The sequence below is a fragment of the Pipistrellus kuhlii genome, unplaced genomic scaffold (assembly GCF_014108245.1).
Source record: "Pipistrellus kuhlii isolate mPipKuh1 unplaced genomic scaffold, mPipKuh1.p scaffold_m20_p_6, whole genome shotgun sequence".
Taxonomy (NCBI): Eukaryota; Metazoa; Chordata; class Mammalia; order Chiroptera; family Vespertilionidae; genus Pipistrellus; species Pipistrellus kuhlii.
The window spans coordinates 80045782-80117658 of record NW_023425562.1 but is presented as its reverse complement, the minus strand read 5'-3'; the positions used below and the strand labels follow the sequence as shown (position 1 = coordinate 80117658).

At 45.5% G+C, this 71877-nt stretch overlaps 1 protein-coding gene, 1 long non-coding RNA gene and 2 pseudogenes across 2 annotated transcripts; 2 read left to right on the top strand and 2 right to left on the bottom strand.

Moving 5' to 3' along the window:
• Positions 1-29346: 29346 nt before the first annotated feature.
• On the bottom strand, positions 29347-29585 carry LOC118708096 (60S ribosomal protein L39-like). The gene has a single exon (XM_036419070.2). The coding sequence runs from the start codon at positions 29568-29570 to the stop codon at positions 29415-29417; it is 156 nt and encodes a 51-aa protein (XP_036274963.1). The 5' UTR covers positions 29571-29585; the 3' UTR covers positions 29347-29414.
• On the top strand, positions 29569-30618 carry LOC118708455 (annotated as a pseudogene).
• A 4614-nt stretch (positions 30619-35232) lies between these two features.
• On the top strand, positions 35233-36099 carry LOC118708454 (annotated as a pseudogene).
• Positions 36100-46804: 10705 nt separating this feature from the next.
• On the bottom strand, positions 46805-52126 carry LOC118708097. The gene is made up of 2 exons (XR_004984464.1): positions 51998-52126; positions 46805-46935 (listed from the first exon to the last, which is right to left on the bottom strand). It is a non-coding gene; the product is annotated as an uncharacterized LOC118708097 (long non-coding RNA).
• Positions 52127-71877: the final 19751 nt, after the last annotated feature.

Here is a 71877-nt window from a genome sequence, read left to right as displayed (position 1 = left end):
AAAATCAATAAAATATATTTTTTTAAATGTCACCTCCTTAGAGTCACTATCTGTTCTTCTCTTCTTTCCTTTCTTTCTTTTTCTATCTTTATTGTTCAGATTATTACAGTTGTTTCCCTCCCCCCCCCCCATAGCTCCCCTCCACCTGGTTCCCACCCCACTCCAGTCCTCCCTCCCAGCACTGACCTCTTCCATAGGTGTAAGTTCTTTGTCCAATCCATTCCTGCACCCCCATAACCCCTTATCCTCTGAGAATTGTCAATCTGCTCCCTTTCCATGCCCCTGATTCTATTACATTCACCAGTTTGTTCTGTTCATCAAGTTTTTTATTAATTTGGTTTTTAGATTCACTTGTTGACCAACCCATTCCTGCACCTCCACAACCCCTTCCCCTCCGAGAATTGTCAGTCTGCTCCCTTTCCATGCCCCTGATTCTATTACATTCACCAGTTTGTTTGGTTCATCAGTTTTTGGGTTTTTTTTTTTATTAATTTGGTTTTTAGATTCACTTGTTGATAGATATATATTTGTTGTTACTTTGTTGTTCATAATGTTTATCTTTACCTTTTTCTTCTTCCTCCTCTTCTTAGAGAATACCCTTCAGCATGTCATATAATCCTAGTTTAGTGGTGATGAATTCCTTTAACTTTTTCTTATCTGTGAAGCTCTTTATCTGACCTTCAATTCTAAATGATAGCTTTGCTGGGTAGAGTAATCTTGGTTGCAGGTTCTTGCTATTCATCACTTTGAATATTTCTTGTCACTCCCTTCTGTCCTGCATAGTTTCTGTTGATAAATCATCTGAGAGTCATAAGGGTACTCCCTTGTAGGTAACTGTTTTTCTCTTGCTGCTTTTAAAATTCTCTTTGTTTTTTTCCCTTGGCATTTTAATTATGATGTGTCTTAGTGTGGTCCTCTGGATTTCTCTTGTTTGGGGTTCTGTACACTTCCTGGACTTGTAAGTCTATTTCTTTCACCAGGTAGGAAAGTTTTCTGTCATTATTTCTTCAAATAGGTTTTCAATATCTTGCTCTTTCTCTTCTTCTGGCACCGCCATAATTCGGATGTTGTCCCAGAGGCTCCTTACACTGTCTTCATATTTTTGGATTCTTTTTTATCTTTTTGCTTTTCTAGTTGAGTGTGTTTTTTGCTTCTTCATATTTCAAATCTTTGACTCGATTCTTGGGATCCTCTAGTCTGCTGTTGGATTTTTGTATATTATTCTTTATTTCATTCAGTGTATGCTTAATTTCTGATTGGCCTTTTTCCATATCCTTGAAGGTCTCATTAAATTTCTCAGAGGTTTCTAGCATATTCTTGAGTAATCTTATAACCGTGGTGTTGAACCCTATATCCAGTACTTTGCTTTCATCCATTTCTTTCATTTGTGACTTGTTTCTTTGTCTCCTTATTTTGGCCTCTTCCCTGTATTTATTTCTATGTTCTGAGTAGCTGTTAAGTCTCTTTGAGTTGATAGAGTGCCCTTGTGTGGTAGGTGTCCTATAGGGCCCAGTGGCTCAGCCTCCCCAGCCAACTGAGGTGGATGCTCTTGGTGCACCCTTTTGTGGGCTGTGTGCACAGTCTTGTTGTAGTTAAGCCTTGATTGCTGTTGGTATCACTGGGAGGAATTGACCTCCAGGCCAATTGGCTGTAAGAACCAGCTGGATCTACACTGGAAGATCTGTTGCACAGGAGACACCCTTATGGGGCAGGACTTGCTTCAGTGGGGCTTTGATGCTCACTGAGTCTACCCCTTGAGTGTATCTCTTATGGATGTGAAGAGTTGTAACCTGGTATGGTCTCACCTGGCCACTGGATACACTGGCTCTTGAGTCTCCAAGGAGGTGCAAAGTCAGCCACTGCCTGAGGCCACCCAGCAGGAACTACAGAGAGATGTGCAGATTCCTCCTCTTTGTATGGGGTTTGGAAGTGCCCAGATGAGTCCCAGCTGTGAAGAAAGGCAGGCTGCTGCTGTCAGGCCTTGGGCCTTCTTTTGAAAGCTCTGAGACTCTCTGACCCAGCTGCAATTTGACAGGTTTTATGCAGAGAAAGGACAGGACATTCATATGCCAAAGCACAGCTTGGGTGGGGTTGTAAAGTGGGTGGGGCAGAATCTCTGGGAATCACTAGAAAGGACCAAACAGCAATGACTGCCAGTCAGCCCTGCACTGGAGAGGTCCTCAGTTCTCCACATCCCGCACCCCCATGCAAAAACAACGATCGCTGTGAGCACCTCTGAGAGAAAGCCGCCCTCACGTTCCAGCTTCTCCCTGTATGTGTCTGGGTCCCCCAGAGTCTCTCATGGAACTGGAGTTCAGAGCAAGTGGGAGCTTGTATCTCCCTCCCGATTAAAAGAACAGCACATCCAGGTGCCAGCACTTTCTGCGCCTCCACTCCTCTTACCAGTCTCACTGTGCTTTCTTCACCTCTCCAGTTGTGGAACTTCCACTCAGTCAGCTTTCCTGTGGTTCTGGGTGGTAGTTGTTCTGCCTTTAGTTGTAATTTTAATGTTGTTGTGAGAGGCAATAAGTATAGATGTTTACCTGTGCCGCCATCTTGGTTCTCTCCCCTTTCCTTTCCTTTCTTTTGTTGTTTATATTTTTATCTTCTTTGCTACTTTCTCTCCCTCCTTTTTCTCTCTTCCTCCTTCCCTCCCTCCCTCTTTCCTTTCCTCACTATTTTTTCTCCTCAGCATCATTATCAGAGGCACTCAAAGTATACTTTTCTATTCATGCTAGTACACTAATGAAAGACTCAAACATCCTGGCTGTCCACCCACATTAATCTTTTCTAACTAATAAAATCAGTAAAATCCTTTTTTATAAAGGGAAGTTCCCTTTGCAAAGAAATCATCAATTGTTATCTGAACCACTGCCAGGTTCCAAAGGCTCCCAGAGCCTCCACCCTCCCCAGGTCCTGGGGTTAGCATCTCAGAACAAGGGAGGCCTCTTGGAGACAGCCAATGCCTGAAGTGTGTTCAAGGACATTCATATCTACACTCACTTCCCTGCTGCGCTCTTTCCACCAAACATACACCCCTCTGTGTGTCATCCTCTCTCTAAAAATAGTGTGTATGGCTTCCAGCTGCTCTCCTGTCCTCACCTCAGAAGATGAGAAGACCCATGGAGCTGGCATGGGGGAGAGTGACAGGAGAGAGGGGTGCTTAGAAGTGGGCAATGGGGAAACCCCCTTTTCAACAGAGCTGTTTGTTTCATTCTTAAGAAAGGGCAGGATCACCTTTCTTCTGACCTCACACTGGGAGTGGAAGCAGCCCTTTCCCCTCCCCAGATGCACACACACTTTCCTGTTACTGAGGCAGAAGAAATGTAAGAAGCTGTGTCCACATTGAAGCAGGCTTGCCCAGTCCACGGAGACTTCAACGTGCAGGTCTAATTCTCCAAATGCTGGCTCAGCTCCCTCCACATGTCACAGCCTGCCCACAATGATGGCAAACTGCAATCTTTGTCAGCTTTTCATTTAAGGGAGAAAAGGAAAGGCAAAAGCTGCCCACAGCCCAACTAGCCTTGCCCAGGCTCAGAGACACGTGCTCTGTGGAAATGGGGTGGTGGTCCGGGGCTGCGTTCTTCAGAAGCAGTAGTGAGCTCCTGACTGGGTCCACCATCAGCCAGTGGCTCAGCACATGCCAGGATGACTCCCAGTGAGTCACCACCTTCTAAAGTTCAAAGAGGATGAATCCACCAGAATTCCCACAGCACAGAGTCGCTGTGACAGCTGCTCGGTGAGCACTGGGAATGCAGTGCCCTGGGTCTGGGGCCCTTATTGGGGGTGGGCATGGCATGTCACTTCCTTGGATCCCTCAATGACCTACCTCAGTGTAGTGGTTGAATAGTGTGTCTCCCCACTCCCTTACATTTATGTCCACCTGAGACCTCAGAATGTGACTTTATTTGAACTAGGGTCTTTGCAGATATGATTAAGATAAAAATAGAAATAAGATAATTCTGAATTTGGGGTGCTAAATCAAACAACAGTGTCCTTATAAGAGACAGAGAAGGACACACGGAGGGGAAGGCCATGTGAGGATGGAGGCGAGACTAGAGAGATGAGACCTTGGGCCAGGGAATGCCATGGAAGTGCAGGGTGATTCTACCTCAGATTCTCCAAAAGGAATCAACATTGCCCACACCTTAATTCTGGACTTCTGACTTGCAAGCCTATGAGAGAATAGTTTCTATTGCTTCAAGCCACCCAGATAGTGATGTCCTGGTGGAGGCCACAGATCACTAAAACACTCGAGAGCAAAAGAACATTACTCCATATTTTTCTGTGATGCAAGATATGCCCTTTGGAGACAAATGATAGTCAATAAAGTTATAAGAAACAGTCTAATATAGTTGTATTATCCTCTCATTATCATTACCATCATTATCTTCATTAACACCATCACCATCATCATCATCTCATCAATTGCATTACCATCATCATCACCACCATCACCAGTATTACCATCATCACCATCATCATCACCACCATCACCATCATTACTATCATCACCATCATCATCACTATCAACATCACCATCATCATCATTACCATCACCAACATTACCACCATCATCATCATTACCATCACCAACATTACCACTATCATCATCATCACCATCACTAGCATCACCACCATCACCATCCCCATCATCACCAACATTACCACCATCACCTTCATCACCATCATCACCAGCATCACCACCATCACCTTCATCACCACCATCATCATCAACAACATTACCAACATTACTAACATCACCATATAATCAATACCATCACCACCACCACCACCATCACCAGCATCACTAGCATCATCATCACCACCGCCACCATCATCATCACAGGTATCATGTAGTAAACACGCATTAGATGCTGTGTACTAGGTACTATATATTCCTTCAACAATACTATTATACAAGGTAGCTTTAATTGCTTCCATTTTTCAGACTAGGAAACTAAGACCTAAGAGATGAACTTACTTGTGCTAGATTTCTGAGCTCAGACAGCCAAATTTGCCAGATACCAATAGGAATAAGATCATTCTGGATTGGAGTTGCTAAATTTAAGAATTTAAATTTATCTGACTAATTCCTTACCTGGCTGATCCCACACAAGAGTGCCCACTTCACAGCATTCTTGTGGTGGGGTGAATGAAATGATGAATATAAAGCACATGGTCATCAATAAATGATGCGTGTATTGTTGTCATGCTTTTGCCTGTCAGCTGCCAGAGGAGGAAGAGATGTCCTCTTTGTCTCCATCCCCAGCCATACTATTAATCCCCTGTCCACTGCTGGAAATCTCATGAGTGCAGGAACCAGGATCTGTAAAGCCCCACTATGAAACAATTTCCAATTCTCTAGCTCATCCATAAATATCCCAGTCCCCCGACAGTGCACCATGGATACTTGACATTCCTGTTGCAGGGGAGCAGAGCCCCCGTTGCCCCTGTGACTCATGGCCATGTGGGTCTCCTCACATGGACTAATAGACTTTAATTAGCTTGGATGCTAAACTACTCCTGATTGTAACTGACACCAGGCTGATCCTGAACCCACTGGCTCCTTTTCTAGGACTGACTTCTCTCAATAAACTTCGGTTCCATTCATAAAAATAAAAATATCCCTTTGTCCCGAGGCCCTCCAAATAAATCCAAGCAAGTCCCATACCTATAAAAAAATATTAAAAACTTTCAGAAACTAACATTAAATCAGAAACAGAGCATTTAAATCTGGCGTAGGGCCTTTTTGTGCATGGGTTCCTGAGTGACTATCTAGGTCACACACCCATAAAACCGGCCTGGCCCAAGGACTCTGCTGACCTTCATGGTTATTCACCCAGGCCCTTTGCTATTGCTCCTGGATTTAGGTAACACCTGCTTTCTCCCTGTGACCCCCGTCCCCGGCTGGAGATCTGTGCTGACGAGAGTCCCAATGCTAGCTGAAAACAAACCACCTGGCATTGTTGAGAGCTAGGTCTCTGGCCCGGAGTCAGGCTGAGGGAGCTGGCATAATGGCAGAACCATTGATGAGACCATAAACCCTCAGCAAGCCCGCCACACACCCCATTGAAAAATGTAAGTCAACACAGATTAGCCCTCTCTACACAGGCTTTCAAGCTGCAGCCTGCCCAATCCTGTACTTGATTTGGTCTGATTAACCTGATCCGACACACAGAAGGAACAGTAGGCAAACCCCAACCCAACCCTGCCCCTCATGAGGCCACAGTAAACCTTCTATGAAAGCCATATGAACAGGTAGCCAATATTGGTTCTGCAGTTTTACATAAACAAGGAGCATGGCTGTTAGGCAAGCAAATAGAAAGGCAGGGGTTTAGGGCTCCCAATCAAAGCTCCCAGCCTTGGAAGACAGCAACAGAGAGTCAGGGAGGGGACCATTTGTACTACTATTAATACGCTGCAATTTACTGTGTTCCTTCTATTTATCCAGGCTTTGGGCTAAAGCAGGAGCAAGCAAACCTTCTCTGTAAAGGGCCAAGTATTTAATATATTAGGCTTTGTGAGTCATGTGGTCTCTGTTGGAACTGCTCAATTCTGCCCTTGTATAGACAGTCTGCAGCCTACAGACAGTATGTAAATTAGTGGGTGTGAATGCACGCCTTAACACTTGATTGAGAAAAGCGGGTAGCGGGTGGATTTGTCTCATGGGCCACAGTTTGCCAAGCCCTGGACTAAGGGATTTAGATACAACCTGTCATTTAATCACCTGCCCATTGTGTGCTCCCACCACCTCCTTTCCTCACTAGCACCTACCCCTGTCTGCTCCAACAAGTCTACTTGTTCACTGCTGTAAACCCAGCACCTAGAAACATAGATACTCAATAGGATCGGTTAAATTAAGTATTTCATCCCCACTTGCATATTTAAAAAACAGGTTTAGAGAGAGAAAGTAACTTGACTTAGGTCACAAAGCTAGATAGCAACCTGGTTCTTCAGAGATTTTGCTCAGGAAATTTGTTTTGTACAGGGATTGGAAAGGTAAATGTTTACAGAAGCCAAAAAGGTCATGGGAACGAATGATGGGGGAAGTAATGGGGAGTGGTGGAGACTGTGGCAAACCAGAGCATTACATTCTGTCTAAAGAGGTCTCTGTTCTTCAGCTCCAGCCAATTGTGGCCATGCGCGAGTCCAGGGCCAGCATGGCCAGACCTTCTGGTTTTCCTGGAGAAGCCAATTATCCATGCTTTCATGTGAAATATTCCAATTCTTAAATGTTGGCAAGCATTTGTTTTTCTTCTTTCCTAAACTCTGTGCTGGCCAAGGAAAGCATGCCATCACTTTGTGGCCTCTGGCTTAAAACTATTAAATACTTGAAAAGTTTTGTCCCTGAACCGTTCTTCAGTGGACCAGTTGGTCAAGCTTCACAACCAGCCTTTGGATCACTGAATGTGCAGAATTAGAAACTGGCAACAAGATCAAGCCATTTGTTCTAGAGCATTCTTCCTAATCTCTTAGCATGTAAGGAAATCAAGACCAAATCATGTTCTGGGCATGGACGCAAGTTTTCTCTTTTCATTTTTAGCATTCTCCTGAGAAGGCAGATAGGGCCCTGAGAATGTGGAAACCCCTCAATTTCACTGTTTGAAGATCAGGGCCCACCCTATCTGGGCTAACACCACAAGAAGATACTGGACACTACCTATTTCTCCCAGCAGGAATCCCTTCTCCTGGGTGGTGGGCATAGTGGTTTATTTCTGTCTGATGCTCCTCCCTTATTCTGGTGACTCCCTCTTGCCTTTGGGGAGCTGCCCCTCTCCCATGTGATTCTGATTGGGCTGTCAATAACACACTTCCCCATTACCATCTTTAAAGTGAGACCATAATCCAGGCCTGGCCAACCACACTACTCTATCTCCCTGGCCATTCTGATTGGCCAATACACATGCACAGGATCCAGACTGGACCACACAGAGCCCTGCCCTGGGATTTATAGGCAGACCCTGAGAAATCCAAGCTCCCTAATGCCTCTATGCTTGCCAGGGGCAAGATTGCTTTGTGTGTAAGTCTGCCTCTGTCAATGTCCATGATCCTCCCCACACTTTGCACAGGTGCATAAAGAAAGTCTGTCTGCAGAAGAACATCAGGAGACAGAGAGAAGAACCAGACAAAAATATAGTTCTTGAACCCATGAATTCATCTTTGTGTCTCCAATTCTGTGAGCCAAACAGTGTCTTTCTGTATCTTTCACTAGTTTTGATTGGGGCTTTCTCCCAGAAACCAAAAACCTCTGCCTCATAAGTGCTTCACTGGTGTTAAGCACAACATACAGTATTTTTCCGTGTATTAGATGCCCCCACATTTACAACCCAAAATTAAAAAGTCAATATTTTAAACATTTTGCTGTGTTTTTTTTTCCTCTTAAGGACTTCTTCTTTTTTTGGTATCTTAAGGAATTGTTCTTCCTGTTTTCTCTGCTGTCTGATCATACACTCTGTGGGAGGAGGTCCAAATTGCCTCTCTGTAGTTCTAAGTCCATGCTCTTCTGCATAGCTGATTATATTCAGTTTGAATTTTGCAGAGTAGAACAATCATTTGCCGGTATTTATCTTTTTATTTTTGACACTTTATGGATTCAGAATGCTCTCTGTTGCATCTGCACACTCTCTACCTCCACCTCCAATCCAATTATGGCATCAGCTAACGTCAGTAGCAATAAGGCTTGTGATTAGAGGGAGCCTGTTTGACAAGGTATGACAAAGAATGCAACACTGCAGCTCCCTCATCAGCTGACTTTCATGTATAAGATGCCCCTCAATTTTCAGTCGAATAATTTTAGGAAAAAAAATAGCGTCTTATAGACAGAAAAATACAGTAACTCTAGTCACTTGAGGGAGTTCAAGATCAGGAGTTCTCTCCACCCAGAGATCAGTCTCATAGGAGGAATGAAAGAGAGATGAGCTGCCTGGGTCCCCTTCATGGTTTTAATACAGTCCTTCATAAATGTGTCCACCAAAACAATCCTAACTGTAGAAAAAGGCAAACAAGTTAGCTGAAGATCTGGATGATTTGGCTGAAGCAGACTTGACTTTTTTTTTTTTTTTTTTTTTAAGTTCTGTGCTTTAACTTAAAAATCTATGAAAAAGCTTGTCATTCTATTCCATGATGTACTACTATTTATCTTAATTTTTTTGAAAAGGACTTCTAATCGGCTTAGAAAAACATGCCAGGTTTAAGCTATGGCTACATGTCCCCCTGCACATCACAGCTTGCTCCAGTCATGACTCCTGGGGAAGCAGGCTAAAAGTTCTACTGGCTTTCAAGCCAAGAAGCAATGCCAGAGGGGACCCTGAGGTTTATTCTCTAAAGCAATTCCTTTCTGGCCTACACTCGCATCCTTGCTTAGCATCCCACAGGTCACTGGTGCACCCTCCTATGGAGGCAGTCTGGTGAGCATTATTCTTTGAGGAAAGGTCTCATCGTGCCAACCTAAGTTAGTACCCTAGGGATGCCAGCAGCCTGTGTGGCTGCTCATCTGGCCTGGCTGCTAATCCAGCTCTGCCCCCCAACAGCCTGTGTGCCCCGACTTGAGGAGAATATGTATCTCGTTTCCTGTTCCCTCAAGTGTATGAACACAAAATTCCACCCAAATGGCATTCACTTACAGGTCTCATCTATGCGCATTGATACCATCCACAAACCTGGCCTGAGTGCCTCCTGTGCAGAAAGCGCTGGAGATGCCAAGGAACGGAACTCACTGGGTCTCCAATGAGATCCCAGGCTCCTGGCCAGCGGCAGCCCTGCTGGGATGCCTGATGGACGATGCCTGATGGACACAGGTTTAGCACTGGAAGCCCACAGGGAACCGAGGAGCCCTGCATCGCATTTGCTGAGCATTGCCTGTTTTGGAAACACAAGATTTGAACATGAATGGCACCTACTTGGAGGCAAGGGAGAAGGGCTCCCATTCTAGACTCACCAAAGTGCTCAGCACACAGAGGGACACGGGATCCTCCATCTGCACAGCAACCCAGGAATGATTTGCCGCCTTCCATATCACTTACTCAACAAAGCTGGAGAAATTTACTAAGTACTTACCATGTGCCCAGCACTGTTGCAGACGTAGGGAATATAAAGAATAGGGCCAAGGCCCTGCTCTCAGGAAAAATAGTTTTTAACACCAAACAACTATATACTGCCCACAATAATCTAACCCTCATGAAGTGCTCCCCCTGCACCTGCTCAGTTCTAAGCTCTTGTTCATCTTATCTTCATAAAAACCATGCTTTATGATCATCTCCATTTTATAGTTGAGAAAAATGAAGCTCAGCATAGTCAAGTAACTTGCCTGAGGTCACAGAGCTGGGAAGTAAGTGGCAGAACCAGGTAACTGAACTTAGAATCCGTAGCTCTAACATCTGCCACTCATTAATACTACTACTATGCTAGTTTTATTATTAATATGAATAATTTAAAGTTCATGAACTGCTGTCGAGTTCCAGGCACTATCCTAATCACCTTATGTGTATTCAGACATGCACTAACCGTCTGCTATCACACAATCCTTTGAGAAAGGTTTATTATTTCCATTTTTTATTCAAGTAAACTGAGGCTTTCAAAGGATAGAGACTTGCCCAAATTCTCAGCGCTGGTAAGAGGCAAGAGCAAGACTGAAGCCGAAGCCTTCAAGACCCACGCACTTGGCTGTTTAAATATGCACTCTACTGCCTCCCCAGGATAGCATTCTGATGATCTGGAATGTTTAAACAGATCCGATGAATATTTAAACAAACCATCCATACTAAATTTTGGGTTGTTGCCCCTCAATTACTGCATTTCTCTGCTCTTCCATCCCGGAAACGGATATTTTATTTGCTTGCCTGGAGGGCCACTAAAATGAAGATCAACATAGCTCAGAGAGCAAATATCAATTTTCACTTTTGGAAAACAACCTGACATTGCCTCCAGGATAAGGCGGTGCCTTTTGCTCTCAACTGGAAAGAGGAAAAGAAAAAGAAAGCACTTCATAAGTGTCTACTCATGCTTTCTCAGCAAAGCGTGCTCTCCTTCCCTCCGGCACTGAGCCCAGAAGCTGGGCGCTGCGTCCCTCCGGGGCTGTTTGTCTCACAGGTTGTTAAGCCTGAAGGTGAAGGCAGCTGCTAAACAAGCTCTCAAGTGCCCATGGGGAGGGGGGGCGGGGGACAGACCTTCCTTACCAGCCACGTTCTAACCCCATGGAGGTCAGGGTGACACCCACAGCCCCACCTCTGCAAGCACTAATGACCCAAAGACCATGTTCCTTGGCCACAAGTGGGCTCCCTGGGTTACTGAGGCATAGAATCAGATGACATCAGAGCTGGCAGCGGGGAAAACTTCCATGGGGCCCAGAGACATTTTGGCTCCTCAGATCACACAGGTCTTTCTTCCGGGAGCGCCTCACTTCCCACCTGCCCGCCCCTTTCCCTGGCTAGCTCCTGTCCATCCTTCAGATCTTTGCACCTTGCTCTCTGCCTGCAGCCCTCTTTCCCCAGTCTCCATAGCTGGTTCCTTCCCATCATTCAGGGCTCCACTGAAGAGGGGTCTCCACAGAGAGGGCCCCCTGGTCCCACCGGGAGCAGTCTTCTCTGCCCTCACCCTGCTTTCTTGTCTGTTCGCACTTATCCCTGGGTAAAATGATCAGGTCTGCCTCTTCCCGCCAAGTCAGCCTGAGAAGGGACTCTCATTCCTCTCCAAGTCCAGGGAACTTGCCCCCTGGAAAGGTCCATTGTACTCTGCTTCCCTTTCATCTAAAAACCCCAAGAAAAATAAAATAAAATAAACCCAAGAAGGTAAACCCAAGACTCACTGAAGTCAACTCACTTTGTGGAAGAATCCAGGGAGTAGAAAATAAAAAAGAAGAATTCCTCTTCTCCAGCCGGCTTGAAAAGTCCTATGTGGGCCATGACAAAGCCCAGCAGACCGAACCCAGGAGGCTCTGTCTGCCCCAGGCCCCAACTCACCCCCGAACCCTCAACTCTGCAAACCTTCTCAAACCCAGATCTGAAGAGAGGCAGTGAAGGGCAGTGGTCAGGAGCTTTGGAGAAAGAGACACAGGCCTGAGGGCCAGCTCCACAGCCAGCACACAGCGTGCCTGCAGGCAAGCCACTTACTCCAATGCCGCAGCTTCCTTTGTCAGAGGAGGCAGTTGGAAGGTTGATAGATGATAGACTACACACTGAGCCCAGTACCCAGCACATAGCAGGTGCTCAATAAGCCTCAGTATGGACAAGTGATTAAAATCTCTGCCTCAGAAGCCTTAGGGATCCCGTCCCTGAAAACCTTCTCTGCCTCCACCCCGCCTTTGGCTCTGCCTTCATGAGAAACTTAATTCTAATGTGTCTGGTTGCCGCCTGTAAATTGCTCCAGGTCTAGTTTGTTAAGTGCTACAATTTGTACAATTTGCTACTGGAGTTAGGAATTGGGCTTTTATTTTTATGAGGGTTTTCTTTCTTCTCCTTCTCCTCTTTCTCCTCCTCCTTCTTTTTCTTCTTCTTGTTTGTTTTAAGTACTTTTATTTTCTTAGGGGAAAGAATTCATGTTTTGCCAGGGAGCAAATAAAAAACCCATCTGACCTCCAAACTGTAGCAGTTAGAGTTGTCCCCCAAGCCCAGAAGAAAGGTGTGGGCTGGAACGAGGTGACACTGGGTTGGAGATGCAGGCTGCAGGGGCAGAGAGCACAGGTCCTGTGCCTGAGACCCCTTCAGGTTCTTCACTCCTCAGGACCCCTCTGGCCCACATGGGGAGGTGGGCACAGCCTGCCTGCCAGGAGTCTGTCATCCTCCTGGGGACTCTATTGGCTGGCAGGTCCTCAGTGTGGCTTCCTAACCTCAGCAGCCTCCACCCGCATAAGCCAATCAAGACACTCACTATCTTCCATCGTGATTGGTTCAGGTAACCCAGACCTGACATAATCAGCACCTGGCATTCTCCTGGCAGTGGCAGTGCAATCAGTATGGAGCTCAGGGATTTCATTCCAAGGTTGGAGAGATTTCTTTCTCCCTCTCTCCCCTTCTTTCTGAAGATCAAAGACTTGGTAAGAATAAAAAAGGTAAGATTCAGACCCAAGTCCATATAGCTTCAAAGCCCATATAAAGTACACTGCCTATCACACCACTGTCACAATTACACTTGGCACAGACATGCTTTGGGACCCAGAAAAGAAAGACATCCCCTAAATGATAGCAGTGATTGTATTAACTTGGTAGGATAATGGGTGATTGGTGTGGGTGTGTTTTTCTATATAGTTTCAAAGAAATAGTCCAGTCACCAAAAAACACAGTTGAAAGTAATTGGAAACTTCACAAACCACTTTTGAAAATATCCAAGGGAGGGATAATAAAATTCTTTGGTATCCGTTTTACTATCTCTGTGCCTCTCAATATTGTTCTCTCTTGAGATTTTTCTGGATCTATTGGGAAGAAGCCATCTTTCCCTTGAGGTTGTGCAAAAAAAAAAAGCTCTATGAACCACTGAGGCCATCTCATATTCTAGAAAGCAGAAAAGAGACAGAAAATGCAAAAGAGTGAGAGAGAACGAGCATTCAGGAGTGAGGAGCCAGTGCCAGGAAAGGCTGAGAGAGAAAGCTGGTGACATCACTTAATCCCAGAGACTAGACGTGACTAAAGGCAGATATTCCTCTTGGACTTCCTTATTTACATGACCCAAGAAGCTACCGTATTTGAGCAGGGTTTTAGTTAAGAATCAAGAAAAGTAGAAAAGCCCATTGGACAATAGCAGGGTTTTCCTTAACCAGCTGTGATATGGAAACATGATCTCCAAACTGAAATCAATAACAATATATATATATATATATTGAAATCAATAACAATATATATATATATATATATATATATATATATATATATATTTTTTTTTTTTTTTTTTAGAAACTCTTCCTTTTGGGGAGCAACTGGCTTTGAGAGCTCTTTCCGGAAAGCCTGAGGCCTGAGGGTTCAGAAACCATTTCTCTGCTGCAGGTCCTGTCCCCAAGCTCCACATCTCGGTTTCGCCAGCCTCGGTTTCTCCGCCTACAACAGAGGTCCTGCTCCCTAAGAATGGTGCGACTGGAGGCTTGGGAAGCCTCCTGAATCCAAATTAATTATAGCGTGGAGCAAGCCACAGATGAAAGCAGCTCGTAGACCTCTTCAACGACCCTAATAAAGAATTTCCCCTTCAATTACAGGATAATTTTCTTCTCACGGCATCTGCAGCCATCACCAAGCAGTTTCCTGGGCCGCTTTCCATGTGGCTGGACCAGTCTTTCTGGAATCCCTGCCTTTTTTTTTTTTTTTTTTTTCTTTCTTTCTTTCTATAAGAGATTCAAAGGAAGGCAGTGGGAATGACGAAAAGAAAGACAGGCAGTGGGCACATTTTAGCAATGGCTATTTTATGGGATTTGAGAGGGTGCCAAAAACAGAAACAGCGGATACGATGTGCAGCACTCCAGCTGATAGGTTTCCTGCAGGTCCTGGCGGAAAAGCATTTCCCTAGGCTCCATGCTGCTCCTCCCATCTCTCCTGTCAGTCTTGTTAACTCTGAGACCTTTCCTCACTCATGGCCTGTTCTTCCCTAAAATGCTTTCCTCCTCCCTAACACACACAGCGCCAGACTAACGCCTTCTTCAGATTTCAGCTAGCAGTCCTTCCTCAGCCTTCCCAGGTCTGCCCAAAATATTTTAGGTTCTCCATCCTATATATCCACAGCACCCCATACTTCTTCACAGCACAGAGCATGGTCATAATCAATTACATTTCACTAGTTATGTCTTATTCTGTCCCCTGCCAGCCTTGAGCCCAACGAGGATGAGTGGCTGCATCTCCAGGATTTGACACATGGCAAATGGTTGGCAAACACTGGAAAAGGTAAATCTTTAAAAGAATGTATTAATTATCTAGTACAGGATAGCAAACTTTTTCTTAAAGGGCCAGACAGTAAATAGTTTAGGTTTTAGTGGCTAAGAGGCAACACAGAGGCTGTTCTTTTTTTTTTTTTTTTTTTTTTTTTTATATATTATATTTTATTGATTTTCCACAGAGAGGAAGGGAGAGGGATAGAAAGCTAGAAACGTCGATGAGAAAGAAACATCGACCAGTTGCCTCCTGAACACCCCCCATAGGGGATGTGCCCGCAACAATGTACATGCCCTTGACCGCAGACCGACGCTCCACCACTGAGCCAAACCGGCTTTGGCAAGGCTGTTCTTTATAGTAAGTTCTTATTTAACCATTTCAAATGTAATCATTAAAAAATGTAAACCCTACTCTTAGCTCATGGACTGTAAGCAAACAGGCAGCTGAGCTGGCCAGATCTGGCCTGTGGGGTGCAGTTCGCTGAATCTTGATTCAGCATATGCCAGGCCCTCTGCTGGTTTGGGATGTGGCAGAGACTGCTATTTGCTCCTTACTGTCCCCATTCTCCTCTTCTGCAGGAACAAAACCCCTGAACTTCAGGGGGCCTCATGGTCTCTTGGTATAAAGACTCCACTTCTCAGACAGAGAAACCAAGATGGCAGCATGGGTAAATGCAATATTTGCATACTCTCAAAATCACATCAAAATCACAACCAAAATAGAGAATAACCATCATTCAGAACCGTCTGAAATGGGGCTGGATGGAAGCCCTTCGACTAGAGTAGGGGTGTCAAACTCAATCAGAGAAGGGGCCAAAATCTAAAATCCAGCCTAAATCGCGGGCCGAATGGTTTACTGAACAGTCATAAACTGTCATTGTGATGGAAACGCAGCGGAGTGCAGTGATGACAGCGCGGTGCGGGCCACATTGTAAGGCCTGGCGGGATGGATTTGGCCCGCGGGCCTTGTGTTTGACACATGTGGACTAGAGAATTAAAGAAGAAGCCACATTGAGAGGCATGGGATGGGCTGGTCTAACCCGCATGTGTGGCATGTTTTCAATAAGGAGGCCTCTCCCAAGAACCCATCAGCCCAGAGTTCCAGGGCCGGGAAGAGAAGTCCCCATAACTTCAGGCTGTAAAAACCAGCAGGGATTGTGGCTGAGTGATACAAGGGCTGTTAGAGGCCCAGCAGGTCCTATTGAAGGGCCGGTGCATGAACTTACTCAGATTTGATCCCTTTGAGCTCCAGCGCTGGGGCAGCAGCTTTAAAAGACCCAGAGACATACAGGTGGGAACTGAACGATCTGGAATCTGAGGAAGAATTGGGAGCAGCTTTCTCCCAGACAAAAATGTTGGTTGAGGTCATTGTTCCATTGTTCTTCTGCTGAGACACTTCTCCCTCCCAACCCTGCCCCCCCCCCCACTCACACACACACACACACACACACACACACACACACACAGTTGACTGGCAGGCGCTATCTTAGTCTCCATCAATCTGGCTCACACTGTGACTCCTAGAGACCCTGCCCCACCCAATTTGCAGCTCCACCCAAAACTGTTTGCAGTAGCTTTTCTATATGAATGGCCTGTCCTGACTCAGGCTTCAGACTTTCCTAAAATCTCTCAAGTAACAGCTGAACTCAATATGCCCCATACCTCTCCATAAGTGACCCTAGGCCCTTCACTAGTAACATCTTACCAAGGTTCACAGCTTGGCCTCTTCTGGCCATCTCTAAGCCCAACAAAAGTAGCAGCCATCTCAGTGGATAGAGCATCAGCCTGCGGACTGAAAGGTCCCGGGTTCGATTCCGGTCAAGGGCATGTACCTTGGTTGCAGGCACATCCCCAATAGGGGGTGTGCAAGAGGCAGCTGATCAATGATTCTCTCTCATCGATGTTTCTAACTCTCTATCCCTCTCTCTTCCTCTCTGTAAAAAATCAATAAAATAAAATAAAATAAAATAAAAAGTAGCAGCCATCTGCAGATTGCTCTGTTGCTCCAGACAGATGGCCCCAGACAGTGGCTGACTTTGCACCTCCCAGGAGGCCCCAGAGCCAGTGCACCTGGGGGGAGGGGAGGGAGGGAGTAGAGACAGCTTCATTCCACACTACAAGCCACATATTCAAGGGGCAAACTCAGTGAACACCCAAGCCCCACTGAAGTGTCCACAGGAGTGTCTCCTGCACAGCAACTCTTCCACTGTAGTAGCAGCAGATCCTCACAGCAAATTGGCCTAGGGGTCAATTTCTCCCAGTGATGCCAATAGAAATCAAGGCTCAACTACAACAGGATAGTGGACACAGCCCCCACACGGGCACACCTAGAGTGCCCAGCTCAGGTGACTGGGGAGTCTGAGCCACTGGATCCTATAGGACACCTATTATACAAGGCCACTCTACTAATTCCAGGAAACATAACAGTTCTATCTAACACAGAAACAAACACAGGGAAGCAGCCAAAATGTGGAGACAAAAAAAAAAAAAAAAAAAAAAAAAAAAAAAAAAAAAAAAAAAAAAAAAACATGTCACAAATGAAAGGATAGGAGAAATCTCCAGAAAAATAACCGAATGAAATGGAAGCAAGCAAACTATTAGATACAGAGTTCAAAACAATGGCTACAAGGATGCTCAAAGATCTTAATGAGAGCTTCAAGGAACTTGGTGATAATTTCAAGGAACTTAATGAGAACATAAAGACATGAGAAAGGACCAATCAGAAATGAAGGATACACTAACTCAGTGGTCGGCAAACTGCAGCTTGAGATCTGCAGTTTGTTGCTCTGTTGACTAATGAGTTTGCTGACCACTGGGATAGGGGCTTAATCACAAGGAACAACAAGAGCCTGTAATGATTGGAATCAAGAGTCTAGGTCAGTGGTCAGCAAACTCATTAGTCAACAGAGCAGCAAACCACAGCTTGCAAGCCTCAGTTTGCCAACCACTGCACTAACTGAAATGAAGAATCATTTATGGGGAATCAACAGTACAGGATGCCAAGAATAAAATCGGAGATTTGGAATAGAGGGAAGCAAAAACACTCCATCAGAAGAGTAAAAAGAAAAAAATAATCCAAAAATATGAAGATAGTATAATGAGCCTCTGATACAATTTCAAGCAAACCAACATTTCAATCATGGAGGTACCAGAAGGAGAAGAGAGAGAGCAAGAAATTGAAATTTAATTATTTAAAGAAATAATGACAGAAAGCTTCCCCTACCAGATGAAAGAAATAGACATACAAGTCCAGGAAGTGCAGATTCCCAAACAAGAGGAACCCAAAGAGGACCACACCAAGACACATCATAATTAAAATGCCAAAGGTTAAATACACAGACGGACTCTTAAAAGCAGCAAGAGAAAAGCAGTTAGTTACCTACAAGGGAACACCTATATAACTATCAGATGATTTCTCAAGAAACTCTGCAGACCAAAAGGGAGTAACAAGAAATATTTAAAGTGATGAAAAGCAGGGACCTACAATCAAGATTACTCTACTCAGCAAAGCTATCATTTAGAATTGAAGGTCAGATAAAGAGCTTCACAGATAAGAAAAAGCTAAAACACTCCATCACTGCCAAACCAGTATTATATGAAATGCTGAAAGGTATTCTTTAAGAAGAGGAATAAGAAGAAAAAGGTAAAGATAAAAATTATGAACAACAAATACATATCTATCAACAGTGAATCTATAAGGACTAGAATTAACAGCTCATTCTAGTCCTTATAATATGGGGGAGAGGGAAGAATACCAAAGAGAGTGAGAAACATTGCCTTCTCCATTCATAGCCTAATTAAGAGAAGACAAATAGGCACCTACCTCTACACAAGTGGCCTGATCTATCATTATCAACTGCCTAGAACAAATGACCGGGTTAGCTCCCAGGAAATCAGGGAGGCTTCACAGAGGTAAAAGTCAGGCAGGAAATTCCCTGTTTGTCAGATAGTTTAATTCAAATGTCATGAGCCAGGGGCTCATGAGCCAGTTTGACCTGCAGATTTGCTAAGGGGGAGATGGAGAGAGTTAGGCCTTATAATGTTTTCCCCAAGTTTTTATTTTGAAAACTGTCAAAAAATAAAAAATAAAAAAATATATATAATGAATAATGAGCATTCATATACTCTCACTTAGTCTCACCACTTGATACAATTCTCTCACATTGCTTTCTCCCTATAGACATATAGCTGAGATATGCGTATGTCTCCTAGGGACATTCTCTTACATAACCACACTCGGTTTTCATACTTAGTTTGACATAATATACATAAAACATGCATATCAGCATGACAGTAGCATATTATTATACTATTAACATACCAACATAATGGTACACGTACTCTTACTAATATACAGTCTATATCCCCATGTCCCCAGCTGTCCCATAAGGTCCTTTGTCATCCTCTGCCTTGCATTTAGCTATCATATCTCTTTAGTCCCCTTTGGTCTATGACTATCATGCTGTAATTTTTGCTTTTTAGTCTTTTATAACATGGACATTTCTGAAGAGTCCAGATTAGTTTTTAGTAGAAAGTCTCTTTTGATTCATGTTTTTCGAAGTGTGAATTGGCATCACGCTTTAAAAGTCTGGCAGTTTTCCTAAAATCTGAAGGTTTGCTGCCCGTGAGAAGCCCAGAGGGCATGGCTGGATCAGTGGGGTGACCCCATGAGACAGAGCATAGGCTTTCCTGGGAAGCCCAGCTGCCCCTGCAGCCACTTTTCTTCCCCATCTCCTCTGTGCCCATGTCCGGTGCTTCCAAACCTGCTATAAAGGAACAGGGTTTGGTTTGTGAACACATATGGAGACCTGGAGGTCTGCGAGGTCCCTGTCCTCCTATGAGAGGGGTTTCTGACCTCAAGGAGACTGGAGAGTTAGCTGGAGAAGCTTCACCAGGTCCAGCCACAGAATTTGCAGGGCCCAGTGCAGAGGGAAAGTGTGGGGTTCCAGCTTCATGAGCTGTCAGGAACCTCCAGCACACTGGCCACTGGAGATGCATGAGTCTCCCTGCAACCATCTTCATCACTGGGCCATCAGCATCCTGACTCCTCCTCTGCTGCCAGAGGGGCATGTCAATGAGTCACGTGAATTAGACTTTTGAATAATCATCCTTTTGCTTAGTTTACTGACATTATATGTGAATAAATGTTATGTTAGAACTCTGCATTGTGTATGTCAAGGTGTTGTTTTCAAATTTTAATTTCATGTGTGAGGTGCACATGCTATGCCATACACATGCATTTTCCAAGTAGGAAGGGAGGTTATTTCCTTTTCAAAGATCTCTCCATTGTCCCACCTGTTTACAATAAGCATGCATTCCTTCTGAAATTGTTAGACTTTTTTTTATTTTTTTTATTATTATTTTTTAATTAAATAAATCTTTATTGCTCAAATTATTAGAATTGTTCCTCCATCCCCCCCATAGCTCCCTTCCACCCGATTCCCACCCCTCCCTCTGCACTTACCTCCCCCCCATTGTCCTCATCCATAGGTGTACAATTTTTAACCAGTCTCTTCCTGCACCCCCCACACCCCTTTCCCCTTGATAATTATCAATGCACTCCCTTTCTTTGCCACTGATTCTATTATATTCACCAGTTTATTCTGTACCTCAGATTTTTAATTCACTTGAGTTTTAGATTCACTTGTTGATATATATTAGTTGATCATACTTTTTATCTTTACTTATTTTTCTTCTTCTTCCTCTTCTTAAAGAATACCTTTCAGCATTTCATATAATACTGGTTTGGCATTGACGAACTCCTCTAGCTTTTTCTTATCTGTGAAGCTCTTTATCTGCCCTCCTATTCTGAATGATAATTTTGCTGGGTAGAGTAATCTTGATTGCAGATTCTTGCTATTCATCACTGAATACCGTATTTTTCGGACCATAAGATGCACTTTTTTTCCCCCAGAAGTGGGGGGGGGGGGGGGGGGGGGAAGTCCCTGCGTCTTATGGTCCAAATATAGCCTACACATATACTTTAAAAAAAAAGTTTTTTTACTTGCCCGGCTCTATGTGGTCTCTGTGTGCTTGCCCGGCTCTAAAATAGTTCTAAATGCTGCTGTTTACTTTACAGGGTTGATTACATGTGTTTATGACTGTGATGTTGGGTTTTAATGCACATAAAATATTTTAGGACACTATTTGTTTCAGAATCTTTTTTTCTTCATTTCCCTTCTCTAAAAACTGGTGCGTCTTATGGTCCGGAGCGTCTTATGGTCCGAAAAATATTTCTTGCCTCTCCCATCTGGCCTGCCTAGTTTCTGTTGAGAAATCAGCTGATAATCATATAGGTGCTCCCTTATAGGTAACGAACTGCTTTTCTCTTGCTGCTTTCAAGATTCTCGCTTTGTCTTTTGCCCTTGGCATTTTAATTATGATGTGTGTTGGTGTGGTCCTCTTTGGATTCCTTTTGTTTGGGATTCTCTGTGCTTCCTGGACTTGAAAATCTATTTCTTTCACCAGGTGGGGGAAGTTTTCAGTCATTATTTCTTCAAATAGGTTTTCAGTATCTTGCTCTCTCTCTTCTACTGGCACCCCCATAATTCTGATGTTGGTATGCTTGAAGTCCCAGAAGCTCCTTACACTATCCTCAACTTTCTGGATTATCTTCTCTTCTTGCTTCTCCAGAGGAGTGTCCTTTGCCTCTTTGTATTCCAAATCTTTGACTTCATTCTTTCTTTCCTCTAGTCTGCTGTTGGATCTCTGTATAATATTTTTTATTTCAGTCAGTATATGTTTAACTTCTAGTTGGTCCTTTTTCCTATCCTCAAAGGTCTTTTCTAGGAAATTTTAAAAAACTTTATAACCATGGTTTTGAACTCTATATCCAGTCTTTTGTTCTCCTCCATTTCTTTAGTTTTAGATGTTTTCTTGTCGCTTCATTTCCGCTGCTTCCCTGAGTTGGTAGGGTGGCTTTGTGTGCTAGGTGTCCTATAGAGCACAGTGGCTCAGCCTCCCCAGTTACCTGAGGTGGACACTCTTGGTGCTCCCCTTTGTGGTCTGTGTGTACAGCCTTGTTGTAGCTAAGTCTTGATTGTTGTTAGTGTCACTGGGAGGAATTGACCTCCAGGTCAATTGGATGTGAGTATCAGCTGTGTCTTCACCGGGATACCTTCTGTATTGGAACAGTCTTATAGGATCAGACTTGCAAAATTGCAAAAGCCTCTGTGCTCAGCTTGGATGAGACGAAGTCTCAGGGCTGAGCCGACAGTCTTGGCTTCTCGTCAGTCCTTTTCTTGTACATGTGCCTCAGACCTCTGCCTTCCACGGCTCCCCTGAGTTTCCACCTGACAGTCCAAATTCCCCTGTAAGAGCATGGGTGCCCCAAGGGCTCACCCAGAACTGGGTTTCAGTGCTCAGTGCAGTCAGAACTGGGATTCAGTGCATTCAGGAGCTTGACTCCTTCCGCTATGGAGAGGCTGCTGCAACCTCCTCCGCAGTCAGACCTCTGTGCACACCTCACTTGAGCGCAACTCTAGATGCTGTCTGCTGCGGCTCCCAGCTCTCCCGAGACTCCCAGTCTCTGAGTCTCTGGGTGCCTTTCTCTACAGTCCAGAGTCTACTCACATGAGCCTGGGTCCACGAGGTTTCTGCCGGGGTTGGAATTCAGTGCAGTCGGTGTTGGGGCTCAGTGCAGTCGGGGGCTTCCTTTCCCCTCCCGCCAGTCAGGCACTTGGTAGCCCTTTCTCTCTGCGTACGCATCTCCCTACCTCAGCGCTTTGTGGCTCCCCTGATCTGAGAGCCTCTCTCCTTCTTTCTAGTTGTAGATTTCCCACTCAGCCAGCTTTTCTGTGGTTTTGGATGATGTCTGTTCTGTTTTTCATTTGTTGTTTTGAAATTGTTGTGCGAGGTGGCAGTTTAGTGCTTACCTAGGCAGCCATCTTGGTTTCTCCCCTTGTTAGACAATTTTAGTAAAATAAAGTGTTACTTAATCTACACTAATAAAAGAGAAACATGCACATTAACCATCACTCTGCTATGCAAAGCCATGCCCACCGGAGTAAGTATGCAACTTAACCCAACCAAGATGGCGGCCTGCCATGGAGCTAGAGCAAACAGGAGGCTTGGGTTGCCCCCAGCGATAAAGGAAGCCAAGCTTCCTGGCTGGCCCTGACCTCCACTCAAGGAGGCACTGAAAAAAAAAAGAAAGAAAGAAAAAAGGAGGGGCTTGAACCTTGGGTCACTGGGGGGTGATCAGGCTAGGATGGGATGGCAAAGGCCGTTGGGGATAAGCAGACTAGCAAGGGACCCAGTTTGGGGTGAGCAGGCTATCAGTGGGGGTCAGTTGGAGGTGATCAGGACAACGGGAGGGAGAAGTTTGGAATGATTAGGCCAGCAGGGGGGCATTTGGGGGTAAGCAAGCCAGTGGGGAGGAAAGGTGAGGGGTAGCCGGGGGGACAATTGGAGGCAAGCAGGCCAGCAGGCAGTGGTTAATGGCAATCAGCATGCAGGCAAACAGGTGAGTGGCTAGAACCAGCTATCCCAGATTGTGAGAGGGATGTCCAACTGTCAGTTTAGGCCCGATCCCTATAAACCGGCAGTAGGATATCCTTCGAGGGGTCCCAGATTGGAGAGGGTGCAGGCAGGGCTGAGGAACACCCCCTCTGTTATACTAGAGGTCCATTGCATAGTGAATTTTGTGCACTGGGCCTTTAGTATAACAATAAAATAGTATGTATATGACCATTTGTATTAAAAGGTAAATTCATATTTAATATTTGTGTATGTGTGTGTGTGTACTTTGTGTGTGTGTGCTTAGAAAGACCTCCACAGGCTAGTCGGTCTGGCTCAGTGGTTGAACATCAACCTATCAAGCGGGAGGTCACAGTTTGATTCCAGGTCAGGGTACATGCCCATGTTGCAGGCTCGATTCCCAGTAGAGGGCATGCAGGAGGCAGCTGATCAATGATTCTCTCTCATCATTTATGTTTCTAACTCTCTCTTTCCCTTTATCTCTGAAATCAATAAAAATATATATATTTTAAATTTTAAAAAAAGAAAACCTCTGTAATTATGTACATTTCAATGGGAACAGACTCCTAGAAAGTTATTTCTTCTTCATGTTCTCCTATATTTTTCTGATACATTTTTAGGTTTAGTTTTGGTTTTGTTTACCAAAATAGGCATGCATTTTAGTTATAACTTAGTTATATGGGGGATCCTTAGCAATGCCTGGAGACAGCTTTGATTTTCCTGACTTGGGGAAGGGGGTGCTGCTTCTGGCACCTCAAGAACAGAGGCCAGGAATGATGTTAAACATCCGACAGTGCAGGGGACACTCCACAGCAAGGAGTCTGTGGATCAAGGAGTCAATGGGCTGAGGCTAAGAGACTCCAGTTACAATCAGAAAACAACAATTCAGGGGCATAGAATGGGAGGGGATTGATAATTCTCAGGGGGAAAGGGGTGTCTTGTGGGGGGTACTGGAAGAGACTGGACAAAAATCATATACCTATGGATGAGAACAGCAGGGGGACTGGGGGAGGAGGTAAGGGCAAAGGGTGGGGTGGGGTCCAGGTAGAGGAGGGCTATTCAGGGGGGGGGGGGACAATTGTAATATTCTGTACAATAAAGATTTATTAAGATTAATAAATAAATAAAATAAAGCTAAAAAAAAAAAAAAGAAAGAAAAAGAAAAAGAAAACAACAATGAAGCTGTCCCACAGCTGCTCTTAACTGCGCAAATTTTGCCCCACTAGCTCATCTCACCTTTGAAATACTATGGGCTAAAAGTCACCCTCTTTTTACAGATGAAGTGTGGTGTTTCTCCTTTTTCTGCGTTCCACACGGAAAAACGACAGGTTCCTGAGGGGAGGAGCTGGGGATGAAGAGATTAGAGAAAGAAAGAGACAAGAGGCAGAAATATATTCATAAAGCTGGGAGCTAGGTGGGTGCCATCTCTCTGATGGAGAGACAGTCACACTCACCACAGACAACACAGCATATTTATTGGCTTCCAAATGGGATTTTAAGGTCAAAAGGTGTTTCGGTTGTGCTCAGATCCTATTCATCAAAATCTGGGTAAGCTCCTTATTTTTTTGGTACAAGATTTAGCATATCAAGACCTGGGTGAGTCAAGGTCCTATTTGTTCCTCATTCCAAGCAATTGGATTAAGAAACCAGTACTGATAACAGGATTCTGCCAGTGCCCTCGGGCTTAGCTGATAAGAATTAAAAGAATGTCCTTGTGTCTTCTCAGGCGGCTCTCTACAATGAAGAAACTGAGGCACAGCAAATTATATGCTTTGTCCCAAGCTGGCTACCGTGCCCCCACCCCATCCTGACCCTTAGGAAGTCTGCCTGGCTAAGGGGCCCTGTAGAATTTCTGCAGACCCAGCCTAGAGGCACCACCAGCCCCTCACAGGACTCTCTGGTGTCCTTGCTTGCTTGTAAAGAACAAGACTTTGAAGTTGACTTTCAGGCGAAGCATTTAACCCCACCCACCCCCATTCACAAATATTCCTACACCCCAGCTCCATTCCTACATCCTCCGAGGCCTAGGAAGCCGCCAGTGGCCACCTCTGACTTATTTACTTAGGGATTAAGTCTCTTAAAGATAAAAAGTATCTGTTGCCTCAGTTCTTGTGAAATTTATTAATGATATTTTCTTTTCTTCTTCACTCTATTCTTCAAAACCAGGACTAACTTATTGGCATCAAATTTTAAACACAGAGAAGTCCTGCCTCCCAAGAAATCCAGTTTTACGCCTCCCCTCAGCCCCCACCCCAGCACTCCCTCTCAACTGGTCTTGTAAAACACGATTGTGGATTTTAGCAAGGAATTCTGCAGGTTGGATTTCTTCTCATTGACAGCCCCACCCCAGCTTATCCAAGACAAGCTACACAGAGTTCCCCTACAGACATGACAGTCCTCCCGAAGGGCAGGGTGAACTCAGGTTTCTCTGTGCGCTGCCTTTTCAGGGCAATGCTGGCTCCAAGGGCCTGCTCTGCACAAAGCCCACCTGACTGGCAGCAGTAAACAGTGGCCTGGGGAGTTTTAGGAACAATAAAGGAGGGAAGACAGGATGAGACTCGAGTGTCTCTGAGCTCAATGTGGAAATAATCATTTCTAAGAAAAACAAATTAAAAATTAAAGGAGCTTCCTGCTGCATGATTTCAGATCTGGTTTGACTGGAATTACATCAAAAGGCAAAAAATATAAACATTTCACAAAGTGTCTCTCCCATCTTCATCCCACCCACCCTCACTACACACACACACACACACACACACACACACACACACACACACAGCCATAGATAGATTGTCAACAACACTGAAAGAGAACTTCAAAGTCACGTGGCCAACCCCCTCACTGAAGTAATAGGGAAACAGTCCAGGGTGGGGTGGTCACAGGTAGGCAACGGACTTGCCCCCCGAAGGTACAGCTGGTTATGGCAGGGTCTGACACAGGAGCCCAGTGCTGGGAACATGGTTGGCACTTTGTCATCACCACTCCTTCCCTCCTCCAACAGCCGCAGGAAACAGATACCTCGCCCTGTGACACGCATGAGGAAAGTGAGGCACAAGGAGGCCAAACAGCCAAGTGAAGACACACACGGGAACTGAGAACCCTGCTCTTTCTTGCTACACTCACTGAGGGGAACAGAACAATGGCTCCCAAGGATGTCCATGTCCTAAGGTCCCGAAATCTGTATGTCACCAAACATAGACTCCACAGCTATGATTAAATTAAGGGTCTTGAGCTGTAGATTATCCTGGATTATCCAGGCAGACTCAGTGTAACCACAAGGATCCTTATCAGAGGGAGGGAAGCAGGAGGGTCCGGGCAGAGAGAGAGAGAGATTTGAAAATGCTACAGTGCTGGCTTTGAAGAAAGAATAAAGTGCCCCAAGGCAAGGAATGCAGAAATATGCTGGAAAAAGACTGACCCCCAGAACCTCCAGATACATCTTATCCCCATTACAGAGATGAGAAAATCAAGGCACAAAAACTTTAAAAGGGCAAGTGAATGGGAAAGAGCACAACAGGCCCTAATCACCTGGAACTGCCTCTTATACACTCCACACTGGGGATCCCGCCCGAAACCAGGGCATGTGCCCTGACTGGGAATTAATCCGCAACCTCCAGGTTCATAGGTCCACGCTCAAACACTGAGTCACGCCGGCAGGGCAATGAAGAACACTCTTGAACCTTGCTTCTCAGAGCACGACCCACCTACCTATTGCATTGCAACACCTGGGCGCCGTTTGGCAATACAGGTTCCAGGATGCCGCCCAGACCTACTGAACCAGACCCATGATTTCCACAAGGTTCCCCAGTTGTTATACCATGGGCCTCTTGCTGATTCTCAGGATCTTTGCGGCCTCCAAACCTGAATAATTTCAGGTTGTGGGTGGAGTCAGGACATATTAAAGTCACAAAAGGGCACCTTTAAAACTATCTGCAAGGAAGGTTTTGTAAGTGCATGGCTGTCCCTGCTTCCATCAGCATGCTAGTTATAACCAGACACTTTATCTGTTTTTATAGCTATCCCTGGGCCAACAGAATCCCACCCCACTTCTACACCCCAAAATTCTCACTCAAACTTCTTCTGTCATTTCAAACACACTTTTCCCTGTGAGAGTGCAGGTAGGGATCACTACATTGCTATCATTATTAACTCCACAACTCAGTGTTTTGACCATTTGCCCCAGTATATGTGCACAACTTGACAATCCATGATATTTTCACTTATAATTGTATCACTTACTTGTAAATTATAAATTATTCATAAATTACATATATGTGTAAGGTCAAACCATATGCACTTGCCATTTTTGTAGGCTACAACAGCCAAACACCTATGATTTCATGTGGCAGTTTTAAAACTTAAAATATTAGGAAGCCCAAATTTCTTTTTTACTTTTTAGATAACATAAATAGAAGTGCTCATCTGTTTTGGTGACTTTGTGCAAAACAGTTGCTATTGCAAAGCTTGCTTCCTGATCTGTGGAGATAATAATGATAGCAATGTAGTGAGATTAAATATATATGTATATATATAAATTACTTATTGTAATAAGGGTGCAGTCAAAAGGAAGTCATTATTAGCTCAACACTTTAAATTACATTTATACACTTGTTTTACAAAAATGGAGCCTTACTTGCCCTAGCCAGTTTGGCTCAGTGGATAGAGCGTAGGCCTGTTGGCCAAAGGGTCCCTGGTTCTGGCCAAGGGCATGTACCTTGGTTGTAGGCTCCTCCCCAGCCCAGGCCCTGGTTAGGAGCTTGTAGGAGGCAACCAATTGATGTGTTTCTTTCACATTGATATTTCTCTCAGTCTTTCCCTCTCTCTTCCACAGAGCACATATAAAGTATGGTCATGGGTGATTCCAAGAACACACGCTCAGCACAGCTCCTTCTTCATGGCTGGCCCTACAAAGGTTGCAGCTGTTACTACTGTGATGATGGGCATCCTTTAGCAGATCCATGGGAATGGGTTTACAAAGCTGAGGTCTCCCAAATATCCCTGCTAACTCTCCAGGCCATTCCAATTCCTTACCTAACATTTTGGATCTTAATGGCTCAGAAACAGAGCTAGTCAGAGGAACTTCCATCCCCTACCGCCACCCTCCCAGAGACCCAGCACACTGAGCTGAACTTGCTTTAGAGTGCACTCTAAATGAGAACTAAGGGTAAGGGCCCCAGGGTGACATGGTGGGGCCTGACTATTGCACACACTGCTGGCTGTCCCCTCTTCCAGACTGCATGCAAAGGACACTCATCCATTCTGAACACATGATGTGGCTCGACCCAGATGCTCTGCCACCGGCACAGCCATTTCCGGGCAGCTCAGGCCATTTGGGTCCAAAATACTGAGACTCTGACAAGCCCAGTCCCAAATAAAATCCTCGTCGAGCTTTCATGAACCCAGGTTCCAAAAAACTCCTGTAAAAAAGCCTACCTCTGCAACGCAAGTTACCTTTCGGATGTCCATTGACAGAGGTGGAAAGGTCTGCAGGAAAGTTCATGACAAAATCCTCAGTAGTAACAAACGGAAGGAAGAAAACCATTAAACACCATTGAATAAATTATGATTCCAACATGCAGATGAGCTAGAACTTACTGTTTTTATTTGGGCCTTGCAGACAATATACCACTGACCCCTGACCTTGCTGGTCTGAACCACGCTGATCCACCCACATGTGAGGCCCTTTGTATCCTCCAGTTTCACATCCACAGATTCAGTCAACCCAGGAGGGTCGAAAAACGGTATTTTCCGTTTCCCAACTGCAAATTCACAACTGAAAATGCTGTTTTTTTCTACTAGCGATATAAAGTCAAAAGTTATACGTGGATTTTTTTTAATCCTCACCCAAGGATATGTTTATTAATTTTATTTATTTATTTATTTATTTATTTATTTATAAAGATCTCACACATTTATTACTGAACCATCCTACTATTGCAGGAGGGGGGGAAAATCAACAGAGCAAAAATCACAAGTCCATTAATTCTCCAATTAAAATGCTCCAACTGTAGCATCTTTTCAATCATTTAACGGTGTAGGCAACCTGGATACAGCATAAATATGTGAGTCATCTCTCATGAGTGAGTTCTCATAGGCCCAGTTTGGTTCTTCTCCAATGTCTCCTCTTCGAGTTGTACCTGATTTTATTACCAGTTTTCATCTGAATCCATTGGGGAATGGGCTGATTCTGCTTTTGTTTCTTGGCCAGGAACCTCTTGATCCTGAAAGTCTTGAGGGAAGACATGGTGAAGGAGAGGCGAATGTGCACACCTCCATGGTGGAGAAAGAGCTGTTTATTGATTTTAGAGAGAGAAGGGAAGAAAGAGAAACATCAATCAACTGCCTTTCCATAAGCACTCCAAGTGCCCCAACTGGGGATGGAACCCACAACCTAGTTGTATGCCCTGACTGGAATCAAACCCACAACCTCTTGGTGAAGAGCTTTGCTGATGAGTTTGCCAAACTTCCGGATTACTGACAAGCAGCAGTTGAAAAACCTGAAGCCAAAGGTAGGGTCACTCAGTTGGTTAGTGTCATCTTCATACACCAAGGTTGTGGGTTCTACCTCTGGTCAGGGCATATGCAAGAATCACACAATGAATGCATAAATAAATGGAACAACAAATCAATGTTTCTCTCTCTCCTCCCTCCCTCCCTCTCTTCCTCTCTGTCTTTCTAAAATCAATAAACTTAAATATATATATATATATATATATATATATATATATATATTTTTGAAGCTTATGAAACCATTATAAAAATGAAGGGAGATGAACTCAAAGCAACATTAACAGCCAGGAATCAAGAAGCCAAATAGCGCAGAAAGAACATGTCAGAGAAACCCACCTGGCTGCCCTGTTATTTCACAGGCAGAAGCCAAACTACCTGGGGTGCTACCTGAACAACTCATCATCTGGAGCAACTACTGACAATTTTGAAAAGCAGAAAATAAAGAATATAAAGGCTCTATTTTCAGAATGTATCACTACTGAAAAATGTTATTTCATGGTAAACCTTTAGAGGCCTACACTGCTGCCTACCAACATATACAAAAGCTTGATTGAAGATGACTAAAAGGTTTTCTGAAATCTCTGTGTCCACCAGATAAGTCACCTCATTTAGCTATTGCAGGAACGAATTCAAAGTGGCCTCTTCAGAGATTACTGTTAGCTAAGTGTGTATCTGGAACAGGACAAGTACCCACCTGTCAACTTAGAAAGAATCAACAAGCAGAAGGGGATGATGAAAAGGATGAGGACTTAGATGTAAGAGAAGAAGAAATTAATTTATGAAGATTCACATTTCCACTTTTACCTTAAATGACTTGGAATTCAGAATGATTAAATTGTAAAACTTTATACTGGCTTGATACAATAAACCTCACAATGAAACCTTCCTGGAAATGAAAAATAATTAAAGGGACTTTTATGCTAACAAAAATGAAGGTTTTATGATAAAAAATATTAAACATCAATCATTCAACATCCTGTCTAGCAATATGTGATCTTTTTGTATAGGTTCCATTATTTTTTTTTTAAAAAAAAGACTATATTTTAAAAGTATTTCATATCAATATATGCCTAGCTGAGGTTGCAATAGTAAATAGATGACAAAAATAAAATAAAATATTTAACAATTCCACTGGCTTCTTTTGGGTTAAGACACCATACTTTCATTGCTAGAAATGGGTCCTTAGTCATTCTGATTAAATATAAATCCTATTTCGTAAAGCCTCAATAAAAAAAATTTTTTTAAACATCTTTTTTTTCTTTTCCTTTTCATTTTAACACAGCCTGAGGTTTCATTATTTAACACATAAATTTACTTCTCACTCGAGTACAATCACTCTTGATTAAATGTAACGGGGACCTAGGACATCAGTGTTTTACACAAAGCAAGTATTTTCGCTTTAAAAAGAAAGCGACATTCAGCACAATTCCGGTTTTAAACAAAACTGCCGTTACACTCAAGTTGTGATACTACAACTTCTGGAAAGCTGTCACTTGGTGGAATGGTGCCTAAGAAAACACCCTGATTAAAAATGTTATGAAAATTGTACCAAATTCCCATCTAATTTAAAGGAGTAATTTAAAGTCAGGCTTGTTCCTGAACATAGGAAACAGTTTAATCTGAGCCTTTCTGTATGCCTTTGGATGGAGAACTGTACTTTATTTCATGGATCCCAGTCAGGCACATAAAAATTATGGAATTAATAGAATCATTTGAGAAAACTACAAAAAGCAGTTATTCGTAACAGAAAAATAAAGACTTTCTGAAAAGCTAAGTAAATAATAGTAAAATAAAAAGAACTGGGTGTGGTCAGATTTGCTCTTGAAAATCCCATCAATCATGCACAAAATACTGTAAGCAGGGTTTGTGTATACAAGCCCAGGTGATAAGGCAGGAGAGGGTGGGGCTGAAAGGATTCCCCTGATTCTGGATGAGGTGTGGACAGGAGGGAATGGAGGGTATATACACATACATATGCGAAGTATGCTACCAGGCATTCCTTTTCCTCTGGAGGAAACAGTTCTTTAGCTGAAGTTGAGCACACGTGATGGGATTCTCCAGTTTCAAAAGCTGGAGCAAATATGAAGATAAGGGGGCGGAGGTAGCCACAGTTCTGGACAGAGATCATTTTCTATGAGCCTATTTCTAAAGCTGCCTGAGCCCTGTGAAATTCCGCACTTAGCGTTGCCTTCTGAGAGGCTCGCATCTGCTTCAGCTATCCGGCGCCAAAAGGCTCAGTCTCGGGTCTGGGCTTGGTTTCAGCACTGGCTGGAAAGTCCATAGGCCCTTTGCTGGGTGGAACAGAATGCTCTGAGCTGAGCAACCTGAGGAGCAGAGGATGAGAGTGGCAGATGCGCCATGGCGTCTGTGGGCCTAAATGACTCAGTAGGTAACACTGGGGCCTGGGGCTCTGTGGCAACAAGCATACCCCATTGGCCACAGCAATCCAGCTGGCGTGCCATGCAGGAGAGCTGGCCAGGCAAGGTCCACCTTGCTCAAGGGGTTGCCCATTCCTCCTGAGTTGAGACCATTTTAGAAGCCTGGCGGCACTGCACCTCTTAGTTACTGCCCTGCCTTGGATTTGGGTGGCCAATGAATGATCATTTTGCTTGTCATTTTGAGCTGGATTGCAGTCACTTGCCATGGCTGTCTTTCACAAGAGCTGGTGTGCAGGCAGTGTGTAGAGTACTAGCATGTAAAGCTGTGATGTGCACACATGCATCCTGCTCACACTCCAGCCTGAAGGACGTGTTGAGAAGCAAACGGCCATGAGCAAACACCATGTTCCTGTCGGGCTGATCATCCACCCAGCAATGCACAGTGTTTTCTTTCATAAACACACTGATGAAATAGTGTCACCCATCATTCATTTAGCTTGCCTCTTCCTGGTACTCAAAGCACTTTTTTTTTTTTAAGGCAAGTAATATTTGGCAGCTTTAACAAAGAAAAGGAAAAAGGTTGGCTGCCATAGTGAAAAAAATATAAATTTTTTGTTTCCCAAAATTGCTTGGGGGTAAAAAAAATACAATGGTCAGGTTATTAGGGGTACAGAGGTGGTGTGTTAGGGGGTTTATTTGTTTGTTTAAAATGAAATGTTCATTTATACTGTAGGCACGTTTAAAGCCTTGTTTCTTTAGGCAATAACATTTCTAAAGCACAATGTGTTCACAAGGAAACACATGGGTCCCCAGGCATCTGAGTCACTCTTTTTTCTCCCATAAATTCACAATACTTGGAAGACAAAATTTAAGATAAATCTGCTTCTTTTGATAAGTTATTTAATCACCCTCTGTAAAGAAGCCAAACCTCAGTCCAAATTTCATTCTGGATGGCACAGCGTTTTGGACAGAATGCTCTCTTCCCTTGAGGAAACCCCATATTTTGAAAGAGTTTAAAAAAAAACAAAACAAAGAAACTCTGTTCCTAATGCATTTAAATTGATATGACATTCCACTTCCTCTTGCATCAGATTCAAGCAGAAAATGATGTCATGGGTACTTTACAAGTCAATGACAGCAACAGCATAAGAAAAGAGTTGACAAGAAGTCAGAAGGAAAAAAGAGAACTTTAAAAGGTAAAGTGGAGACACCTGGCAAACACTTCCTCTGTCAACATCTACCGCGATAAGTCACACTCATAGCATGTAACCTTGATGTGATGTGATGAAAAGGCCTATTTGGGTCTTCCCTCACAAACCCATGACTATAGTCTACTTGTGAGAATAACATAAGATCAATCTCAAATGAGGGCCACGCTACAAAATATATGACCAAGTGTCCTCCAAATTGTCAAGGTCATCAAAACCAAAGAAAGTCTGAGAAACTCAGAGCCAAAAGGAGCCTAGGGAGACATGATGGGGTGACTTGGGTGGGATACTGGACCAGAAAAAGGATATTAGGGAAAAACTAAGCAAATCTACATAAAGTATGGACTTCAGTAAATAACAATGAATCAATAGTGGTTATTAAACATAGCAATTAGACAATATTAATATGTTAACAGGAGAAAGTGGGTGTGCAATACATGAAAATTCTCTGTACTATATTCTCAATTTTTCTGGAATTTTAAAACTATTCTAAAATAAAAAGTTGGACTTAGGGTGGCCCCTCCCCTAAATTGGCCCAATTGGACTCTCTCTCCTGCGAACTGGAGGGAAGTACAGGCTCCCAGTGACTCTGAGGGCCTGGGGCAACTGCCTGCAGTTGCCTTGTCCTGCACTAAGCAGAAAAAAGAAAAATATCCAATGTAGAGAGAGCGAAGTCAACCACAGCCAACCAACCAACCAGCCATCATGCAGAGAGGGGCTTCCATGCTGATTCTGAGTGGACTCCCAGTTTCCTGAGAGTACTTCAGGGTACTTCAGTTTCCACACAGCTTGCTCTTCATTTCAGAAGCCTGGCAGCACTGCACCTCTTAGTTACTGCCTTAGATTTGGATGGCCAATGAATGATCGTTTTGCTTAAGTCATTTTGAGCAATCCCAAACCCATCCTTAATTCTTTAAAAAAATAATTATTTTTTCTTAAGCTAGTTCGAGAAGGTGTCTGTTATTTGCCACCAAAGTATCCCTAACTAAGCCCATGTTCGTTGTTTAATGTTTGGGAAGGGCTGGAAAACATAAAGATAAGTACAAGCATTTGCTTACATCTGTGGACATCTGTCACCTGTGCCATTTCTGTGACCATCAGCAGGGTCATTCTTGCCTGCTCAATATCCATTCTGCTTGCAGTTTCTACAGTGAAAGGATGTGAGCCTGAACTTGGTGGTGGCATTTCACTCGCTGAAGGGGATAATCCACCTGAGAATGAAGTCAAGAGGGGAATGCAAAATTGAGAACTCCTCTGAGCTCCTGGATCCAGCTGAAGCCATAGGCCTTTTCAACAATAGAAGCCAATGAATTTCCTCTTTACCTGAGGCAGTTCGCTTAGGGTTTCTGTTCACCTGCAACAGAGCAAATTTCAGGAAGCTTCTTGAGCCAGAAACTAGTGCTCAAGAATCATAAAACAAGCCCACTGCATGGGAGAACATATTTGCCAATGTTAAAATCGATAAGGGTTTAACCTCCATAATTTACAGGGAACACATACAACTGAACAAAAGGAAGATAAACAATCCACTCAAAAAATGGACAAAGGATCTAAACAGATACTTTTCAGAAGGGGACATACAGAAGGCCAGGAGACATACTCAAAGCCACTAATATCCAAGAAATGCAAATCAAAACAACAGTGAGGAACCATCTCATACCTGTCAGAATGGCTACCATGAACAAATGGCAAGTGCTGGTGAGGATGTGGAGAAAAGGGAACCCTTGTGCAGCCTGGTGGGAATGCAGATTGGTGCAGCCACTGTGGAAAACAGCATGGAGTTTCTTCAAAAATTAAAAATGAACCCGCAATGGGGAGCAGGTGGTCTCAGATTCAGAGGGGGGCAGCGGCAACTGTGTGCACCTTGGACTCGGCCCCCGAGGGCTACGAGCTCAACAGTGACCTGCGCTTGGACTCGCCCAATGCCCCAGACATTCCGCCAACCCGCTGGGGCAGAAACAGGCCCATCAACGTGAACCATTACACCAACAAGAAGAGTACTGCAGAGAGCATGCTGGACATCACCCGGCTGAGGGCCAACACCTCACAGCCAAAGGCAGTCATCGACCAGAGCCCTGGCTTTGGCTTCTTTGTGCTCCTTGATGGTGCCATCTCCATCTCCCTGCAGATCTGCATGGGTGTGCTGCTCATCTTCCTTGTCAGGTACAACCTCAACAGCTCAGCCAAGCACGCCAAGTTAACTTCAACAACCTGGCCACCAGCCTCATTTCATCATCGTCATGGTCAGCATCTTCATTGCATCCAGAAGCCTGTGATGGAACTGGTACCTGGCAGTAGGCTCTGATGACCAGGCTGTGCCAACCACAGCCTCACAAACCCTAAGAGCTGCCTCGACCTTGGGCCACCTGCCTGTAAATTGCACCCCTGAGAATGCCAGAGCCAGGATGGAATGGAGGATACTCGCCAGTGTGAGTCCTGCTCCATCCGTGGCTCCTCCCCACTGAAGCTGAGACAGCGAGGCACAGAGGCAGAACTAGACCCCCCATGGAGGGTTATGGCCAACACAGACACACAGCAGGCCTGAGGAGGGCAGGGAGGGGCCGGGGCCAGCCCTAGTCTTGGGACATTTCCAAAAGGACAAGGAAATGCCCCCCTCAGTCAATGCTCCACTGGATGGCCTGTGGCTCCTGCCCTTCCTGGGACACTGGACCAGCAGTTCCCCCTGTGGCACCATCATGGTCGTGGGCCATGAGCCCACCTTTCACCAGCCCCACTTTTCTAAGCACGAATGATCAATAAAACAAATGCTCCTTCCAGCAGTCTCCCTCCCAGGCCTGGCCCTGGTTCACACCTCAGGTGCCTTTTCCAAGGCTGGAAGTTTGGGCCGCTCCTTGGCACCTGGCATCTCCAATCAGGTTCCAAACCAGGATCTTGGGTCTCCAGTGCCCCAGTGTCTCACTTTTACAGAAGAATAGGTTAAAGAGCTCCCATAGCCCAGGCCCAGAAGTCATGGCCCAGGGTCACACTACAGGTTATCATTTACTCTATTGGGAACCTCCCTGCAGGTGTTCCCTATCCTGCAGATCCCCTCCCCCTCCCGCCCCGTGAGTGAAGCATACACTGTGCTGACTGTCAACAGCTTCGTTGCAGCTGGCCAGTGGCTCAGTTGGTCGGAATGCAGTCAAATATGCGAAGGTTGCAGCTGGGTTCTGGTCAGGGCACATACCCAGGTTGCAGATTCAATCCCCAGTTGAGGCCAGTATGAGAGGCAACCGATTGATGTTTCTCTCTTTCTCTCTCCCTTCTCTCTCTAAAATCAATAAACATACACTGAGTGGCCAGATTATTATGACCTCTGACCACATGATAATCTGGCCACTCAGAGTGTGTGTGAGTGTGTGTGTGTGTGCATGTGTGTGTGTGTACCTAATAAAAGAGTAATATGCAAACTAACCATCACTCTGCTACAAGCCAAGCCCACCAGCCACACCCACCAGCCAATCAGAGCAAGTATGCAAACAAACCCAATCAAGATGTCTACCGGTCACAGAGAGCAGGAGGGAGGCTTGGGTTTCCCAGGCAATGGCAGAAGCCAAGCTTTCTGCCTACCCTTGCCGGCCTAGGCCTCCACTCAAGGCTACAAAGTTTCAATTGTAGAAGGTAAATAAATTCCAGATACCAGGGCCTCCACTTGGGTCGCCAGGGGGCATGGCCAGCCTGAAAACCACTACAGGCTCCTTGCTCAGGCCATCCCATGCCCCAAGGGAACCCCCCACCCTGATCCAGGACACCCTTCAGGGCAAACCAGCTAGCCCTCACCTGTGCACCAGGCCTCTATACTAGCTAATAAAAGAATAATATGCAGATTGACCATCACTCCAACACACAATAGTTTCCCCATATGGTCAAAGATGGCTGCCCCCATGTGGACACAAGATGGCCAGCAGAAGAGGTCAGTTGTGAGGCACCAGGCCTGCAATGGAAGGCAGTTGAGGGAGACCACGCCTACAAGGAAGGGCAGTTGGAGGCAATCAACCCTGTAGGGGAGGGCAGTTAGGGGTGACCAGGCTGGCAAAGGAGGGAAGTTGGGAGCAAACAGGCTGGCAGGGGAGCAGTTAGACATCAATCAGGCTGGCATGGAGTGGTTAGGGGGTGATCAGGCTTGCAGGCAGAAGTGGTTAGGGGCAATCAGGAAGGTAGGCAGGCAAACAGTTGGGAGCCAGCAGTCCTGGATTATGAGAAGGATGTCTGACTGCCCATTTAGGTCCAATCCCAGGCAGTTGACATCCCTCGAGGGGTCCCAGATTGGAGAGTATGCAGTATGCAGGCTGGGCTGAGGGACACCCCTCCTCCTCCATGCATGAATTTTGTGCACTGGGCCTCTAGTCCTTTAGAGTATATATGTGTGTGTGTGTGTGTGTGTGTGTGTGTGTGTGTGTGTAGAGAGAGAGAGAAAGAGTGAGACACCCAGTAAATGAATTCATGCATGGGTGGGGTCTGGCCACCCTGGCCAGGGGGAGAGGACATGAGCGGTTGGCCAGCCTGCCTGCTTGTCAAACTCCTGCTCAAGGGGACAATTTGCATATTAGCCTTTTATTAGATAAGATATACACTGAGGGAGAATCCAAGATGGCTGCTCGGGTAGGCAACTAGCCCCAGCCGCACACAACAATTTCAACAAAATACAACTAAAATATAAAATGGACATTACCCAGAACTACAGGAAAGTCAACTGACTGGAAATTCTACAACAAGAAGCAAGGAGAAAACCAGAAGGAAGCGCAGAGGAGCTGTAAAAGCCCAAGGTACGGAGACACGCGGCGCGCAAGGAGAGGACAGAGCCGGAGAGGAGGGAAGCCGAGTGTCTGGCTGGCGGTCCCAAGCGGGAAGGAGAGAAAAGCTCCGACTGTGCTGGGCCCAGCTCCAACTGCTCTGAACCCCAATTCTAGGCCAGACCCCGGGGACCCAGGCTCATCCATAGGGAGCCGGGCTGTAAGGCGGGACTCTGGGGAAGCGGCGAAAGGAGGTCCCGGAGGCGCGCACACTGCGCACAGAGAAGGGCCGGCAGGCTGTGCCGTGGGATTGCCCTGACGGGAAGGAGACGGGCTCCAGACTGCTCTGAACGCCACCTCCAATCCCACTACCAACTGAACTGAACCCCAATACCGGACTCATTGGGGGAGAGCATAGACAGTTTGGCAGCAGGCGAAAATCAAGGGCACCTTTCTCTCAGAGGCGCTCGCAACAAGTACTGAAGGACCCTGAGTCTCAGGAGTCATATAGGGCGGGGCTGACGGAAGCCACGGCTGTAGGCTCCACCCTGAAACTCCACCCCATCAGGAAAGCTGCCTGCGAAAATGCCTAAACCAAATAGATCACAAACGAAAGAAATGGAGGACAAAAAGCGACTGGATATAGAGTTCAAAACCACACTTATAAGGTTGTTCAAGAATCTCTTAGAAAAGGCCGATAAAATAAGACCTATGAGGATATGAAAAGGGATCAACTAGAAATAATAAGGGATCAACAAGAAATAAAGAATACATTGTCTGAAATAAAAAATATTTTATGGAGTCCTAAAAACAGAATGGAAGATCGCAAGAATCAAGTCAAAGATTTGGAACATAAAGAGCCAGAAGACACTCCTCCGCAGACGCAAGAAGACAAGAGAATCCAGTTTGAAGATAATGTAAGAAACCTCTGGGACAACTTCAAGCGAACCAACATCAGAATTATGGGGGTCCCAGAAGATGAGAGAGAGCAAGATATCGAAAACATACTGAAATAAATAGTGACAGAAAACTTTCCCCACCTGGTGAAAGAATTAGACTTACAAGTCCAGGAAGCGCACAGAACTCCAAACAAAAGGAATCCAAAGAGGACCACACCAAGACAAATCATAATTAAGATTCCAAGAGCAAAAGACAAAGAGAGAATATTCAAAGCAGCAAGAGCAAAGAAGGTAGTTACCTATAAAGGAGCACCTATACGATTGTCAGCTGATTTCTCAACAGAAACCATGCAGGCCAGACGGGAATGGCAAGAAATATTCAAGGTGATGAATAGCAAGAACCTACAGCCAAAGATAATCTATCCAGCAAAGCTATCACTCAGATTCGAAGGTCAGATAAAGAGCTTCACTAATAAAAAAAAGCTAAAGGAGTTCATCACCACCAAACCAGAATTATATGAATTGCTGAAGGGGGTTCTTTCAGAAGAGAAAGTAAATAAAGATAAAAATTATGAACAAAAAATACGTAACTATCAACAAGTGAATCTAAAAACCAAGGAAACTAAAAAAAAAAAATCTGAGGAACAATATTAACTGTTGAATATAATAGAATCAGAGGTATGGAAGGGGAGTGAACTGTTTATTCTTGGGGAAAAGGGGAGAGGGGGATGTGGGAAGAGACTGAACATAAACTGTGCACCTATGGATGAGGACAATGGGGGGTGGGGAAAGGGCAGAGGGTGGGGTGAGAAGGGGGGGAAAGGAACATTTGTAATAATATGAACAATAAAAATTTATTTAAAAAAAAAAAAAGATATACACTGAGTGGCCAGATTATTATGCATTCAGAGATCATGATAATCTGGCCACTCAATGTATATCCTCTGGTGAGGATAGGAAAGAAAAGTAAAAGTGGAGCTCCCATTAATTCCACTTCTAGGAATATATCCCAAGAAATCAGAAACACCAATCAGAAAGAATATATGCACCCCTATGTTCATAGCAGCACAATTTACAATAGCTAAGATTTGGAAACAGCCTAAGTGCCCATCAACAAATGAGTGGGTTAAAAACAATGGTAATCTACAGAATGCAATACTAAACTGCTTTAACAAAGAAAGAATTCTTACCATTTGCAACAGCATGCATGGACCTGGAGAGCATTATGCTAAGTGAAATAAGCCAGTCAGAGAAGAATAAATATCACATAATTTCACTCATTTGTGAAATATAATGAAATATATATACATACACACACACACACACCCTGTTTCCCCGAAAATAAGACAGTGTCTTATATTAATTTTTTCTCCCAAAGTTGCACTAGGTCTTATTTTCAGGGAATGTCTTATCTTTCCTTGCGCTAGGTCTTATTTTCGGGGAAACACGGTGTGTGTGTGTGTGTGTGTGTGTGTGTGTGTGTGTGTGTGTATATATATATATATATATATATATATATATATATATATATATGCCTAATATGCTAATTGTCCCTCCAACCATTCAACTGTTCAACCAGTCACTATGTCTCAAACTGACCACCAGGGGGCAGATGCTCCAACAGGTAAATTAGCTTGCTGCTGGGGTCTGGCTGATCGGGACTGGGCAAGATGGGCTCGACATGCCCTAGAGCCCTCCCACAGTCTCTCTCCAGCCCTGATCATGCACCAGTTGGGTCCCTCAGCTTGGCCTTCACTCTCTCATAATCCAGGATCCCCTGGGGGATGTCAGAGAGTCAATTTCGGCCTGATCCTTTCAGGCCAGGCCGAGAGATCCCACAGTGTACAAATATGTGCACCGGGCCTCTAGTAAACTGATAAACAAAAATAGATCCAGAGACACAGAAGCACCAAACAGACTGTAAGACCTCAGAGGAAAGGCAGGTAGGAGAGGGGGCACAGGGAGTAAGAGATCAACCAAAGGACTTGTACCCATACATATGAGTATGACCAATGGACACAGACACCAGAGAGGTGGGAGCATGGACTGGGGGACAGGAGTGGGCAGGGAGAGGTCAATGGGAGGAGGGAAAGGAGACATATGTAAAACTTTCAACAATAAATAATTATTTTTTAAAAAGAACCAATAAAACAATGTTCCTTTTCAACACCAAGCCCAGGAAAAAAATCTCCAGTGCTGGTTGAAAACCTCTGGCACCTGCCTCCTTTTTTCTTTTCTTTTTTAAATAAATTTCTATTGTTCATATTACAAATGTTCCTTCCTCCCCCCCCCCCCCCACCATTGCTCTCCTCCACCAGGTTCCCACCCCACCCTCTGCCCTTTCCACACTCCCTATTGTCCTCATTCATAGGTGCACAGTTTATGTTCAGTCTCTTCCCACATCCCCCTTTCCCCTTTTCCCCAAGAATCGTCATTTCACTCCGCTTCCATACCTCTGATTCTATTATATTCAACAGTTATATTGTTCATCAGATTTTTTTTTAATTTCCTTGGTTTTTAGATTCACTTGTTGATAGTTACGTATTTGTTGTTCATAATTTTTATCTTTATTTACTTTCTCTTCTGAAAGAACCCCCTTCAACAATTCATATAATTCTGGTTTGGTGTTGATGAACATCTTTAGCTTTTTTTTATTAGTGAAGCTCTTTATCTGACCTTCGATTCTGAGTGATAGCTTTGCTGGATAGATTATCTTTGGCTGTAGGTTCTTGCTATTCATTACCTTGAATATTTCTTGCCATTCCCATCTGGCCTGCATGGTTTCTGTTGAGAAATCAGCTGACAATTGTATAGGTGCTCCTTTATAGGTAACTACCTTCTTTGCTCTTGCTGCTTTGAATATTCTCTCTTTGTCTTTTGCTCTTGGAATCTTAATTATGATTTGTCTTGGTGTGGTCCTCTTTGGATTCCTTTTGTTTGGAGTTCTGTGCACTTCCTGGACTTGTAAGTCTAATTCTTTCTCCAGGTGGGGGAAGTTTTCTGTTACTATTTCTTTCAGTATGTTTTCGATATCTTGCTCTCTCTCATCTTCTGGGACCTCCATAATTCTGATGTTGGTTCGCTTGAAGTTGTCCCAGAGGTTTCTTACATTATCTTCAATTTTCTGGATTCTCTTGCCTTCTAGCTTCTGTGGAGGAGTGTCTTCTGGCTCTTTATGTTCCAAATCTTTGACTTAATTCTTGCGATCTTCCATTCTATTTTTAGGACTCTATAATATTTTTTATTTCAGACAATGTATTCTTTATTTCTTGTTGATCCCTTATCATTTCTTGTTGATTCCTTATTAATTCTAGTTGATCCCTTTTCATATCCTCATAGGTCTTATCGATCTTTTCTAGGAAATTCTTAAAAAACCTTATAAGCATAGATTTGAACTCTATATCCAGTCACTTTTTCTCCTCCATTTCTTTTGTTTGTGATCTATTTCATTGTTGCATTTCACAGCTACAGATGGGGCGGGGTTTCAGGGTGGAGCCTACAGCCTTGGCTTCCATCAGCCCCGCCCTATGCGGCTCCTGAGTCTCAAGGTCCTTCAGTACTCGCTGCAAGCGCCTCTTGCGAGAAAGGTGCCTTCAATTTTTGCCTGCTACCAAACAGTCTAGGCTCTCCCCCAATGAGCCTGGTATTGGGGATCAGTTCAGTTGGAAGTGGAGTTGGAGGTGGCGTTCAGAGCAGTCCGGAGCCCCAGTCTCCTTTCTGCCAGGGCAATCCCGCGGCACAGCCAACCATCCCTTCTCTGTGTGCAATGTGCGCGCCACCAGGACCTCCTTTCGCTGCTCCCCCGGGGTTCCGCCTTACAGCCTAGCTCCCTGTGGATGAGCCTGGGTCCCCGGGGTCTGGCCTAGAACTGGGGTTCAGAGCAGTCGGAACTGGGGCCCAGCACAGTCGGAGCTTTTATCTCCTTCCCGTTAAGGAACGCCAGCCAGGCACTCAGCCTCCCTACTTTCTGGCTCTTTCCGCACGCCGCTTGTCTCCGTACCTTAGGCTTTTACAGCTCCTCCGCACTTCCTTCTGTTTTTTTCCTTGCTTCTCATTGTAGAATTTTCAGTCCGACTTTCCTGTAGTTCTGGGTAATGTCCATTTTATATTTTAGTTGTATTTTATTGAAATTGTTGTGTGCGGCTAGGTGTTTACCTCGGCAGCCATCTTGGATTTCCCTGCCTCCTTTTTTCAACTTACCTGAGGAAAAAACACATTCAGAGTGCATGTTGCAATCTGAGGATTAAGAGAGGAGCCAAGAGGAGAGATGAGGGGGAAGACAGACATTTTCTCTGCATAAGAACAGGGACATTGGTGGCACCAGAAAGGTTGGGCCAAAAGGAGGGCAGAGTGGACAGAGGCTTCATCACCCCCAGTGTCAAGTTGGGTGAGAAGGCCGGGCAGGCGGACCTGCAGCCACAGGTGAGCACCAAGGTGGGGTCTGGACTGGACCCAGCCTGCGCGGAACTCATTTGCTTTTGGCAGCTGTAACTTCGTTTTCAAAGGGCAGGAGGCGTTGTTAAGAGAAGCCTCTCCCTGCTTACTGGACAGCAACTATTTCTCACAAAACACTATTTTTGCTGCATTCAGTGGAGATGAATCAGATGCCAATGGAACCAATTTATTTTATACAAAACAGAGTTCTGTGATGATGGGAAGGTCCTTGAGAGGCCAGTGGGTTTTGCTGAGAGCAGAAGCATAAATGAATCATTCCAAGATGTTAGACAAAACCCCACACACCCAGTTTCCCCCTAGAGATGGCACGGGTGCTTCGCCCCTCGGGAAGAGCAGCAGGTGGGCTGCAGGCCCACCACTCCTCAGGGACACATCCTTTCAATAAAGTCTTAGCAACACTTCATCTCTTCATCTTCGAGGTCTGTTTCCGTGTTGGAAATGCCACTCCACCAAAAGCAAGGCTCCAGTCCTGCCCTACCTCATCTCTAATCCGAGCAATGGTGCTCTTGCAAGGAAACCTTGCTTCTAAGGTTTCCAGCCTGCTCTCCATGCTGGCTTTGGCGTGGCTCATGGGTATCACCAGTTTCAAGCCACGGCCCCATTTCAGTCCGTGAGAACATTGGGAAGAAATTATCTGAATGTTTGCTCAAAGCTCCAGCTCGGTCCAGGGGATTCAAAATTCTCTCGTGTGTCCAGCAACCTGCTGGGGCCATCTGAAGAGGGTCTCTCCTCCCTTCCCTCCCCCCCCCCCCCAACCCCGCAGGGGAGTGCTGGGTGAAAGCATCCTGGTCGTGAATGAGAATTCAGGCACGACAAAGCTGACACAGGTGAAGAAATGGGATGAGAGGGAAGCAGATGGCATCCAGATGTTCCCAGGTCATCCTCTACACAGTGGTTCTCAACGAAATGATTTGACCCCCAGTGAGTAGAGGGAAGATGCTGCTGAACATCCCACAATGAGGAAGTATTTGCCCAAAATGTCATTCGTGACAGAACCTTAGAGAGAAGAGGGCTCTGAAGCAACCGAGCAGAGCCCAGCGCCAGCCAAGCCGTACCTGCAGGTGACCCTGTCCTCGGTCCTAAAGGAATGTCGGAGTGGGGTCTGTCTCTGTGGCTCCACAGCCTCCCAACCAGCCCGAAGTGGGGACTCAGCCAGGCTTCCACAGATTGTGCCACGGGAAGTTTAAGAGAGGGAAGATGCCTCACTCAGATCACAACCATCCAAATGGCGAACAAGCAAAGGGTTTATAGTTTCTATGTCACATCGAGAAACATGAAGGACAGCTTATTGTCCCCAAAAGCTCCCCAAAAAATCACCCACCAGTCTTCCTTCCTTCCCACCCCACCCCTGGAGCTCCTCCAGCCCCCTTTACCTCCGAAGGAGGTGCCACCAGAAGGAAGGGTAGTGAATCAATAGGCTGGCCTGCTGGGCGGCCACCCGCTGCCTGCCTGTGCCCACACTGCCTCTTTGTGTCTCAGTGAGTTCCCCACTTCCCCTTCTGCAGATGGTTAGCTGCTTCGATTGTTTCCCTCTCAGAACCAGTCCAAACCACAGGGCTTGGCACCACCTTCAAAACTCCCATTTGCCAGCGTCTGTTTATCAGATCCAAGGCGTGCTCTCAGGGGCTGATGGGCTGACAGGAGCCCAGAGGGAAGTCCAACTGTTATATAAGGCCGCATGGAGCCCCTTTCATTTTCCCAGACCTGGCCCAGAGGTAAAGTGCTTTTGGAAACAGCAAGGTGACTGGCAAGATGGCTGGCTCAGACTGAAGGACAGTCACTTCTGCTCCAGCCTTCCTGCTCCTGGCTCCAGGCTGAGGGTCCCAGTGGGCGGCAGTGGAGGGGAGGGGCAGGATCACACACAGTAGCCTGAGTGATCTCTTCAGAACGTAATCTGGCCATGCAGGGGGCCTGCTAAAGCCCATCACCAGCTATGCTGTGCACAGCGTTCCTCAACCTGGTCCCCTGGACCCCCCCTCCCTGCATCTCACCTCCCACCACCCCACCTCGCTCATGTCACAAGCTTATGTGGCCCTCCAGCACTCATCCCTCCCTCAGTGCTTGCGCCCATGCTGGGCCCTCTGCCTGGAACACTGCACCCTCTCTGTGCTTTGCAGCTCCACTAGCTAAGCCATCCCTGGCCCCAAGACTGAGGGACCACCTCTTGCCTCCCCTTCCCAACATCACAGAAGAAGCACTTGATCAATATTTCTGAATTCCTCCCAAATTCCTGCACTGCGGTCCCCTACAGGCAAGTAATCCAAACAAAGGTGATTGCTCTTTCTAGGCCCAGCCTTGGCTCCCCCGTTTGCTTTATGGTCTGTCTTCCTTGCTTAAGAGTCATCTGGGCAGCAAGCCAGCTTCTAGAGGAAGATCTGGAAGCAAGAATTTGAATGCAAGGCACCTTGAACCAGCTACCACCCGAGAGACCAAAATTAATGAAGCTGGGACATTAGGAGTTGCCCCAGGAGGTTCAGGCACCAGTCCTGTCTGTAGCAGAGGACTATTCCTGGGCAGGGGAGGGGGTTTGATCCCCGGTACTTTAGCCTCCCTGCCCAAGTAAGCCAAATCTGACACAAAAAGGCCTTGGACAAAGACATGCCACTCTGGCAGGTGGGAGCTGGTTGGCTGGTGTGTGCTGGCATAGGCAGGGCGAGGGGACATGCCCTTGTGGGCCACCCCAGCAGACCTTCACCTCCCTTCATGTCCAAAGCACAAAGGGTCAGTGTCCCTCAGTCACTGCTGATGGTGCCTTCCACACTGACCTTTGGTCCCATCCTACACTGGCTACCAGCACATCACCTTCGCTGACTTGGAGCAGTCGGACAAGTCACACCCATCCTCTGGCTGGCCAGGAGGTGAAGGCTGAGGGCCCTTACCTGCTGCCTATGTGCTAACGGCCCCATCATACACCCCCTGGTGATATAAACCTTCTGTTGTCCATGTTCTTGCTTACAACCTAATGCCTCCAGCTATTCCGTTTCTGAAAATGCAAGCATTCTGCTCATTTAAACTTAGTGGCATAACCATGAGGGTTTTGTTTCCAGGCACCTTTTGTGTGATCTTCCCATGTACCTGATAATAAACATCTGAAATGAATGAAGGGCCAGATGAGTGAATGGCGCTGTCACTGGTTTCCTGACTCCAGCCCAGTGGTTTTGCCAATGTTTGCAAAATCAAGCAGGTAGAGATGGTTCTATGGGGGGAGGGGAAACTCCAGACCTGGCCCCTTCAGGCCACTCAACCACACCCAAAAGAAAGCAAAGAGCCCACCCTACAACTGTTTGTGCACTTACCAGAGTCAAACATCACGGATCCAGACACGACGCTGGGGCCCTCGTCCTTCCAAAGGCAGGACTCTCTCCCAGCAGCCCTGCCAGCTCTGGCTACTGCTGCTCTGGCTTGTGGATTTTTGCAGGAAAGAGCCTAAAGTGAAACAGAAATCTCCAGAATTAACACCATGTCATCCCATTCTTAGCACATTTCTTTAGGAATTAAAACAAACATAAAGATGAAGGTGGAAACGTTCCTTTTCTCTTTTCTGTTGCGTGGCTCCTGAGGACACAACTGGCCTCGTCTGTGTATAAACTGATACCCAGATACCTACAGAGACCAGTGTCTTCCCACTTGCCATGTATGAGGGGTCCCCTGCAGGCCTCACCCTGCGCTGGAAGCTTTGTTGCCTTTTCTCATTTAACCCAGCACCTGCAGAAAGGGATGGGGAAGACACTGAGCTTACAGCACTTTGGTACAAACTTGACAAGGTACTGGGAGGGCTCAGGACCAGTGTTCTCAGAGCCAGTAGCCTGGCTGAATGCAGCAATGACACAAACATGTGTGTGTGCAGGAACACAGGAACACACAGAGCTGCCACCGGCTGAGTGCCCACAGCACACCACATCCTGGGAACACAGAGAATAAACAGGGGCCCCCTGAGTGCTCACCATGTCCCATAGATCCGGCCTCAAGCCTAGGACTTCACAGCTGCTGCTCTTCGGAGCTGCTGGGATGCAGTGAGGTCCTCGGGGCTCAGTCCCTCTCTCTCTTTGCCTCTTAGCCCTGTGCAATTTCAGAATCGCCTACCCTCTCCTTCATGCCCTTTTTACTCATTCAATCATTCATTTACTGGACATTTTCTGAGTTAACTTCCATGTACCAAGAGCTAAGCACTTGCCCAACACAAATTAAAACAAAAACAGCCCAGACAGCCTAGTAGGCCCTCACAGAAGTAGGCAGCATCCACCCTGGTAAAAGTGACTTCATTCATTCATTTCACAAATAGGTACTCAAAGCCAGAAGCTAGGAACCTTATGCTGAGCAAGCAGGCATGGTCCCTGCCCTCACTTCACCAAAAAGCAATGTAACATAGTGGTTAAGAACGTAGGACCTGGGGCCTGTGTTCACATCCCAAACTCTTCCTCTTTCCAGCTGTGTGTCTTTGGGCACCTTACTTAGCCTCTCTGTGCCTGCATTTAAACAGGAAGTCATTATAGTCCCTTCCTCATAGACTCTATGAGACTTAAGAGAATAAATGAAATAGGAAGTATTTAGAAGAATGTCCAGATAGAATGAGAGGAGAAACCATGATGGCGGCATCAGGCAGACACCCGAATGCAGCCTACCACAACAAATTTGAATTTAGAACTGAAAAACAAGGGAGGCATTGCCTTGAAGCACCGGATGGCTAGTTGAGAGGAGGCTCTGCCATCTGGGAAGGAGAGAGAAGGCACACTGAGCCTCAGGAACTGTGAAGGTACGGAGAACTGTGTGCGTGAAAAGGTGCTGGCTTATTCCTGGTGCAAGGAGAGGAAGGGCCGGACTGAGATTGCTGCTGGCTTACTCCCGGCGCGGAGAGGGCGGACAGCTAATGCGCAGCTGGCTTTCTTGTTCAAGAGGAAAACAGAATCACCCTATTGCTCTGATAGACAGCCCAGACAGGGAGAAGCCAGACTGTCAGGCAGTGGGCAGAGATCTCTCGGAGGTGTGTGAAACCAGAGGCCATTACTGCGGGACTTGAGGAGGAGCCGAAGGGAAAACAAAGTTTGTCTGCACCAACCCGAGACTCCGCCCCATCTGTGGTTGAGCACAGAAGCTCTCCCAGAGGCTGGCTTTCTCTAAGGAGGGACTGGCTGGAATCCAAAGCTTGTCTGCGCCTTTACCAAAGAGGTGTGCGTGCCTGCAACCAATCTTCCAAAACTCTCCAAGAACAGGACTTTTCTAAGGCGAGACTGACAGGGAACCAAAGATTGTCTGCACCACCCTGAGACCCCGCCCTATCCAAGCGGAGTACAGAAGCCCTCCTAGCTGAGACACTGCTGATCCTCACAGCCAATTGACTTGGAGATCAACGCTTCCCAGTGATATCAACAATAAGCAAGGCTTAACAATAAAACTGCACACACAGCCCACAAAAGGCTACACCAAGACTGTCCACCACAGGTAACTGGGAAGGCTGTGCTACTGGGCTCTACCAGAACACCTAGCACACAAAGCTATTCCATCAAATCAGGGAAACAACTAAAATGCAGACAAGAAGAAGGACACAAAGGAAGGAGATGGAGGAAAAGAAAAGATTGGACATTGAGTTCAAAACTACAGTTATAAGGTTATTCAATAATATCCTAAAAAAGGCCTATAAAATAAATTAGACCTATGAGGATATGAAAAGGGAGCAACTAGAAATAATAAAGGATCAACTAGAAATGAAGAAAACATTGCCTGAAATAAAAAATATTATACAAAGTTCTAAAAACAGACTGGAAGATTGCAAGAGTCAAGACAAAGATTTAGAACACAAAGAGCCAGAGGACACTTCTCTGCAGAAGGGAGAAGATAAGAGAATCCAGAAAGTTGAAGATAGTGTAAGAAACCTCTGGGACAATTTCAAGCGAACCAACATCAGAATTATGGGGATTCCAGAAGAAGAGAGAGAGCAAGATACCGAAAGAATACTGGAAGAAATAGTGACAGAAAACTTCCCCCACCTGGGGAAAGAAATAGACTTACAAGTCCAGGAAGCCCGCAGAACCCCAAACAAAAGGAATCCAAGAAGGACCACACCAAGACACATCATAATTAAAATTCCAAGAGCAAAACACAAAGATAGAATATTAAAAGCAGCAAGAGAAAAGCAGGTAGTTACCTATAAAGGAGCACCCATACGATTGTCAGCTGATTTCTCAACAGAAACCATGCAAGCCAGATGGGAATGGCAAGAAATATTCAAGGTGATGAATAGCAAGATCCTACAGCCAAAAATAATCTACTCAGCAAAGCTATCACTCAGAATCAAAGGACAGATAAAGAGCTTCACAAATACAAAAGCTAAAAGAGTTCATCACCACCAAACCAGAATTATATGAATTGCTGAAGGGGGTTATTTAGGAAGAGGAAGAAGATAAAGATAAAAATTATGATCAACAAATACATAACTATCAACAATTGAATCTAAAAACCAAGGGAATTAAAAAATCTGATGAACAATATTAACTGGTGAATATATCGGGTCTAGTAATAATTAATGTCGTTTTAAAACATTTGTTTAAAATCTTGCTTGGCGTTGACTTGTATTGACATAACCTTCAAACACGTGGTATCTACAGAACGTGTGAAGTGCAATTAACAAGTTTTGCTTGAAAAAGTTGGTGTTTGGTTTGGTTTTTGTTGCAAAACTAGGGCTAAGAAGATGGCGGATGAAGAGCATATTCGGCACTGCATGCTTTACGAGTTCCAATTAGGAAGAAAAGCAAGTGAGGCTGCAAAAAACATCTGTAGTGCTCTTGGTCAAAATGCAGTTAGCGCCAGAAAATGCCAGCGTTGGTTTGAGAAATTTCGCGAGGGAAATTTTTCGTTAGATGACAAGAGTGGCCGTGTGTCCAATTTTGATCAAGAAGCTCTTCAAGCTCTTTTGGTGCAAAATCCTCAAATTACCCAACAAGAGCTTGCGACAACTTTAAATTGTTCACAAAAAACTATTTCCAATCAATTGCGTGCACTTGGCAAAGTCCAAAAGTTTGGAAAATGGGTTCCTCATGAGTTGGCCGACAACAACCGTAATCAAAGAGTCACAATTTGCAGTTCGCTCCTCTCTCGTCAAAACCGTTTGCCGTTTTTAGAGCAAATTGTTACCAGAGATGAAGAATGGGTGCTGTATGTTAATTTGAAAAGGCGGCCTCAATGGTTGGACAAAAATGAGGCTCCGCAGCCCACGCCAAAACCTGACTTGCATGCGAAAAAAGTGATGTTGTGTGTTTGGTGGAATTTTAAAGGAATTCTTCATTATGAACTTTTACCATCTAACCAAACCATTACAAGTGCAGTGTATAGTGCCCAATTGGAAAGGTTAGCCCAAGCTTTAAGAGAAAAAGAACCCGCGCTGATTAATCGGAAGGGCGTAATTCTTCACCACGATAACGCACGACCGCATACTGCAAGAATCACTGCTGAAAAACTGCGCCAGTTGGAATGGGAAGTTCTCCCTCAACCTGCATATTCTCCTGATATTGCCCCTTCTGATTACCATTTGTTTCGTTCTTTGCAAAACTTTCTTCTTGGAAAAAAATTTAATAATGAAGAATGCCTCAAAAATGCATTGACCGAATTTTTTGCATCAAAATCACAAGAATTTTACAACAGAGGGATTAAAATGCTTCCTGAGCATTGGGCACAAGTAGTAGAAAACAACGGCAACTATTTTGTTGATTAAATTTTGTTGTATTGTTTAAATAAATTCGATTTAAAAAAGTATTAGAAAACGACATTAATTATTACTAGACCTATAATCAGAGGTATGGAAGGGAAGTGGACTGACGATTCTCAGGGGAAAAGGGGAGTGGGGGCGAGGGAAGAGACTGAACAAAAACTGTGCACCTATGGATGAGGACAATGGGGGATGGGGAAAGGACAGAGGGTAGGGTGGGAACCTGGTGGAGGGGAGCAATTGAGGGGGGAAAGAGGATCACATTTGTAATAATCTGAACAATAAAGAGTTATTAAAAAAAAGAAGAAGAAGAAGAATGTCCAGCACGTAGAAGCACCCAATAAATGTTAGTGTGATCATTTCAAACAAGTGGAGAAGATGGACGTTAACAAGAAAATACATGATTCCAAACGGTCATAAATGAGTGGCAGGATAGAACCTTCCCACCGGCTTGATACAACCCCTGATAGGCAATCCTTGCCTTTTCTTTGCTTTTATTCCTTTTCCTGTGTTTTTAAGAGGAGGCAGCAACAGCTAGCCCTCACACCCACAGCCCCCTTAGGAAGGCAACTTGTTCCCTCACTGAAGCAGCATACCCCCTCTCCAGTGTCTAGGAGGGGTGCCCAGGTTTGGTGGTGAACAACTTGGCTTTGTTGGTATGAACCTTCAAGGTCTATGGCGAAAGAGAAGAGACATAGTGTTTTGGAGAGCTGGAGAGGACTAAGGCAGATGGGTGCTAAATCAGGGCAAGGGGCTCCCCTAGTTCCTGATCTTGCATTGCATACTCACGTATTTTCCATCGGAGCCACTCCATGACAGAGTTGGGGGACAGCCCTGTGCCTCTTGCTCCCTGACATCCCTGCAGCACCAGAACCGTGGTACATGGAAGTGCATGCTGAGAAACGAATGAGGCAGTGAGTGAGTGAAGGAGGGATGAACTACCAGCACCTGGGGCACTGGGCAGGGTGGGGAGCGGAAGCCCCTGACTTATATGTGGGGGGCAGGTTGAACCCCCATGCTGGGCGCTGGCTGGTGTGAGGGAAGGGCCATGCTATGAGGGCAGGGCCATGCCTGACATAACCCTTCCCAGGGGCAGAACCCCTGTCAATCCCAGTAAGGCCCCTTCTCTCACACTGTCCTGGTGATAGGCTTGTTTTATTTCTAGAAGCTTCTTTCCCCCCCTCCCACCCCTGACCTCATTCAATTGCCCAGAAGCCTCTCTAGCACCTTTCTGAGTTTTGAACATCTGTGCATCTGGTTATGTGCAGCCATCACTGACAAGCTTCTGCTACCTGGCAAAATCACACCCCAGGAGTGAGAACGGCCTTGGTCAGGGCCCCGCAAAGGTGAAGCTGCCTGCAGCCCTGGAGACGCTGCTGAGAAGGGGCTTCCCCCAGGTCTGCAGCTGGTGTGTGGGCAGAAGGCTTCAGCTACATGCTTCACCCTCCCTCTCAATTTCTGTAAACCAGCTCCTCTGTTAAACCAGTGCCTGGTCCCTGAACCCTGGCAAAGCTGCCTCTGTGCTTTGGTTGGTGGCAACTGGCTCGCTGCTGTGCGCTATCCAGAGCTGCACACCAGTGGCCTAGAGTTCTCAGCTCATGAGATCTCTTCCCACTCAATCCTGAAACTAAACAGCAGGCAGCAGTAAGCTGGAGCGAGACAGTAGGTGCCCCCTCTAGATGGTAAGACATCAGTTTACCCCAGACCTCACCACTCCCTATCACTCACCAGTGTAGAACAGTGATTTTTCAATCTTTTCTTCTCAAGACACACATAAACTAACTACTAAAATTCTAAGGCACATTAAAAAAAAATTTGATTTTGCTGATCTGACAAAGAAAAATAGGTGTCATTTTTATTCAATCACACCCGACTACTATTGTGTTGGCTGCCATTTTTTTATTCAACAATCTAAGGGAAAAGAGATCAGTGCTCCTGAATAAACCATTAGGTACTGTATGTTTTAAAAATTCCTGTGAGCCAAAACCAGTTTGGCTCAGTGGATAGAGCATCAGCCTGAGATCTGAAAGGTCCCAGGTTTGATTCTGGTCAAGGGCATGTACCTTGGTTGCAGGCACATCCCCAGTTGCAGGAGGCAACTGATCAATGTTTCTCTCTCATCAATGTTTCTAGCTCTCTGTCCCTCTCCCTTCCTCTCTGTAAGAAATCAATAACATATATATATTTTTAAAACATTCCTATGGCACATCAACTAAAAATCGCTGGTCTGGAGATTTGCTCCCTGCCAGGTGCTGTGTACCAGCACAGTGTTTCTCCTGATAGGGTGAGTTAGTTTCTTTCTTCCTTCTTTCCTTCCTTTTATTCATTCTTTTGTTTCCTCTTTCATTCATTCATTTGTACATTCATTCACTCATTTATTCAACAAGGTGTCTTGACTGTTTACCATGAGTCAGGCACTATTCTCAGCACTAAGTATATAGCAAGGAACAAGACAGCAAAAATATGAGGGAACAAACAAAAAGACAAAAAGCAAGGCCTGTGGGAGCTACTGGAGCTGGGAAAGAGTCTTCCCTGGAGCCATCAGAGGAAGGTGTCCCTGCTGACACCTGCATTTTGGACTTCTAGCCTCCAAAGCAATGAGAATACATTTCTGTTGTTCGAAGTAACCCAGTTTGTGGTCATTTTTAAAGAAGCCCCAGGAAATTCACACAGCACTCACCCTGCCCCACCGTGGCTTCACCCCATGAAGGGAATCCTGTGCTCTTAGGATAAAGATGAGTCTCACCTTGGTTTTCAGACTCCCACACCCCATCCTCATCTCCCATCCCATCTTCCTGTGCTCCAGCCTTCTTTTTGTTCCCGGTTTTTCTATGTTCTCTCCCCCCACTCTCCCTTAAAAGGGTCTAGGTGACAGGGAGAGGGATGGGACCCTGAGGCTCAGTTCCTGACACACCAGTTCCCCAGGGGACTGCATCGAACCAGAGTGAAGGGGAACCCTGGAAGGGAACTTGGCCCCATTGCTCACTGATTTTTCCAGAACTTTCCATGTGGTTTCAGTTTCTGAGTACCAGCCCAGAGCCCTTCGCTCTGAAAGGTTTACCTGCAAAGCTGGCCTTATATGGATTTTTTAAAGAGCGTGTCTGTTTTAGCTCCAAACTCTGAACATGACCTGTTGGGCATCTTCCATCTGGCACCTCAACAACCACATTCTGTGACTTCCAGGTCCTCGCACATCCATGGTTTTGCTTTCTCACCGTGAAAGGCCCTTTGTTGCTCTCAGGAAGTGTCACGGTAACAATGGACAGTTAACTCCACTCCTCTCTGGGCTGGACCCAGGCCAGAGGGGATGGGAGGCAAAGGGCCATCAAGGTGGGGTCACTCCTCCGGCTAGAGTGTAAGCCTCATGTGGGTGGGCCTCCCTCTGCTGCGCCCCAGGCGCAGTAAGCTCATTATGGAGGACGTCTCTTGTTCCACACCCAGCATCCACTTAGCTCTCTCTACATTCCTCAGTGACTGACCCTGATCCTAAATTTCTCTGGCTCAGCCCAAGGGGAATATGTAAAAACCACAAGCCAGTCAGATCATTCTGTCCCATGGTTCAGGGATAAGCATGGGACCCAATCAGAGCCAACAACCCACAAAGTGATTGTCTCTGAGGCTTCTAAAAGTGCTCCCTGCCTCCTAGTTCTGGAATCCGGAAGTTCGTGTTGGCCTGAAGCAGCTGGCAGGCATCTCCTTAGACTGAAAAGCGGGACCAAAGAGGGGAGAACTTGGTCCTTTCTCTGTTCTGAAAGTTTGGACCCAGCTCACCCGAAAGCCAGATCTGATTCAGTCCCTGGATTATTATTGTTCTATAAGTCATTCATTCTTTTTTTTACCCCCTTAAATTAGTTTGGATTGGGGTTTTTAACATATGTAACCAATAATAGGCCTGTCCAATTATGTGAGTGAATGAATAAAGAACTCACCTCCAGTTCAAGCCAATGGGTATTTTCAGCACCCTGCCCATCTATGGGAACACAGCCTCTGCTCAAAGCTGGGATAGGTTCGGACCCTGCCCTAAGAGTTCAGAGTTCAGAGTTCAGAGGCCTCCAGGCCCTAAGTTGACCCCAATCCTCCCATTCTCTGTCCTGTGAAAATCCCAAGTTTCCCTAGGATTTCTGTGAATTCCAACTGGTCTGGTCTTCCCGAGGGCCCCTCGGATCCTGAGATTCTGAGTCCTCTTCACTGAGTTAACATGGGGATGGATCCTCCCGCTGCCTCGGTGTGTCCTCTCTTCCTTGCCATGAACAGCGACATAGGGAATTCAGCCTGGACTTCCACCACATCCCCCTCTCCAATCTCCTGAGGCATTCTCAGGGACAGGCATTTCTGGACTCGGGGTGTGCGACTACAGCTTAGCCAGCAAAGAGCTTCTAACAGATCTTTAGACATCCTAGTTCTGGAGAGACCTCTGTCACATCAGCCGACTGCTCCATCCTGAGTAGTTTGCAGCCTCCTGCGAATTCTCTGCCTCCTTCCTGCTCTTCCCATGCACAGGTGCCTGCTCCCTCTGGTGCAGATTCAAGCCTCCCTTCCCCACAACAACTTAGCGCTTTGTTTTCACAGTTTCTCCCTGACAGGGAGTCTCAGGGTGGTTTTAGATTTTGTACTCTACTGCACAAGTGAAATTATTACCATTGCCAGGTAAAGGGAGCACCTCTCCAGTATGCCAAACACTGTCAGCCTGTTTTGCAGATGGCAAAATGGAGATTCAGAGAAATCCAATCGCTTGTTCAAGCTCTCACAGCTACAGCTGGTGAACAGAAAAGCCTGAATCCCAGTTGAGACTCAATGGAGGATTGGGCCAGATTCTCCCTTCAGCCAGAGTTGCCTGGAGGAACCCTATGATGTTGGGGTGCTCCTTGTCTGCACTAACCAACAGAGTGGCCACATGAGTCTGTATATCACAATTTGAACATCTTACATTTTATTTTAATTAATTTAATTTGTATTTACATTTGCACACATGGCCAGTGGTTCTATATCAGACAGCACTCCTTTTTTAAAAAATATATAGTATATAAATGCTTTTATTGCTCTAGCTGGTATGGTTCAGTGGATAGAGCATCAGCCTGCAAACTGAAGGGTCCTGGGTTCAATTCCAGTCAAGGGCACATGCCCGGGTTGTGGGCTCAATCCTCAGTAGGGGTCATGCAGGAGGCAGTCAGTCAATGATTCTCTCTCAGCATTGTTGTTTCTAGCTCTCCCTCTCCCTTCCATTCTGAAATCAATAAAAAAAATTTTAAAAAAAGCAAATATAAATATATATACTCTTACTGATTTTTAGAGAGAGAGAGAGGGAGGGAGAGGGACAGAGAGATAGAAACATCGATGAGAGAGAAACCTCGATTGGCTGCCTCCTGCACGCATCCCCAGTGAGGACTGAGCCCAAAACCTGCCCCCACCAGGACTGGAACTGGTAACCTCTTGGTTCATGGGTTGATGTTTAACCACTGAGCCACACCTGTGAGACAGACAGTAATCCTTTAGAACCGGTTTATGGATCTGAATTTAGACTGAGCTTTTTACGAGGGAGAAGAGAGGGTACACTTAAGTGTCTCAAAGGAAGAGGGACACATCCCGATCCCTCACCTGGTGGACCAATGGTCCTATCCCAGGCTGCCCATTCCTGAAGCTCATCCTTGTGTATCCTCCTAGGACCTCTCTTCATTCCTGGTGGGGGCGTGCTCTGTCCTGCCTCAGCCAGACTGTACTCTAGAGAATTCTCTGTCCTCTCCCCTCCCCATCCCATTGTCCTAAGTCCTACTCATCATGGAGGTCTCAGCTGACATTATTCCCACCAGGGAGCCATCCTTGACCCTTGCATTGGGTCCACACAGCTCCCCACCCTTTCCTTTATAAGACTTGGCACAGCCATAGCGAAGTGTGTGCGCTGCTGGGCAGCCTGTCCTCTGCTTCCCTTGAGGACTGCAGCATGGCTGCCTTGTCCAGAGCAACCAGTTCAGATCTGATGTATGGTAGACACTCAGGTAGCATTTGTTTTGATTTTGTGGGGGAGGGTGGGTGTTTATGCTTTTAATATATTTTTATTGATTTCAGAGTTGAAGAGAGAGATAGAAACATCAATGGTAAGAATCATTGATCAGCTGCCTCCTGCATGCCCCCTAATGGGGATCAAGCCCGCAACCCAGGCATGTGCCCTTGACCAGAATTGAACCCAGAACCCTTCAGTTTGTAGGCTGATATTCTATCCACTGACCCAAACCAGGTAGAGTAGTATTTATTAAATGAGTGAATCAGACAATTGAGCCAGAGATAGAAAATTGCAAACATTAAATTCTGTACAAATCCCCTTGGACCTAGATCATGAGTGGGCAAAGTTTTCCAGATAGTAAAAATATGAGGATTGCCAAAACCGGTTTAGCTCAGGGGATAGAGCAACGGCCTGCAGACTGAAAAGTCCCGGGTTCAATTCTGGTCAAGGGCACGTACCTTGGTTGCGGGCACATCCCAGTAGGGAGTGTGCAGGAGGCAGCTGATAGGATGTTTCTCTCCCATCGATGTTTCTAACTCTCTATCCCTCTCCCTTCCTCTCTGTAAAAAATCAATAAAATGTATATATTTTTTTAAATATGAGGATTTGTGAGCCATGCAGTCTCTATTGCCACTACTCAACTCTGCCATCATAAGGAAAAAGCAGCCATAAACAACTTGTAAATGAATGGGCATGGTTGTTCCAATAACACTTTATTTAGAAAGACGGGCTGGATTTGGGCCCCAAGAGGCAGTTTGCTGAGCTCTGTCCTGGGCTTGAGTGGGGAACACCAGTGGAAGGCAGTAAGAAAGGGACCACAGCAGGGATCTCAAAGGTTCAAAGGCCCTGAGGGAAGGTGGCAGAGCATTTTCTCCTGCTCTCTGTCCCTCCATGGGCAGGGAGCAGAAGAAAACTTCTTGGTGGAGCTATCGATGCTTCCCAATGCCAAGGAAGGAGTAGATGAGCCCAGGTCCCCTGGTCTGAGAATAGCCAGGGCACAGAACCAACTCTGGAGCTGGGCTTCTGTGCCTACAATGGAAGCCATTGATGGAGAACAAGAGTGGTGTTGAAAGCTGGTGCGTTTCTTGTCCAAGTTCGCCAAAGGGATGTGGTAAGCTGGGCTTTCTCCACATCCTGATGTTGCTGAAAATCTGGCGCAGAGGGGCCTTCCTGTCCTCAGGAGCGCCCCCAGCCCTGCTCCTGAGTCAGGGAGCCCTGCTCAGGAGTGCATTCCCTCGTTTGTTCTGGCCGGAGGAGCCAAGAGCTGGTGCGCTCCAACTCGAAGGCACGCCAACGAGTCCTCTGGCCTTTAGCTAGGCCGCCGGGGGCCTTTCCCGCTGCCTGGCCTCTGGGGCTATGGCTGCCCAAGTGAGAGAGGAAGGAGTTTTTCCTAACTGCTTCTTTGGATGGGGTGTGCTTTGCAGCTGTTTGCTTAACTGGGCGAGAGGACTTTCTCTTTCATGAAGGCAGCCCTTTGTTTCCCAGGTATTCATAGGAGTAGCTGCCACTGTGGCCCCAAATGCATATGCCCTGAGGGAGGCGGGGGAGGAAGGAAGGCATCCCAGACCTTGGCAACGGGTCCTCTCTTGCCCTACACCTAGCCAGCCAGGCATGTGCCCATCCTCGCCCACTGTGAAAGCAGAGCTGCACAAAGGATGCCCTCTCTCTCCGGGATAAGACAAGCTCCAAGGCAGGGACTCCCCTAGAGAGGAGGCTGGCAGTAGTCTCAGGGGCCAGAAGCTGCAGGCCTCCTGGCAGACCCCACTGTGTCAGAGCCTTGTAGAAATCTTATGCAAGCGCCTGAGCATCCAGAGCCTCACCATCTGTTTCACTCCTGCCTGTCATAGTGCTGGGTGCTTTAAAAAAAAGGTGTGCATGTCAAAGGCGGGGGGGGGGGGGGGGGGGGGGAAGGTGCCTGGAATATTGGGGCATCCAATAAATGGGGTCACTGCTAGTCTAAGGCTTTCTATTCTATTACCTTTGCTTCTCTTGGTAAGCCAGCTTTATTCTATCAGAATGGCTAGTCCCTGAAGCTAGAACTGTGACCACTCTGGATCCAGTTTCACAGCCATCTGATATCACAAGCAGAGATTAGAGAAATCCCAGGGAAGGACCCTGATTGGCTTAGCTTGGGTCATATACCTGGACCAACTACCTTGGCCATGGCAATTGGTGTAGCTCATTCATCTGACCACAATTAGATTCCAGGAGAGAATACGGAGACCAGCCATTCCTATCAGAATCACATAGATCAGCCTCACTGGCAGGGCTCAGTTGGCTGAACATCACCCTGTGCACAAAAGGTTGCCAGTTTCATTCTAGGTCAGGGCACATACCTGGTTACGGATTCAATCCTCAGTCAGGGCACATACAGAAGGCAACTGATCGATATTTCTCTCTAACATCAATATTTCTCTCTCTCTCTCTCTCTCTCTCTCTCTCTCTCTCTCTCTCTCTCTCTCTCTCTCTCTCCTCTTTCCCCCTCTCTTTTTCCCTCTCTCTCCTCCTCCCTCCCTCCTTCTCTTTCCTCCCACTTCCCTCTCTCTAAGCATGTCTTCCTTTGGTAAGGATTTTTTTTTAAATATCACATAGGTCAGTTTCCCAAAAGAATGGTAGTGAGAGTCTGAGAAGACATGGTAAAATATGTCCCTTGCACACTCCCATGTGGCATTTCATAGAAAGAACTTTCCAGTGGCCAGGGATTGAGATAGAGCTTCATCAGAGAATGTCGGGAAAAGACCAGAGACATACATGAGGCTCCACATCTGCCAGAGCACTGACAGAGACCTAATCATCCAAGTGGCACCGCGCTCTGAGCCGAGGCAAGCTGCGGAGAGGGTGTCTGGAGCCAGATGGAAGCCTCTGAGGCTGCTAAGAAGTAGGATTCTGGCCCTTCTAGGGGAGTTGTCAATATGAAATATATGCAGAAAAGGAAGTAAAAGGAAAGCTATCACAGTGTGCTCTAGAACACTCTAGAATAATATGGACGTAGGTCCTTTCATTTAGATCAGCGGTTGCCAACTGGTGGTCAATGAGGTCTGAAAGGTTGGCAACCGCTGATTTAGATCTGAAGACACTGAGAGATGTGCAATGATTAGCAGTGTGAGCCCCTGGGTCAGGGAGGCCAGAATTTGAATCCAAGTTCTGCCCTTCATTCATTCATTCAAAAATATATTTATCGAGCCCAGCCAGTGTGGCTCAGTGATTGAGTGTCAGGATTCAATTCCCAGTCAGGGCACAGGCCCGAGTTGAGGGCTTGAGCCTCAGCAGGGTGTAAGCAGGAGGCAGCCAATCGATTATTCTCTCTCCTCATTAATGTTTTCATCTCTCTCTCCCTCTCCCTTCCTCTCTGAAATCAAGAAAAATGAATTTTAAATATCTATAATAAAACTGCAATATTCTAATTAGATCGGACAGCTGAATGACCTTCCAGATGTCCTTCTGGACAACCTTCCAGACAAAGCCGGGGCTGCGAGGGCCGAGGTCCTTGCACAAATTTCGTGCTTTGGGCCTCTAATAAAATATATATTGCTCACTCGTGTGAGAAGTTACAGTGGTGAGTGTGGCAGATGTGGCCCTGTGTGAAGCTGTGCCAGTCTAGCCAGGGTGAGGGCTGCTGATGTATCATTACACAGTGAAACTGATAGCACGGAGAAAAGAAAGACGGGGACTGGGTGGGAATTTCAAGGGAGAACCCTAGAAAGTCAGAAAAGTTTTATCCTTTAAACTCAGAACCACGAATGAGCTGGTCTTCCAGGTGAAGGTGGGAAGAACATTGCAACAGAAGGAACAGCATGTACAGCCGCTCCTCTAGTCACTGTCAGCAACAGAAGCACTAGAAGAATTAAGGACTGGAGTTCTGACAGGAAAACAAGAGGTAAGCCTACCATGAGACACTCAGCATGTCTCTGCAGGGGGACTCAAAGTCAGAATGAGAGGCTCAAAGGCAAGGGTCTGCACTCCTCCAAGGTATTCTTTGCTTGCACTGGGGTTTCGCTGGTGCTGGAAATGCCAGAGGAAGACTGGTTGTCCAGGACCAGTTCACAACTGATGCAGTGGCATCTGCGGGTGTGGTGCGCCGTGCTCTTCTTGAGGAGCTACCATCCTTGCTTACCAGGGAGGGCTGCAGGAGTGACCCCAACTAAGCCCGTTGCGGTGCCTTGCCCCTGCCACTGTGAGAGGCAAGAATGGGAATGCAGCCAACACTCCAGGAAAAGCAGAGGGAGCCAGAGCTGAATGACGAGACACAGAGCTCTTCTGAGCCCTGGATTCAACTGCACCTGAAGGCAGAAATACCCCCGGCTTCTTTTAGATCCATAAGATGATACATAAACTTTTTAAAAAGTAAATCCAAACTTAGTTTCTGACATCTGAACTCCAGATGTACATCAGAATTCAGGCTGCTCCAGATGGCAGAAAGGTAATACAATGCATGTGCTATACAACGTGACACCCCCTGTGAGGTCTGGGGGAATATCTCAGTAACAAATGTTAATATTTCCAGAGCAAAACATGCATACTCACTCCAGCTGGGATCAAGGAAGACTGTAAAACAGCCTCGTGTCAGATTTTGCTGCCAAATGAGTTGCACCAAACATAAGAAAAGCACTTCCTGTTGTGATAGCGGTTGAGGTTTGTATTTGTGGCTAAGGGACTACAGATTTGGAATACATCAGGAACTCATTAACTAACACTTGCTGGACCCCTACCATGGGCTGGGCACTGTGCCAGGTGCTTCCCACAGGTAACCTTCTGAGCTGGATCATAAGATGAGTGACTTTGCCAAGGTCACACAGCCCTAAGTACCAGGCTTGGGATCCAAACCTAGGTTTGGTGCTAAAGTCTGTACTTTTCTTTCTTTCTTTCTTTCTTTCTTTCTTTCTTTCTTTCTTTCTTTCTTTCTTTCTTTCTTTTCTTTTCTTTTCTTTTTTTTTTTTTTTTTTTTTTTTTTTTTTTTTTTTTAATATATTTGAGTACTTTTTAAAGAAACATACCACATGTTGGTGGTCACACGCATCCCCTCCCCAGTGATCCTTAATGGAGAAGCTTCAGGTTCTGAATTTCCTCTGTTCTATTTTTCAATGAAATTAATTCAGTTATTCATTTCATAGGTCTTTGAACTCAGTAGTAATTGTTGTGTACCAGACACTGTTCCAGGTGCTGGGGACACATTGGAGAGAAATCTGCCCTCAGGTGGCACACTCTGGTGGGACTCAGACCACGAACACAACAGAAACGGGAAATAGAGTGAGTGCTCAATGGTGGGGAGTGTTTTGGAGGAAAATGGAAAGGAGTGTTTTGGAGGAAAATGGAAAAGGAACAGGACATGAGCGTTTCTGTGGCTGTGGAGGTGATGCCTTGAGAAGGTGAGGGTGTGAACTGTGGGGGAAATGGTGGTCTAGGAAGAGTTTAAAGGCCCAGGATGTAAAGGCCCAGGGCAGGTATTGTGCCTGGCATGTTGAAGGAACAACTGGGAAGGCTGGGCCTACAGCGCAGTGATGAGAGGGCTATAGAATCATGTACCTTTTTAAAATGTATTTTTATTGATTTCAGAGAGGAAGGGAGAAGGAGAGAAACATCAATGATGAGAGAGAATCACTGGTCATCTGCCTCCTGCATGCCCCCTATTGGAGATCCAGTCAGCAACCTGGGCATATGCCCTGACCAGGAATCAAACCATGACCTCCTGGTTCATAGGTCTATGCTCAACCATAGCGCTACACTGGCTGGGCTCTTGTTCCTTTTTATTTTATAATTTAAAAATATTTGTATTGATTTTAGAGAGAGAGGAAGATAAAAATATCAGTGAGAAGCTGCCTCCTGTATGCCCCCTCCAGGGGTGGAGCCCACAACCTGGGTATGTGCCCTGACCAAGAATTGAACTGGCAACCTTCAGGTGCACGAGTTGATGCTCCAACCAACTGAGGCACAGTAGCCAGGGCTCTTGTTCATTTGAAAAAGAATTGTACCTTCTGGCTTAGGTGGGGCCTTTGGGTATTTACATGGAAGACTGATGGGACATGACTTATTTTCAGCAATATTGATTTGGCTGCTGCATTGTAAATAGATGGTAGGAAGTCAAGTTCAGAAACTCAGACACAGTTTGGAGATTACAGCAATCATCAAATAAGAGATCGGTACTTGGTATAATGCGTTCCATAGGATCCCCCCCACACACACTCTGGCGTGTCTCCCTCCCCCCCCCCCCCCGTGTCTCCCTCCCCCCCCACACACCCCCCCCCCCCCCGCCCGGTCAAATTCATGTCCACCTGGAACCTCAAAATGTGACCTTATATGGACATATAGTCTTTGTAGATGTATTTGGTCAAGAATCTTAAGATAAAGCCCTTTTAGATTTAGGATGGGCCCCCAATCCAATGACTGATGTCTTTATAAAAAGGAGACACAAAAAGATACCCACCGGGAAGGTGATGTGAAGATTGAGGCAGAGATTACTATAGATTGGCACAAGCCAAGGAACCCAGGAGCCACCAGAAGCTGGAAGAGACAAAGATACTCTCCTTGACCCTTCAGAGGAAATTCGGCCCTGCTGACACCTTAATTTCATATTTCTAGTTTCCAGCACCCTAAAACATTTTTTGTTGTTTTAGCCACTAAGTTTGAGGCCACTTGTTAAACAGCCCATGAAATTAAATATACTTGTGCTTGAAAATCTATCAGAGTTGAGATATAGTTTGAAGGTAGAACCAAGAGGATTTATTGATGGAGAGGATGTGCTGTGTTACAGAATGTGTGGAGTCCAGGCTGGTCCAAGGTTTTTGTTCATTGTATCCTGGAGGATGACTGAGAATCAGGAGGGCTGTGGAGAAGAGGGCGTTTAGGAAAGAGCATATGTTCCACTTGGATACGCTGAGTCTAGGATGTCTATCAGACATCTAAGTGGAGGAAAAGGGAGATGGAAAAATATCATAGGAAGGGAGAGTAAGCAAGAAAGAACAAACACGGGAAGAACGAACAAAGAAAGAAGGACCCGACACTAAACGCATCTCCGAGGATGACTACCGCCGAGTAAGCATGACGGCCGTCATGACTTCCTTCCTTCTTCCTTACTTATGCCTTCCTGTTTTTCTTTTGTCTTCTTCTTCTTCTTCTTCTTCTTCTTCTTCTTCTTCTTCTTCTTCTTCTTCTTCTCCTCCTCCTCCTCCTCCTCCTCCTCCTTCTTTCTTCTTCTTCTTCTTTCTCTTCTCTTTTTTTTTTTTTTTTTTTTTTGCTAAACGATGTTTCTTGAAGATCTTTCCATATCAATGTATAAAGAAATGCCTCACTTTTTTGGAGCTGTATAGTATTCTGTTATATATGGACCATCTTATTTAACAAGAATTAGGCATATTTTCAAATGATTAAATGAATGAAATGATATACAGCCTATTCTTTCATGACAAATATTGTTTTGTGCTGACTGTGTGTCTGCCTGGGAGGTATCGTTTCACCCAGAGGTCATGGGGGAGGGGCTGCAGGTTCAGCTCCATTGTCCTCTGTGAAGTGGGGTTGTTGTGTTATCTAAAGACACAACCCCCACAAAACCCCACCTACAATATTTTGAAGCAGGCGCCCAACACTATATCGTCTGCTACCATTACTCATATAACCATGTTCTAGAAGCCTGAGTCCACAGAGGGGTCATGTTAACCTCTGCAAATTAGACTCCGGGGTTTTCTTTGGATAGAGTGTGCAAAGAGGTAGTTGAGTTGATTGGAGATAGTCCTGGATGTTGTCCTGCAAATAGATGAACTCACGGTCTAGGTGCTGGGAGCTTCTGCCTACACAGAGTGGACCAGATCAGATGTCTACCTGCAAAGGGCATAATCCCTAAGCAGCCAGAAGCACCATGCCCTGTTACTGGCTCTGTGATTTGTGGTTGACTCTGCCTAGTGGTGGTTTCTGAGGAAGGACAATTACATTAATTGAGCCTTTCATGAAATGGTCCCTGAAGAGAGGTAAGAAGACCTTAATTATGGGCCTGCCTGCCAATTAGAGTGATATCCCAAAATTATGAACCCAAGAGCATTTCACCAGATGTCTGCTGTCCTTACTCTCAGCCCCTATGGGGAACACATACCAGGTAAGGTGAGCTCCAGAATGTTTGGTGGAGGCTCCCCACTATGTCTAAAATTTCTTTTGAAGCCATTTAACTGCTTTTCCTTTAAAATTATTGACTGTGATATGAGAGTTTCCAGTTTATGATCTTCTGAAGGGACCCAAATTTTCCCTTTCTTTCTCCCGTATGAATGCACTCAACTAGCTTCTTGGAGCACCTACTGTGTGTTAGGCCCAGGGTATCTTGGGAACCAGACAGGTTCTTTCTCGCCTTGGTGGAGTTTATAGCCCACACCAGCCCCTGTTCTCCAACTGTCCCTTTGCAGTGTGCTTGGGGAGAAGGTCTTCACCTTACCCTACTCATGGCAAAGCACTCGCAGGCCATCCTGACTGAACCTGAAATTTTGAAACTACCTTTTAGTAAGTCTCTATGGACTCTGCATGATCAGGTCTTTTTTTTTTTTTTTTAAGTTCTTTATTGTTTAATGTATTACTTAAGTCTCCTTTTCACTCCATTGACCTCTCCCCAGCCACCTGCAGCACATGACCTCACCATCCTCCACCCACTGTCTGTGTCCATTGGTTATGCTCATAGGCATGCATACAATCCTTTGGTTGATTTCTTACACCCTCGCTCCCCGCCTTTTCTCATAGGTTGGACAGTCTGTTCGATGCTTCTATGACTCTGGTTCTGTTTTTATTCATCAGTTTATGTTGTTCATTATATTTCAAAAATGAGTAAGATCATGTGATATTTATTTTTGTCTGACTGGCTTATTTTGCTTAGCATAATGCTCTCCAGTTTCATCCATGCTGTTGCAAATGGTAAGAATACCTTCTTTACAATAGTGTAGTATTCCATTGCATAGATGTACCACAGTTTTCTATTCCACTCAGTTCTTCATTTATAGGGTATTTATTGAGCACCTACTATGTGCCAGCTCATTTATAGCATATGGCAATGTATCAAATAGACCTGGGCTCCACACAGAGGTGCTGGCCTAGGGATGATGATTATTACCAGTGCCCTTTGCCACCATGGGATCCTAGCAGTGACTCCTCTCTAAATAAGCACTGTCTTATTCCCATTTTGCAGGTGGGATCATCAATGGTGGGTGGGAGCTGGAGCCCACCCAGCCCCACCTTGCTTCCATTCAAAAGGCATCAGTATTCTGAACAGATACATTTGCATAAGAAGTGAAAATCAGATTGATTTGAGCTCTGCACTGCCTAGTAGTTCACAATTCCCCAAACATGGCAGTCCCACTTTTTGGTTTGAGCATCACACCTCATGCCCAGTTCCCATTTATTTCTATGGATTTCCCACTTTTCAAAAGCAGAGGGCTTAAAAAATACGTCACAAAAAAAGGAAAAACATGGTAGCTTCTAAAAGTTTACTTTGAACAGACAGACTTAAAAACAAACAAACAACAAATGCAAATGCAATATGGTTGTATTGTTCAAAAAAGTATGGATTGCCCTGGCTGGGTAGCTCGTTGGTTAGAGTGTTGTCCTGATAAGCCAAGATTGTGGGCTCGATCCCCAGTCAAGGCACATATAAGAATCAACCAATGAATGCATAAATGGAACAACAAATCAATGTCTCTGTCTGTCTGTCTCCCTTCCCCTCTCTCTCTAAAATCAATTTAAAAAAATAGAGTTGCTACCTAAAAACAGAGTTGTTAAAGAAGAGATCTGGAGCCAAGGTTGTCCTGCGCTCAGTTCCTGCTTCTGTCACTTGATAACTAACTGTGTGACTTTGGGTAAATAAATAAACCTGTCAGCCTCAGTTTCCCTCTGGACCTTATGGATTACCGAGGCAATGTATGTCCATTGCTGTGAGTGGTGCATGTCTGTGGGTTTTGTTTAAGGCAGTATCAGCGGGCAGCCCAACTGGGACCAAGTGTGAAGCTGCAGATGGTGTTTCGTGTGTCTTGGTGACAGCCAGGGTGCGCACATTTAGAAAGGTCCAGACTCAGATTTGAGGCTAGTAGTGAATGTGCAGCCTCATGGGTGGACTCAGTTCTGCCAACCTTCTTAAAGAAGCCCTCTGGGATCCTTGCCAGTTCACTTGACCCATTATGTCTTTGCCCCAGCTGAAATAGAGGCACCAGCAGCACACTTAAAAAAATTATATATATATTATTGATTTCCGAGAGGAAGGGAGAAGGAGAAAGAGATAGAAACATCAGCTATCTCCTGCACGCCCCCTACTGAGGATCGAGCCTGAAACCTAGGCATGTACCCTTGACTGGAATTGAACCCGGGACCCTTCAGTCTGCAGGCTGATGCTCAATTCACTGAGTCAAACCAGCTAGGACAGCAGGGCACTTTTAAGGGAATTGATTGCATGCTTATCTTGGCAATGGGCCAGTGAGCTCCAGAGGGTCAGACCCACATTTTATCTAGCTTTGTGTCTCTCCAGTCCACCCCAGTGCTCAGCATGAAGAGTGATTGGATGGCAATGCTTAGGGTCAGACTGACAGCTGTGTGTCTCAGGGCAAGTTGCTTAACCTCTCTGTGCTTCATTGGGGATAATATAGTAATTTCCAGAAGAGAGGACTGTTTTGAGGAATAATAAACATTGTGTATTTTAAGTACCTTTCACTGTTTCTGGCACAGTAGGTATTCATTTCCCTGAGGGATTCATTCAGCACATGCTCATCCACTGCCATTTATGCACCAGGTCTTCTAAATGAGGAGTCACAGAGGATAAAATAGATAAGGGTCCCTGCACCATTCTAGTGGGGCAGTGAACACATAAATGACAAGTGAACTAGATAGCATGGTAGATACTGATAAAAACTTGGGAGGAAAAAGTGGGAGGGAGGAGGCCAGGGAGAGCTCAATAAGGAGGTATCATTACAGTCACGATTAAATGTATAATAAGCATTTGTGCAGTGATGGAGAAGGGGTGCATCTCCATGCCTATCTCAATAATATGGCACAAAGTGGGTGAGTGGGGGAGTAAATGAAAAAAGTATTTTCCCCAAATGATATAGTGAAATTATATACATGACAGTCTCTGAGTCATTGGGCCAGAGGAGGAGAGTGGTGATACCTGGTTGGCTTTGCCTGGCGCTCACTGCGTGCCAGGCACAGAGCTAAGCCTTTTACACACAGTCTTTTTTTTTTTTTAATATATTTTTTATTGATTTTTTACAGAGAGGAGGAGAGAGAGATAGAGAGCTAGAAACGTCGATGAGAGAGAAACATCGACCAGCTGCCTCTTGCACACTCCCTACCGGGGATGTGCCCGCAACCAATGTACATGCCCTTGACCGGAATCGAACCTGGGACCCTTCAGTCCACAGACCGACGCTCTACCACTGAACCAAACCGGTTTTGGCAACACACACAGTCTTATTGAATGTCTCCCCTATCCCAACCAGACCGGAAGCTGCTGAGCACAGAGCCCCTACCAGACCAGAAGCTCTTGTGCACCGAGACACTTCTTGGACAACTGACTGCTTGTGCCAGAGCAGAGCTTGGTGTGTGATAGGTGCCCGACACGTAGTATTTGGAGGAGTGAATTACGTTCACTAAGGACTTGTCCAGTGAGGCTGGCAGTGGCAGAGGTGAGCGCAGGATTGGGTCTCCTCAGAGTCACTGTGGCTCCTGTGCCAGTCTTTCCCGGGCATCGTAGGTGTAGGTGTCGTGGAGTAGGTGGGCGGGGAGCAGTCAGAAACTCCCCAGCGCAGGCAGAAGGGCGGTTGGTGCCAGCGCTTGGGGTTAAAGGGTTGAGAGCCACTGGCTTCAAATCCCGGACACGCGGAGCCTCCGGCAGCAGCGGTGTTACCTTGGGCGCCCGCGGGTCTTGTCTGAGAGGCAAGCTCCCGTGGAACCGCACGCGCTGTGAGCCTCACGGCCCAGAAATGAGTCAGAAAATGTTTCTGACTTTGAGGGGTTAGGGGATTCCACAGTGAATTTTAATTTTTAAAATTTCTAGACTAAAAAAATATCATGGTTGAAAAGGTTTCAATAGAAGAAAGGGGATGTAGTTGTGAAAAGTTCTGTTGTCCTCCCTGATCCCCATTCCTCTCTCTGGGCCTGCCACTGTTATCCAACAACTCTTTCCTTCCAGAAGTCTGTGCAAATATAAGAGTGTGGTCTAGACCCTTCTACCTTTTATACCTTTACACCTTGCACACCCCTTTGCACCTTGTCTTTTCTCCCCTTATAATAATACTCACAGAACTATGGTATCATTTTTCATGACTGTATGCTATTCCATTAGGCACATGAACCACAGTGTAGTGACCGTTTAACAATGGTGGCGTTTTGTTTCCTTTGCTACCAAAAATTATGCTGAAAAGAACCTACTTGAATAGTCATCTTTAAAATATATGTACATTCACCCAACCGGCATAGCTCAGTAGTTGAGCATTGACCTATGAACCAGGAGGTCATAGTTTGATTCCCTATTAGGGCATATTTCCAGGTTGTGGATTCAATCTCCAGTAAGGGTTGGTGTGCAGAAGGCAGCTGGTCAATGATTCTCTATCATCATTGATGTTTCTATCTCTCTTTTCCTCTCTGGAAAAAATAAAAAAGGATTTTTATTTTATTCTATATTCACATATATTATATGAATTAGAATTTGTAGACCTAGCTGGTGTGGCTCAGTGGATAGAGTGTCAGCCTGCAGACCGAAGGGTCCTGGGTTCTATTCTGGTCAGGGGCACATACCTGGGTTGCAGAGCCGTCCCCGGCCCAAGCCCTGACTTGGCTTGTGCAGGAGGCAACCAATTAATGTGTTTCTCTCATATCCATATTTCTCTCTGTTTTTCCCTCTCTCTTCCACTCTCTCTACAATCAATAGAATTAGAATTTCTGGAGTAAAGGCATGCTCATTTAAAACTATCATGACTATTGCCGGGACCGGTTTGGCTCAATGGATAGAGCGTCGGCTTGGGGACTGAAGGGTCCCGGGTTCGATTCCGGTCAAGGGCATGTGCCTTGGTTGCGGGCATATCCCCAGTGGGGGATGTGCAAGAGGCAGCTGATCGATGGCTCTCTCTCATCGATGTTTCTAACTCTCTATCTCTCTCCCTTCCTCTCTGTACAAAATCAATAAAATATATTTTTAAAAAAATAAAAAATAAATAAAACTATCATGACTATTGCCAAATTACCCCCATAAGATATTGTATCAATGTTTATTGTCACAAATTTCATGAGTCTTTCCCCATATCCTTGTAAACACTGTGTAAATCTGATAGATAAAAATGGCACCTCCTTGTTTATAATGCTATTTCTTTATGAGGTTGAGAATTTTTTCTCATATTTGTTTTTATTTTTATATGAGCTTCTTGTTCATTATTTTTGCTCCCCCTGCCACTGGGTTGTCTTCCTAAGAGATTTTTGTAGATTAAAGAGCTTAATGGTTTGTCTGTCACATCACTCTGGGTTAAACAAGTGTGGTTCAGGGGGTCTTAGTGTAGTGTGAGGGATAGCTCTATGAGAGCAGAGACAAAGGTCCCATGATGCTGGGTGAGTTTGTATAAGTCAGGGAGACTTTTGGGAGAAGGTGATACCGAGATGAATCTTAAAGGATGAGATCAAGGAAGAAGATGTTTCAGAAGCGTGGATTACACAAGCAGAATATCATGGCAGTAAATGATGTGTGTTCTGGTGGGAAATTGGGAAGATTATGTAAATAATTCTGTCTTCTGAAGGTAGAGTGTTAGGACAGGGATGGTGTAGCAAGAAATGACAGTGGAAGCCAGTTATGAGGTTAGTACACAGCAGGAAGACAGAGAGAGGGTTTTAAGCAAATGGTCAGATTGTGTTTCAATACCACTTCTCTGGCTGCTTTGTTGCATGGGATGTAGGAAAAAAAGATTGGAAAAGGAGAAGCAGTTAGGAGGCGATTGCAGCAATCTGGAAGAGGATGGTGGCCCAGACAGGACACTGTGCCTGGAACAGGGAGATGTGGACACTCTTGAAAACCAGTCATGTTTGGGAGAGGGACAGGCAGAAATGTGAATGTGGAGCTCTGGAGCATAGTGCTTCAGTTACAGTTTCTCCACGTGTAATGGGGTTTTAGAAAAGGTGGATGTGGTGGGTATAAGAAAAGGTGAGAAAGGGGCTGAGGTGTGGACAGAGGATGTTCTACAGTTTCGAGTTAGACATTGTTTGGGGGTGTCTGCCTAGCCCACACCCTCTTTTCTGAGACTTCCACAGGTGTGGGCTCTTACTACCAGGTGACTCTGCCTCTCCACAGCTACCTGGGTCAGGTGCAGAGAACACCAATCAGAGCCTCTTTCTCTGGAAATTGGAATTTGTCTCGGGAAAGACACTGGGTTAGTTAGTTCACCTAACTTGTTCACTGCACTCTGGGGTGGCCATGTCTATGTCATGTGTGACTGAAATAGGGGAAGAGGATTCTCAGAGAGAGGTCAAATAAAGTTCCTGAAAAGAGAGAGGTGGGGACCTCCAGCTCAGCAAGGCAGATTGAACCCCTGTATCACCACTCCCTCCCCAGAGCTCACTAACAAGGCAATTACTGGACACAGAGTTGGGAGAGTAGTGCACATGAGATACCAAAGTCACTGGAACCGGAAAAACCTGTGGATGAATGGTAACTGGCTTAGCATTCCAGAGAATTCCA

What these genes read in the sequence shown, in the direction of transcription:
- LOC118708096 (XM_036419070.2), bottom strand. Translation starts at nt 29,570, where the DNA reads ATGTCTTCCCTCAAGACTTTCAGGATCAAGAGGTTCCTGGCCAAGAAA.